The sequence below is a fragment of the Delphinapterus leucas genome, chromosome 11 (genome assembly GCF_059928025.1).
Source record: "Delphinapterus leucas isolate spDelLeu-1000000601 "Yukka" chromosome 11, BTC_Dleu_Yukka2, whole genome shotgun sequence".
Classification (NCBI taxonomy): Eukaryota; Metazoa; Chordata; class Mammalia; order Artiodactyla; family Monodontidae; genus Delphinapterus; species Delphinapterus leucas.
This window is the reverse complement of record NC_143139.1, coordinates 46223054-46295142: the sequence shown is the minus strand read 5'-3', so window position 1 is coordinate 46295142 and position 72089 is coordinate 46223054.

The window sequence follows — 72089 nt, the reverse complement described above, 5'->3', positions numbered from 1 at the left end:
TCCATAGGTCTTCATCATTCATTTGAACCTAATTTACTGAATGGTATTATCAGTTACCTTTTACATGTTTATGTCCTATCTGTATAGCTGGACCATTAATTCTTTGAGGGAGCATACTATGTCTGAGCCTTTTTAAATCACCTTTTAAAACTATACCAAAAAAAAATACTATACCAGTGCTTCAGTTAATACTAAATAAATATTTACTTAATTAAATTGATTTCTTAGCACACATAGTATGTCTAAGGGTCTTGACAGGCAGCTTAAAAACTCTCTGGAACCTGCCCTTCACTTTACATTCATTTTTCCTCTCTCTTCTTCCTGTTATAGCCCCACTATACCCAGGGGCTGCTCAACAAATGTTAATGTCCATGATCTTTTCAATCAGCAATTTGTAAAGTGGGTGATTATTGTCTATAAGCAACAAGGGAGACACTATTTTCTATTCACGCTAATAAAAGTCTTGACTTATGAAGACAGTATCTACAAACAGTGAATGACTAAACTCCTTTGCTCTTCCTAAGCAAATAGGGTCCAGATTCAGGAGGAAGAGTGACACCTATGGTTCAGGAGATGATCATTGATGCTTCCCATTGTTACCTCCTGTATTGATCCTTGCCTGTGTCAACAATAGGAGCTATAAATAATACCAAGTCTAATGCACAGTGGTATTGCCAGCCCTTTGTGGCACTGGACATCTGATACCAGAAGCATTTGTTTTGTCATGTTTATTGATGGTTCACACATTTGGCAGTAGACATATTTTAATCCGTGCCCATTTAAACAGCAAGTCATTAAAGATGGGAGAAGAGCTTTGTGAAAAATACAAAGAAGGCACTTTTTTAAATTACTAAAGAAAACCATGAATGATTCCACTAAAGGGTGCCTGGTGAAATATGACTTCGTTGGATAAAATTATAGCTCTGTAATTTTAAAGACAAAAATGAAAGCCTGTAAGTTTTATGTTACATGTGACCTATATAAAAAATAACTTCTCCTAAAAGTTCATTGTCAACAGCCAAGAGGACACTGACTTTTATGTGGTCAATTTGGCTTTTTTTTGTTTTATTGTTTTTTTGTTTTTGAAGCTGGAGGAAGGCCTACTGGGGATAGTCTGACATCCAGCCTCAACTTCAACATCTGTAGTGGCAGGAATTTCACTATTCCTTGAGGCAGATACAACAATATGACATGGCAATACCTGCCTTAGCCTTGTCATAGTGCTGTTGAACAGATCCAATGGTAAAATGTATATGAAATGGTAAATGTATTTTGAAATGTTTGTAGTACTCCTACAAGGCCTGATGAATATAATGAAAGCCACGCCTATCCAGAATTTTAAAGGTATTAGTTAATCTGCATAACATAACTTTTAAAATGTTATTATCCTTTTTTAAAATTTTATTTATTTATTTTTATTTTTGGCTACTTTGGGTCTTCGTTGCAGCGCGCAGGCTTTCTCTAGTTGCGGTGAGCGGGAGCTACTCTTCGTTGCAGAGCACGGGCTCTAGGCACGTGGGCTTCACTAGTTGTGGCTCGTGGGCCCTAGAGCGCAGGCTCGGTAGTTGTGGTGCATGGGCTTAGTTGCTCCGCGGCATGTGGAATCTTCCCGGATCAGAGCTCGAACCCATGTCCCAAGCATTGGCAGACGGATTCTCAACCACTGCGCCACCAGGGAAGCCCCATCGTTATTATTTTTGTTTTAAATAGTTGACCGTGTTTATAGAGATGTAAATAATAAGAAAAAAGACTTTATCTATGTAGTTACCATTTATGGTGCTATTTATTCCTTTGTGTAGGTCTGGGTTTCCATCTGGTATCATTCTCCTACTGCTTGAAGGATTTCCTGTAACATTTCTGGTTGTGGAGGTCTGTTGGTGATGATCTCTTTCAGTCTAAGGTTCACTTTTTTCCACTACTTATCCAATAACCTTCTAGTACTCTAACCCGTGCCCTGTTAGTTATGACGTTTCTGCCCTGACTGTGGGAGACAAACACTATTCCTGAAACAGTGTTGAGAGTACTGTTTCCTCTAATTCTTCCAGCTGGTTTTCTTTCCAGCCTTAGGTGATTTCCTCACGTACACGTACTGATAAGTCCTCAACTAAACATTCAAAAAGGAATGTCTGCAAATTCCCAGGATTCTCTCTCTGGGCAGTTTTCTTCTCGCTGGTACTCTGTCCTATGAACTGTAGTCATCCTGGACCCTGAGAAGTCCCAGGTGTACCTCCTCATCAGGTTCTGCTGGGTTTCCCTGCACTGTGCTGCTTCCTGGAAACCTTCAGGCCGTAAGCAGAGGCAATGGCAGGGCTTACCTTGCTAGTTTTCATCTCTCGGGGATAATTTCCTTTTGTTGCCTGAAGTTCAATATCATAAAAACTATTTCATACACTTCTCAGGCTTTCAGTTGGCAGTTAACAAAGTGAATCTGGCCCCTGTTACTCTATTTTGTCGGGAAATAAAAAGAAACTAATTTTAAATTGTACTTAATTTTAATTAATTTAAAGTTAGATGATCACACGTGGCTATATTGAATAGCATAGAAGGTACTGATTACAGAGGCATTCAGCCTGTGAAATTTCATTGAGCTCTGCATTTAGCATATACATGCCTTTAGGTAACACTTCAACAACAACAAAAAAAGGTTTGAAGAGCTAAGATATTTTCCTAAAATTTGCTCATCAGAAGCATCCTTTATTTCTGGATTACTGATCAAGAATGCTGACAGAAGTTTTGAGTTTTGTTTTGTTTTGTTTTAATCATAGTAGTTTAGCAAGGAGGAGGTAACCAAATAATACCCTCACTTATTTTTCCCCCAGGAAATATAAAAGAATGAGAGGTAAATAAAGCATATCTACTTAAACTACATATACTACATTCATATGGCAAGATTAAGGACTGTGTCATCTTTAAATCTCAGTGAAGTTAAACTAAGTGATAAAAGATATCTATAGGGTATAATAACTTTATTTAATATCTTATACCTGATTTATTCCTCTTTTGTACTTGACTCAGTTTAATTCCAGCCTTTTAAAACGTTTTTAAAAATATACATAGGGCTTCCCTGGTGGCGCAGTGGTTGAGAGTCTGCCTGCCGATGCAGGGGACGTGGGTTCGTGCCCCGGTCCGGGAAGATCCCACATGCCGCAGAGCGGCTGGGCCCGTGAGCCATGGCCGCTGGGCCTGCGAGTCCGGAGCCTGTGCTCCGCAACGGGAGAGGCCACGGCAGTGAGAGGCCCGCGTACCGCAAAAACAAAACAAAAAAAATACATAACCGTAGCTGGCTCAGTTTGACTCATTCTTCGCATATGACAGACATCTGAAGAGGCAATGGGAAATATGTACTGATAGCCTGAGGTGAATAAAATGGGTCCTTTTTTAAATTTTTCATGTAACTTTATATTTACCTACAACCTGTGCTTTATTATTTTTAGTAGGAATTGAATACTTATTTTAAAGGAAGTAACAAATCATAATAAAATACTAAATTCTAAAAGCTGAAAAACACCACAAACATAACAAAATCCAGAAAAAAATTTGACAGAAAATGTTTACTACTGAACTGCCTATCACACCTCTATAAATTCAAAATTTTTAGCTATCTCTTTATATGATAAAATCTTTTTCTATAATCTGTCTATAGTGCAATGAGAAAGATAATTCAGCCTGCTAGAAATTTGTGGGGCATTTTTATTATTGGTGACTTAGAAATGTTTTTTTTTACTTCCAACTCATTATAATGTCACGTAAAATATTTAGAGTTTTGTCAAATTTATGATAAGCTCTATCTAGTTTCCTTCATCTGTGAGCTATAAGAATCACAACATTTCAGGTTTCTTGTGCAATATCTAATTTTATTTTTTTTCCAGCTTTATTGAGATATAATTGACATACAACATTATGTAAGTTTAAGGTATACAACGTAATGACTTGATGTACATATCTATTGTAAAATGATTACCATAATGGTTAGCTAACACATTCATCACTTCACACAGTTACCATTTGTGTGTGTGTGTGTGTGTGTGTGGTAAGAATTTTTAAGATCTATCATTTAGCAACTTTCAAGTATACAGTACATCATTCAGTATTGTTAACTATAGTTATCATGCTGTACATTACATTCCCTGAACGTATTCATCTTATAACTGGTAGTTGGTACCCTTTAACCACCTTTACCCATTTCCTCCATTCCTGACCCCACCCCCCCAACCTCAACTACCAACCTCCAATACACTCTCTGCTTCTAGGAGTTCAATTTTTTTTTTAGATTCCACATATAAGTGAGATCAAACAGTATCTCTCTTTCTGTGTCCAACATTTCATTTAGCATAATGCGCTCAATGCCCATCCACCTTTTCACGAATGGCTGGATGTCTTTCTTTTTATGACTGATTTCCTTCTTTTTATATATTGTATATATACACCACATTTTCCTTATCCATTCATCTGGTGATGGCCATTTAGGTTGTTTCCATGTCTTGGCTATTGTAAATAATGCTGCACTGAACAAGGGGATGCAGATATTGCTTTGAGATAGCGATTGGAATTTCTTTGCATATATACCCAGAAGTGGGATTGCTGGATCACATGGTAATTCTATTTTTAATTTTTTGAGGACCGTCTATACTGTTTTCCATAGTGGCTGCACCAGTTTACATTCCCACAGGTAGTGCACAAGGGTTCTCTTTTCTGCGCCCTCACCAACACTTACTATCTTTTTTTTTTTTTTTTTTTTTCGGTTCGTGGGCCTCTCACTGTTGTGGCCTCTCCCGTCGCGGAGCACAAGCTCCAGACGCGCAGGCTCAGCGGCCATGGCTCATGGGCCCAGCCGCTCCGCTGCATGTGGGATCTTCCCGGACCGGGGCACGAACCCGTGTCCCCTGCATCGGCAGGCGGACTCTCAACCACTGCGCCATCAGGGAAGCCCCAACACTTAACTATCTTTTGCCTTTTATTTTTTTCTTTTTGATGATAGCCATTCTAACAGGCATGAGGTGGTATCTCATTGTGGTTTTACTTTACATTTCCCTGATGATTAGTGAGGTTGAGCATCTTTTCATGTACCTATTGATCATGTGTATGGTCAATGTCTTCTTTGGAAAAATGTCTATTCAGGTCCTTTGCCCACTTTTTAATCAGAATATTTGGTTTTGGTTTTTTTTTTTCTATTGACTTGTATGAGTTTCTATGAGTTTTAGAGAAGTTGAGTTCCATGGAGGTGAAAAAGCTTTATATACTTTGATTTTCTGGATAAATAGGTGTTATTTCACCATTGTTATTATTTTTAATTAGAAAAACAAGAGGATTGAATGGAAAATCTATTAATTGATAATTAAATTTTCCCTTCCAATGCTGACTCATCCAGACATATTATAATATGTTCATGATAAAATTATTGCTTATTATAATAAATTCTTATTAACTTAATTCTTATCAATGACTCATTTCTTTTTGCTGATCTTGTATGTCTTATGAATATTGCAGAGTGGCTCTCTGCCAAGACAGAACCCGCTTTGTAGGGTGACTATCACTTATGAGTTGTGTGGCCTTGGCTACCTTACTTACCCTAAAAAAACCTGTTTCTTTTTCTGCAAAATAATATGATAATAACAATAGTAGGATTATTATCAAGTTTAAATGAATTTATGTGTTTAATTTTAAGTAGAGATTAAGAATGTAATATTGCAGGGGCTTCCCTGATAGCGCAGTGGTTAAGAATCTGCCTGACAGTGCAGGAGACACAGGTTCGAGCCCTGGTCTGGGAAGATCCCACATGCTGCGGAGCAACTAAGCCTGTGCGTCACAACTACTGAGCCTGCGCTCTAGAGACTGTGAGCCACAACTACTGAGCCCACACGCCACAACTACTGAAGCCCACACATCTAGAGCCCGTGCTCCGCAACAAGAGAAGCCACCACAATGAGAAGCCCGTGCACCCCAACAAAGGGTAGCCCCCGCTCGCCACAACCAGAGTAAAGCCCGCGCACAGCACCGAAGACCCAAAGCAGCCAAAAATAAAATAAATAAATAAATTTATAAAAATAAAAAAGAATGTAATATTACAACTTTTTCTGCCCAAATCAGACTGAGGAATAGATAAAATTAGTACTTACAGGGAATGATGCAAAAAAAAAAAAAGATAAGAAAGGAATATTTTTATATAAGAATATACCATATTTCTTTAACTTGCATTTGCTTTGTGCTTCAAAATCCCCTCAGTGTCAGTGTCTATTTTTCCCCTTGAAGCAAAGAGAAACTTTATAAAAGATTAAATAGACAGAATACAGCAACATAAATAAAGGGATCCAAATTGTTCTCTATTGCTTGGGAATTTCACCGTTATTTTATGATTTTTGCACCTAGTACCGCGAACAGTTTGCCCCTAACAAAATTATAAGCGCCTTCAGGACTATCACAATTACATACTAGAAGAGAATTTGCCAGAAAGAATTTTATTATGAAACAGGGTTGCACTGAAAAAATACTTGTTTCAGCTACAAATGGGAAAATAGCTTCAATTAGTTCTCTGAGGAACTTTGAGTTATGTAGATCAGCTGATGAATCAAAGGAATTTAAGTTACTGGATTTACTAAATTCAATTTAAGGTACTACTTTGGGATAGCACATAAAACACTTCACTCACTAAGTATTCATTAGTAAGACAAAATGAAATAATCACTTTATGCTTCTAGAAACTATCATGATTTTATACCATTACCTGGAGGAAAAAATGAAATATTTAAAACATATATATGCACGTAAAATGAATTGAAATCTGCAACTGTGTTAAAAATTTATAGAAACTAGAAAACCTGATACATTTGATGTTTGCATTAAATGCCATCTTTTCTTTTTTTAAATCTCAAGTAAAGAAAGTAACTTAGAGACATCTTAAAGAATCCAGATAGACATAATTCCTTACTTCTAACAAGAGTTTCCCTGAGTGGAACTAATGTTCTAGAAGCTTCCAACAGACAAAGGATCCAAATAGGAGCTGGGGCAGACACAATGCTGCAGTTCTGAGGAGGCTTGATTCACAGAAATGGTCTCCCTTCCTTAAAAAGTAGAGATGTAGCCAGGGCAGCACCATCCTCAAAACAGTATGGGAGAGAAAATGTAAACAGAGGCTTAGTTTTTCTTACCTCTCCTTCTGCCAGCCTTGGTGCAGGAAGCAGGGTGGTGTTACAGTCAGGAGACTTTCAGCTGCATGTAAAAGCTGCACATAACAGCAACTCAAAATGATTTAAACAAGGAACATTTATTATCTCACAAAACAAGAAGTCCTGAGGGAGAACAGCTCCTAAATTAATTAATTTAATGATTCAAATACATCATCCAGGAACCAGGCCCTTTCCACATTTCCAGACACAACACCTAGCAGGAGAAAAAAGAATGTCCCTTTAAAAGGGTGGAAACCTTTCCCCAAAGTCCCAAAGCTGTCTTTCCTTCACATCTCACTGGCAATTTTTGGTCATATGCCCTTTCCTAAACCAATTACTAGAAAGGGGAATGGGAATATTCTCTTTGCCTTAAACCGAGGTAAATAATCTTCCTCTGGAAGGGGCTAGATGGTAAATATTTTAGGCTCTGTGGGCCATACAATATCTGTTGCACTATTCACCTTTACTGCTATAGTGCAAAAGTAGGCATATATGATATATAAACAAGTGGGCATAGCTGTGTTCCAACAATACTTTATGTATAAAAACAGGTGGCAGTACAGATTTGGCCCGTAGACCATAGTTTGCCGACCCCTGCCTTAGAGCAATTGGCACTTCTGACAGTGTCTGAAACAGAGAAGTCCATTTGTGTACAAATAGTTCTCTTTTGTTCTTTTGCTCCAGAGTCATGACCAAGAATTTAGAGATCTTCTGTGAGTTCTGAGCTTCTTTCTTAACCTTTTATTTTTCTCCTGCCTTTTTCCACTAGAAACAGGCACTGTAGAATCCTAATACTCGTTGGCCCATTTTTCTTTCCCAAGACTTTTGTAAGAATGTATATTTGAGAGTTCTTTTAAGGAAAAGCTTTTGCTCAAAATAATCTATAAATCCACCAGTTAGATCCATTTGGGTGAACAATCAAACACCGTTTTTCGAATTGAGTAATATCATTTACTCACAGCTTAATATATTTCAATTTAATTTTGTTGTTCTTTTCTTCAAATTCTGATAAGACATATGTTGTGTCATACAAATAAAGGCAAGTAGTGAAAAATAGAGAGTAGACTTCTGGTTCAAGATTATGAACTCAGCATGTGTTTATGTCCTCACTTCCTCTCCCCATCTTGATGCTATATTAAAATGAAAATAATGGCATAAAATGTTCCAAATCCTCAATAATGAAGAGAATGGAGAGACTCTTTGGCAGATAAAGAAATGAATAAATTTCTGGAAAGTAGATTTGAAAAGCATTTACTGAGGAAACACAGAAGAAAAAGCTAGAATTAGCTCAACATGTGAAGAAAAGGGGATGTAGGAAAGGAGGGTGCCTATGTGGTCAGCACAACCTTGGAGAGGTTTTGTAGTTAGGTATGATGGGGTGGTGGGTACAATGAAGACTAGAAGCAATAAGAGGCATTGAGAACAGGAGACAAAATAAAGATGTAGGCAGAAACTTGACTCTTCTTGATTCCCTTTAATCATCTCTATGTTCATCATGACTAAACACTTATCCCAGGAAAATATTGGAGGATTCAATCTCTAAAAGATAAGCCTTCCCCTAGACTGTTCACCATGAAGTAGAGCTTTTTCACCAGAGCTCTTGCCCTTGTGTACAAAGTTCTATAACCTCATTCATTCATTCACTCAATTCAACAAATATTTGTTGAGGGTTTAATAGGCAGTGGGAAAAAACAAACTCTGTTATCATGCCATTTACAATACTAAAATGATTACCAGACTATAAGAAAAATTGTAACATGAAAGAGTAAAACCAAAAATTTTTAATAATCTAAAGTAAAATGCACTCTGACCAGGGTATCCCAAGACTTGGAAACAAGGTGTTGGCCAGGTTGAGTTCTTGTCTGGAAGCTCTTGAGAAAAATCTGCTTCCAATCTTATTCTTGTTGGCAGAACTCAGTTCCTTGTAGGACTGAGATCATGGCAGTACAGTTCCCAGAATCTAGAGGCCACCTGCATTCTTTACCAAGTGACCCCCTCCATCTTCAGGCTAGCAATGGTGCATTGAATCATTTTTGTGCTTCCAATCCCTGGCTTTCTTTTCTGTGTCCAGCAAAAAAAGAAAAAAAACAAAAGCCCCAAACTCTCTGTCTTTAAAGGGCTCATGTAATTAATTCAAGCCCCCAGTAATCTCCTTATCTTACGTTCAACTCTGTCATAAACATAAGCTACTCAATGGAAGTAAAGCCTGTATCATTCACAGACCCTGGGATTGTGTAGGGCATGTAGATCAGGGTGGTGGAAAATCTTGAGAGAATCTTAGAATTCTTCCTAGCACAGACCTACACTAGACCTATTATACAAAATTTTAAAACCCCAAAGTGATTAAAAGATTCTAGAGTAGAAAAAGTATATCACATACCATGGAATAAGAAACAGACCATTATCACACTTACCAGCAATAACAGCTTTTTAAAAAAAAATTTTATTGGAGTGTAGTTGCTTTACAGTGTTGTGTCAGTTTCTGCTGTACAGCAGAGTAGATCAGCTATACGTACACATATAACCCCTCTGTTTTGGATTTCCTCCTCTTTTAGGTTACTGCAGAGCACTGAGTAGAGTTCGCTGTGCTTTACAGTAGGTTCCCATTAGTCATCTATTTTATACATAGTATCAATAGTGTATATATATCAATAACCATCTCCCATTTCATCCCACCCTCCTTCCCCCTTGGTATCCATACATTTGTTCTACACATCTGTATCTCTTTTTCTGCTTTGCAAATAAGAGCATCTATACCATTTTTTTAGATTCCACATATATGCATTAATATACAATATTTGTTTTTCTCTTTCTGACTTATTTCACTCTGTATGACAGTCTCTAGGTCCATTCATGTCTCTACAAATGACCCAATTTCATTCCTTTTTAAGGCTGAGTAATGTTCCATTGTATATATGTACCACATCTTCTTTATCCATTCCTCTGTTGATGGATATTTAGGTTGCTTCCATGTCCTGGCTATTGTGTTGCAATGAACACTGGGGTGCATTTGTCTTTTTGAATTATAGTTTTCTCTAGGTATATGTCCAGTAGTGGGATTGCTGGATCATATGGTAATTCTACTTTTAGTTTTTTAAGGCACCTCCATACTGTTCTCCATAGTGTTTGTATCAATTTACATTCCCACCAACAGTGTAAGAGGGTTCCCTTTTCTCCACACCATCTCTAGCATTTGTTGTTTGTAGATTTTCTGATGATGCCCATTCTGACTGGTGTGAAGTGATACCTCATTGTAGTTTTGATTTACATTTCTCTAATAATTAGTGATGTTGAGCAGCTTTCCCTATGCCTCCTGGCCACCTGTATGTCTTCTCTGGAGAAAGGTCTATTTAGGTCTTCTGCCCATTTTTTGATTGGATTGTTCAGTTTTTTGATATTGAGCTGCATGGGCTGTTTGTATATTTTGAGATTAATCCTTTGTCAGTGGCTTTGTTTGCAAATATTTTCTCCCATTCTGAGGGTTGTCTTTTCATCTTGTTTATGGTTTCCTTTGCTGTATAGAAGCTTTTAAGTTTAATTAACAATGAAAGCTCAGAAAGAGAAATTAAGGAAACAATCTCACTCTCCATTGTAACAAAAAGAATAAAATACCTAGGAATAAATCTACCAAAGGAGACAAAAGACCTGTATACAGAAAGCTATAAGACACTGATGAAAGAAATCAAAGATGACACAAACAGATGGAGAGATATACCATGTTCCTGGACTGGAAGGATCAATATTGTGAAAATGACTATACTACCCAAAGCAATCTACAGATTCAATGCAACCCCTATCAAATTACCAATGGCATTTTTCACAGAACCAGAACAAAAAATTTTTACAATTTGTATGAAACACAAAAGACCCCAAATAGCCAAAGCAATCTTGAGAAAGAAAAACAGAGCTGGAGGAATCAGGCTCCCTGACTTCAGACTATACTACAAAGCTACAGTAATCAAGACAGTATGGTACTGGCACAAAGACAGAAATATAGATCAATGGAACAGGATAGAAAGCCCAGAGATAAACCCACGCACCTACGATCACCTAATCTATGACAAAAGAGTTAAGAATATACAATGGAGAAAAGACAGATGCTTCAATAAGTGGTGCTGGGAAAACTGGACAGCTACATGTAAAAGAATGAAATTAGAACACTCCCTAACACCATACACCAAAATAAACTCAAAATGGATGAAAGACCTATGTAAGGCCAGACACTATAAAACTCTTAGAGGAAAACAGAAGCAGAGCACTCTTTGACATAAACCGCAGGAAATCCTTTTTTGACCCACTTCCTAGAGTAATGAAAATAAAAACAAAAATAAATAACAGCTTTTAAAGGTAATAAAACAATTCTTTCAAACTTCTAAGGGAGTATTTTTTCAAGACCAAATTATATTTCTAGCCAAATTATCCCTTAACTATATAGGCAGAATAAAGATATTTTCAAATATGCAATGAGTCATAAATTTTTATTTCCCATGTACCCTTTCTTAAGAGTTAAAGGAGACAGAAAATCAAGAAAGGGGATAACACCAGTTTCAAGTATATCCCACACCAGAGAGCAGTAAAGGGAACGCCAAAGATGAAAGCTGTTTGGCAGGTCTAGATAATCTCAGTCTAGACAGGAGCAAGAAAAAAGGAAAAAGGTTTCAATAGAAGCTTCAATTTCTTCCACCCTAAAATGACCATAATATCATACTAATTACCTGCTAGTTCATAAGGTCATTAATAAGTCAACACGTACAAAGGGCTTAGAATAGCATCTTTTAGTTATAAACTCTTCACAAGTGTTTTTGGAGTACTTTTAGAAAACTAGTTTAGGAAAATCTTTTCTTTTAACCCATGCATCATCACAAAAATGACAAATTGGAATTTAAAAAATTCTTTTATCGTGCATAATTTGAGAAGCACCGCTTTAGAGCACCTGCTAGGTACAGAGAGATCTGGCCTTGAGAAGACTTGGGTTCTAGCTCCCAACCTGCCAGCGAAGGACCTGGGGGAAGCCCTTGAACTTCTCTAAGACTTAATGTCTTCATCTTTCACATAAGGGCGATCATTCATACCTCAGAGAGCTGCTGTGGAGGTGAAATGAAATAAATGGTTGGAAATTGATTGGTTCCCTATATAGAGGAAACAATTCCAGATGGACCAGATAGCCATCATTGTTCTATGCGCGATCAAAGAAAGAATCTCTGCCATTTCTCTGGGAAATAGTACTTTGTAAAAATGTATTTTGTCTTCATTCATTTTAGGGTTCTTTGGCAAAGTGTCTCGCTCCGATGTTGTTTGTATGGAACTGTGCAGTAACAGGTTTCTTTTTAGAGTGATTAGCGAGCTCCTAACATGTCTCAGATTTTCTCTCCCTTTGCATTGTCTTGCTGCTTGTTGGCAGTGCCTTGCATCATTAATTTAGTGGATAATGAATGAAATATTGTTAGCAAACCCTGTAATGTTGAATTATAATGTCATTAATCTTTCACATTCCTTCTGTAGATTCAGCTGATCTTATGCAAAGTGAATGGACCTGGATTACCCTCAGAGACTTATCAAACTACCTGAGGGAATGCAATTCCTTTAAGATCCCTTTTCTGTTTTATTTTTATATAATCATGCATTTCAGTAGCTGACTGAGATGGGATACATGCATGAGAGGTATTCAGAATTTATATCCAGTTAGGAAGGGCCACTTTATACTCTGTAGATGCAGTTTTTTCAGCTGTCAACTGTAAGTTTGCATGCATTTGTTCTTAACTCTTTTTAGACTTTGGATTCAGGATGGAAATTACCCTTTTCAAGAAGTTTTACCTAGATAGGTGTAAATCTACAATATCTTGGCAATAAAATAGCCCCAGAGGAATAACTTTGCAAACCCGTTTCAATCTTTATACCAATTAAATTGGTATGATCAACCTCACCACCGTCACACAAAACAGGCTTCTAGGCCATGTCCTCACCTTTTGCTTAGAGAAAGCCATCAGATTTATTTGGCCCTACTCAGATTTAAGATCATATATCTTTTTTCAGAGCTTGATGGCTTCTAATAATAACAACAGAAAGTACTGAAACAAACCTATTTTCATGGTTGCCTTTCAATCAAGATAGAACACACTTTCTGTTTTGTCTTCACCAGAAATAAATTGTACTTTAAATCCCTGTTCTTCTTAGGTATGTCAAATATGTTGGGTATGATGTCATCTCTAAAGTGGAAATTTCTTGAGATGGCATTGTTAGGAAGGCTTAGAAAAGTATTTTGCGAGCCCATAACATCATTCTAGAACAGGTTTTATTGCCTTAGAAGATACTAGCATTCTCCGGAGATTAAGAAATTGCTATAATTGCTATGTGAAAGAGCTGGCAGAGATCGTTTTTGCTGATAAAAGTTAAGGTGCTTTAGAAAAGAAAGTCAGAGTAGCTTTAACTCTATAACCTCCTTTTCTTTCCTCCTAATTGCCCAAATCCTATTCCTCCGCACCCTTACCCCTCATTCCTTCCACTTACAGCTTCAGTTTGCCTCAGCTGTCTGTGACATAACTTTAATAATATCCAAGCAATTGAGTCACTTGGAGAGACATCTGCTAAATTCACAAGGAAACAAGCATCTTAAACAGCTGAATTTATTGCTTTGGAAGGCCACAGGGTTTTGTGTGTTAACTTCTGGGGACAAAAAAAAAAAAGAAACAAAAAACCATGAACTGTGGCTATAATTTATGCCATGCCATATATTCCCTACTCTGCATTTAATGCTTAATTAATTTCTTTCATCAGTTAGATTTGTTGGCAGCATTTTACCTTTTTAAATAACTGCTCCTTTTTCCTACCCTTCTCCTAGTTTCCTTTAGCACTCTCTAAAGGGTACTATTCTTTTTTCTTTTTTTGCGGTACGCGGGCCTCTCACTGCTGTGGCCTCTCCTCTTGTGGAGCACAGGCTCCGGACGCGCAGGCTCAGCGGCCATGGCTCACGGGCCCAGTCGCTCCGTGGCATGTGGGATCTTCCCGGACCGGGGCACGAACCCGTGTCCCCTGCATCGGCAGGCGGACTCTCAACCACTGTGCCACCAGGGAAGCCCTATTGCAGATTTTGAGGCTGTAATATTTCTTCTGTAAGAATGCACCTTAATTTATTAATTTATTTAACTGATCTTCAGTTGCCAGGTATCATTTTTTTCATAATATGTATATGGTGACAGTGATATGTTGATATGTTTCCTGGGGGAAAAAAGCCCTTATTTGTAATGTTTGCGAAATTCCATGGTGTAAGTACTTTCACCATGACTGATTTTGTTTCCAACTGTGTAACAATTGGCTTGAAAATTTCCTAAAAATTTAAAAATAGGTTGCACACCTCTGCATAGCCAGGATGCATACCCTTGTAGCCAAACCTTTCTCATATCTTTTAGTTTTGATTTCACAAAGAAAAAATACATAAAATTATTTAATGATCAGTATTAGAGTGATGTATGTAAACATTTCATTGTTAAAGATTCATTATCACTTGTGATGATTATTGATTCTTACATATTTTTTCAGTCACTTTTTCTTAGCCACATATTGGTAGTTTTTGTCTCTCTGTCTCTGTTTCTCATTTGTGTTTAAATCTAGGATGATCATTGAAATATACAATATTTTGAGATTACTTGAATTTGCAAATTTAAAACTTATTCTCAGGACCAGATGCAGTAGTATCATAGACAGATGTGAATTGTGATATCAGTTCTACCAACTAACAGATTGTTAAATTCAGGCTATGTACTAACCTCTCTGAGGCTGTTTCTTCATCGGCAATACAGAAACCAAGATGTTCATTTCACGGGATTATTGTGAGAGCGTTCTATAAGATTTAAAGACTCTTAGTGGTGGGACACAACATGACGACACTGGGACAGGGGAAACTCTAAGTTACTTACAACTCCATAAGATAGCACAGGAGTTGTTCCAAGACAAGGTGACAGCAAGCTGGGCTGGGTGAAGGGGTGGGGTGGCAGTGAGGGTGCCGGGCACCTTTGGCATGAGGAGCCAGGTGAGAGGGGTCGCTTTCACAGTCTTTCAGTGGATTGCCCAATTTGAATGATTTTCAGGCCAGGGTATAGGGTCTGTCCCTTGTTGTCTGGTATCTGCCCCCAGGGGCAGTTAGGGCTGATGTATAGTGGCCTGGGGTGTGAGAATTTGAGGGAAATATGTGGGATGCATTCAAGAAAGGAAATGGACCAGCTTCTAGCCAGGGCCTCAAAACTGGGTCCTGACAGTATGGAAATATATCTAGATTAGTAAATAAATGAGATAATGTATGTGAAGATCAAAGCCCAGTTTTCTGGGTCCTTCACCCTCATTTAAAGACTCTCATAAGAGAGGAAAATGAACATTATCCATAGAAGCTGTAACAGAGTACTTTTTAACCTTTGTATATAATAGTTTCATCTGTAAATTGAATATTGGGATAACAGTGGTTCTTAACATTCTCAGTGAGTCAAAGGCTCATTGAGAATCCTTTGAAAGCTATCGATAGCCTCCCCTGAAATGTGTAAGACTTATATACAGAAAATTTTGCTGCAGTTTATTGCTTTAGAAACTGCACTTTATGGAAGCATTTATTTTGGTATTAGATATCTCACTCAGCCTCCATTTTCTTTTCTGTTGAATCACTTTGGTCAAAAGAGATTATAGGCCTTCAGTAAAAGCATGTTAGTTATTGCAGGGCATTGAAACAGAAAGCTACCCGATTAGCCTGGCTAAAATTATCCACCAAACCAACCAGGTCAGTAATGAGCCTCTCCTTGTCAAATTGCTTAGAACAGGCTTTCTTTAATCCTCAATAAAAGTGAAACTTCTTCCTCAGGTTCAATCAAGTTTTTTGAGACTTGTCTTCTGGAAAATCATAGATTTTTGTACATAGTGAAAAATAAATGTATGCTCTGTTTCCATTTCTTATACACTTCTTGAAGAAATTTTATTTTTCATGAAGGTGATGACCTCATAGCAATAGACATGGCTTATTTCAAGATAATTGGCAAAAATCTTTGATGTCATTACATTCTGATGTATTTGTAATAATTAATTTAGCAAGTATTTATTAGGTACCAATTATGTATCAAGACTTCTCTTAGGCTATAAGGATATAACAAGAAATAGGAAAGATAATTACTGCAATGAGCCCTAATGATGTGTAGCACTTCTATATTTAGCCAACAAAAAGAGGCAGATGTACTGCCAAACCTTTCAAATGCTCTACCTAACCATGATGCCCCAACATTTTCTTGCAGTCAAAGACACTGTAATTTTCTTTTTTACAATCCAGAGACATCAGTTTCCTTGAAGTTTCCAGAACAGACACAAAATAAAAAATATTTTTGATGGCATCATAATTTACATATTCAACAAATATATTGAGTACTTACTGTATGCCATTCACTGTGGATGCAGCAGTAAACAATCTAGACCTGGTCCCATGCCCTCTAGTGATCTGCGAGGGAAGAAAACTAGAAAGTATCTGCACTTGGAGACAGTAATTCCATCTAGCTTATGCTGAAGAAAAATGGCACATCTGCCAGTTTCTCTAAAACCTCCCTCAAAATATTAAGTGAAATATTCACATTTCTGAAGTGGATGATATAGACAGCCACACACCACAAACCAAGGCAGAACCCACTTCTGTTTCCAAAGCATAGATTCCTTGAAGGCTCTCCAATTTATGTCACATCTCTACTTGGCAGTACAATAAAAAACTCACAGAGAACTTTGGCTTTTGCATTGGGACTTCGAGTATCTACAGGATTGTCTATCATACTTTTCTAAAAATTCTTCTTTCCTCTAAACATGGTAGCTCACAGGAGCTACCATGATTCTGTAACATGACCCAATTCAGTGGCCACAGCCATTGAACTAAGAGATGGACACCTAACCCAGACTGGACAAATACATCTTTTATCTGAGGAATTTGGATCTATAATGAAAGAATTTAAGAAAAGAATACATTTAAGAAAGGGATTTCAGAACTACCTAATAAGAGCAAGAATACATTTTTTTCCTAATGTTTATCAGAGAAAAGTTATTCTAGACATCATAACATGGCAACACGACAAGCACGTGCCATTTTGCTGTCTACAATAGTGCCTCAAGCCACTGTACAGTTGCCTTAAGGAATACTTTAATAATTCAACCTTATTAATTTGACAACAGTTTGTCCAAAGGATAATTTTCAACGTAATAAAACAAAAATGAAAGAAGAAAATTCAGGATTTGAACAACCCTGAATCCTATCCTTGGACCGCCTTGGAGGCCTGTGTTCCAGGATCTTAGAGGATGTATTTTTCTTTCATTACTCAAACGTTCGGTGTTGATACCTATTCCTTCCCAGCCTGGAAATGACTTGGCTCTCTCCAAGGCAGACACAGTGGACTCTCACTGATCTGGAATATTAGTGGGAACTGAAATCTGCAGGAGAGAGGAAAGGCTCCCCCTTGTGAATTATAATCTCACTCTCCAAGTGCCAGATACACAAGAACCACAGGGTACAGTTTGTATCGGGACCTCCACCGCCCCCAGAGCTGTGGCTTGGTTTCTTCTCTAGTCCTACATATTAGTTTCACTGTATTCTAAAGTTTCCTTTTGAAATACGTGGTTGCTAATTCCAGCTTTGGGTGTGGGGAAAGAGCAACTCCATTTTTTTCATGTGTGATTCCCATCCCTCTAAGTGCATTAATGGCAGTGCCCATCATTTCTCAGTTCATTTAGGTTTATTCTAAAATATCATAAATGATCATAGAACATTAAAGCTAACAGGGCCCTTACTGATTATCAAACAGCCCTCATCATTTTACAGACCACATGACTGAGTTTCAGAGAGGTGAATGAATTTGTCCAAGGATATGCAGTTACTTAGCACTGAAGTGAGGTCTTGTACCCAGGACTCCTGACTCTTAAAATCATTCCTTTTCATGATGCCAGGTTGATCTTTCTCCCTGAAGAGAGTGCAGGGGAAAAGATTGCCACATTCCTTTTTAATCTCAGAAATCAGCTGTGTAATATTTTTCTAGATAGCAAGCTTTCACCCATTGCTTTTTTCCTGAAATTTTAAAGTAATTCTCATGAATTATTCCAAGCACATGGAAATCAGGCATCAAAGAAGGAAGGCAGGAAGAAGAGCCAGCTGCAAGCAGGAATCTCTCCTTTATATGGGGGATATTTAATTTCCAATTACTTGTCTGCAGGAAGACATCCAAAATGCCTCAGAAATAGTTACTATCCAATATGAAGTCTTCCCTGCTGCTTCTGCTAGCCAACATTTCATTTCTTCTTGTAACCACCCCTGCATTTATTTATTTTTAATCCAGGGAGATAATCCTTGTCTTGATACTCTGTTCTTGGTATTGCTGCATTGAGCAAAGATGTGTATCCTGTCCCTGGAACATTCCCCTCTCGCTTGTACTCTTTTTCTTTGGACTGAGTTGAGATATTGGGAATTCTAAGCACTGTAAAACTTGAGGGAAACACTGTTCTCATGTTTTAAAAGATGGAAACATGAAGCAGCTCCCCTAGGCTAGTTTGGAAAGCCCCAAATGAGCAGACTACTATACAGTTATCTGATGATTTCAGGACCACACAATTTCTCCATCTTCCAAAAATCAGACTTGGGTACTTCTTATTTTCTCCAAAGGGTTCTTATATCAATAAACAACACTGTCTTGATAAGTCCCTGGTACTAATCCACTACATATTTCAATGCTGTCAGAAGATGCAAAATGACACATGAAGTTAAATTGTAATGGAGCTAGAGATGATGGGTCTATCAAGTGTGACTATCTTTATCCATCAACCTTAAATTTTGGAGTCAGGAAGAGTAACTCCAGGACCTCTCTACAAATGTCCCTTTCTGGCATCATGGGAAAGTGAGGAGTAGGCTAAAGGGATCAGAAAGCCTGTCAGCGTGCCATTCTCACGAAGGTATTGCCACTTTCCATTTCAATAAACTATTATTTCACAGGGGAATAACAAGTGCAATTCTTACTAATAGGAATTTCTTACTTCTTACTAATAGGAATTTGTGTGTACTATCAAATTATTTTTACATTTCCACAATCCATCTCACCTCACCTCAAAACGAAGGAGATGAAAACCTTCTTTGTATCAGTTAATCTATGCATCCACCCCTGAAAATAACCCATAGTGGGAAGAAGCAGTCAGCTCTGGTAACAGCAAAAGGGCAGACAGAAAGAGATGTGACTAAGGCAACAGCCAAACTCTCAAACACAGATTATTTCTGACCTAAATGTTGCCAGAGAAGCAGATTCCTAGATGTATCTTGGGGCCTGCAGCTGCCAGGAATGTTTTCTGGGTGGTCACAGAGCTCATTAATCACTGCTCTGTGTTCACTAGCCTGGTGGCAGGTTGATGTGTAGAAGCCTTTAAGGAGTGTGTAAACCTGGCAAATCTCATCATTTTATTGGCTTGCCGAAATCCCTTCAAAACCCAAACTCCTTTGCATGGCATGTGAGGCATTTCCTGATGTAACCCTACACTTCTCTTCCATATCATCTCTGTCTATTCCCTCTGTCCTGTCCTAAACTTTCAGTTTTGCTTCCATGCCTTTGTAAATTCTTCTCCCTTGGTTGTAATCCCCTTCCTCCACTTGTCAACCTGGTGAACCATACAGCTTTCAAAACCCAGATCAAGGGACTTCCCTGGTGGTACAGTGGTTAAGAATCTGCCTGTCAATGCAGGGGGCACGGGTTTGAGCCCTGGTCCGGGAAGATCCCGCATGCCTCGGAGCAACTAAGCCTGTGAGCCACAACTACTGAGCCTGTGCCTAGAGCCCGTGCTCCACAGCAAGAGAAGCCACCACAGTGAGAAGCCCGCACCCAGCAACAAATACCCAACATAACCAGAAACAAACAAATAAATTAATTAAAAAAAAAACAAAACCCAGTTCAAGCTCCACTTATGGTTGATTACTTCCTAGGTTCCATCCTCATCACACAGTTTTGTAACTTTTTGTTTACCATTTTGTAACCATTGTTTATTATTGTGACTTCTGTTTACTATTGTAACTATTTACCATTGTAACTACTGCTTATGTTGAAACAATTGTTTACTACTTTGTAACTATTCTGTAGGGGTAGGAATCAACCCAAGCATGGTCTTATCTCAGCTCAGAGCACAATACCTGGCACATGACTAGTGCTTAATGAATATTTGATGAGTAAATGAGTGAACGGGTCCAGCCAATGGATGTCTAGATTGTGGCCAAACAATGCTATAGTTAATCGTACTTTTATTGTAGAATCTAACTATAAACCAAAATCGGTGCTGTCAGTCCTAGGTGTCTAAAATTTGGGTTTGGAAATAAGGTCAAGAGACAATGAAATTTAGACAGATCCAAAAGCCAGGCTACATATGGAATTGGAACAAAAGTTCCGAGTCAGTGACTGCCTTTTCCATAAAGAAAGCGAAAAAGAGACAGGGTCACAAATCTGAAGTTAGGACTGAAAACCATAGAGTGGCCCAAGGAGAACAGGAAGAAGACAGCTGTGGACTTCAAATGGTCAAAATCATGTTACCGTCCCAGATGTCTGACTACACAGAACCAGGGTTACAGGAAACTTAGTTTGGGTTCAGCAACAGAAAATTCAGTCACCGAGGGCAAAATAGGAATCCACTCTGTAACTGTCTCAGGAACAAGGAAGAAAGTCTAAGAAGAACTAAGAAATAGATCAACAAGAGTGCCTCAGGCCAAGTCATTTACGTGTGTGTTTCTACTTATATTTTTTCTGCCAAGGACAAGCCCTGGTCATAGAATTTAAAGGACTATCCATACCTGTGGAGCAGTGAAACCAGTGTGTAATAGATAAAATGTGGAGTTAGACTGCCAGGACTAAAAGCCTCAATCCATTGCTTTCCAGCTGTGAGGCATTAGTCAATTACTTAAGCTCTGTGAGCTGTAAAATGGGGCTGAAAATAGCACTGACTTCATAGAAGTGTTGGGAAGATTGAACGAGTTAATCCACTGGAAGAACTTATCCCAGAGACTATAAGATTCAGAGCAAGTAGCCAGGCAGTCAATTATACTTTTAGAGAAATTCAGGGTAAAACCCACATATTTAATTTCTCACGTTGAACTAAAAGTTGTTCTCTTTCTATTTATTTGCTTCTATTAAATAATTATCACAATATCCTTTAGAAGAAAATATATACCAACTAAAAGAGATATCCCTTTGAGCAGAAATAAGAACATATAAATATATAACCTAGCCAAAATTTTACAAAAGAAGTAGAATTTTAATTGCTAATCGATGTGTTAGTTCAAATAACGGTTTGGTTACAGCTTTTTAAGCAGCTGCTTAAATAATATAGCAATATGAAATACAATATAATTTAATTTTATGCATAGGCCATAAAGGATTGGCCCCATTGTTGTGCAGGCTCTGGACTTCCAGTTTTCTGTCCCGCCATCCCAAGAGTGAGCTATCATGGTCCTTTGACTTCAAGATCATGGGCCTAAGAACTCCAGTCATCACATGTGCATTCTAAGGATCAAAAAGGAGGAAGAGGGTTTCCCTGGTGGCGCAGTGGTTGAGAGTCCGCCTGCCGATGCAGGGGACACGGGTTCGTGCCCCGGTTGGGGAAGATCCCACATGCCATGGAGCGACTGGGCCCGTGAGCCATGGCCGCTGAGCCTGCGCGTCCGGAGCCTGTGCTCCACAAGAGGAGAGGCCACAGCAGTGAGAGGCCCGCGTACCGCAAAAAAAAAAAGGAGGAAGAAAAGAATGCACTTTTATTTAAGAATACGTCCCAAAAATCTCCAAATCACTTCCCTACACTTGTTATAGGCCAGAACTTAGTCATTTTACCACAACTAGTAGCAGAAAAGACTGAGAGATAAAATCGGTGTTCAGGTGATGATATACTCAACCTCAAATCAGGGATTTTATTACTGTAGAAGAAGAGGAGATATGGCGGGCTACTAACCGCCTTTGCTAGAGCTGGTTTGCATGTGCTCCCCGTGGACTGGGGTTAGTCTCATAACTGCTGTGATAAAAGCATTTGTAGGAAGGGAATGTGTTTGCCTGTTAGTAACTCATTAAGTTAAAATCAGACTTTCATGTGTTTCTCCTTATCCTTGAACTTTGTGTTAAGGAAATAGTTATTTCTGACCAAAATGAATTTCTCTCTTTGTGGAACTATTTCTCAGACTAAAAGTCCAATTTCTATAGCAGAAGCAATATTTGTGAGATGTTGTAGATTCAAGTCCAAGAAACTCAGGAGAACTTAAAACTGCCTTTTTTCTTGATCAGTGGCCCTCTGTCCACGCTGTTCCCATTGCTGTAAGTACCTTTTCTCTATCTAGCAAACTCTTGCTCTTCAAAATCCATCTTAAACTTTTCATCTTAGTGAAGCTCCTCCAGTTCTCCTAGGCACCTTTGACTCTGCCTCCCTCTTGGCTCCCACAGTACATTGGTTCTGTCTCTGGTGTCACACCTGGCACATTGGATTGTGACTACTGGCCTTCCTGCTCTCTCAAGTTGACGGTGAATTTACGGAAGCACACAGGCTTTCAGAAATATTTGTTTAATGAACGAACAAGTTGACTCCTCTTCCAAATAGATATTGATACACAGGGCCGCTATGTCAGAGAAAGTTCCTGTCATTAATAGAAATACAACATGAATCATAATAACCATGTTGATAATAGCGGCGCTGGTGGCTGTGCAGCTACTACTGTTTTTCTTGAGTATAATAAAAGTGTCTGAGTGTCAGGAACTTGATATATATAACGTGTCAGATCTCTTTAAAACCTTTAAAATTAAGTGTTATTATCCGTACTTTACAGCTGAGACAGTTGAGGCCCAGATAGATTGCATAGCCCGCAGGTGGTGGAGCTGTTGACCCCAAACTCTGCTGTGAATGGAATTTCTTAATTAGCACTTCACTCTCTTGGATTAAGCGGAGATCACTACCCTCTTCAGATGTTTTTGTTTTAAATGCAAACTCTCTGAGAGGCACTGTCCCTCAAGTCCCTCACACTTAGGGCTTACGTTAAGACAGAAGCAGCAGGAGATGCACAAAAGCCCTGAAGGAGGAGACAAGGTTAGAAATGAGGGGAGACTGACCCAGATTCACCACCACAGTCTAGCCGAGCATTGGCTTTCTCCAAACGATTAGGCCATATCGGTGAAACACTGTATTTCCTCCTATCCCAGCTTACTTGAAGATTTCCCAACAAGTGCTTTACTTGTGTATCTCTTCAGTGTCATTCCATGCACACACACGCAAGCACATACACATGCAACCTCTTCAACTTCACAGAGAAAATAAAACCAGCAGACTGAAAAAGCCTTCACTTTTCTGCCATCAGATCCATAAACCTTCCTGCATCCCTATCTCTCATCTCATCTGCTTTCATTCCCTCTTATGAGGGTGCAGGAGATAACCCTCCATCTGTGATAGAGATCCCACATCCCCACGCTTTCCCCAGAACCTCACACCAGTCTTTTTTTGTTCTTGTTTCTTTCACTTCTTTCTATGGCACCCTTCTCATTATTATTTAAATATATGCACATGTTTACAAAGTGAAGAAACATTCACTTTCATATTAGAAAGAAACACCATTTTGGGCCTCTACTTGCCTTTTGATTGTTCCGGTATTTTCTCCTCTCCTGTACAAAGCCTTGAAAAAGTTGCCTGTACTCACTGATTCACTTCTCTGCCATTTATGCCTCAACTCTCTTCAGGGCTCCTCTCCCTCTCCTTCATCCACATGGCCTCCTGCAATGGTCACCAGTGAGTTCTCTATTAGCTAAGCCAATGGGCATTTTTCTGTCTTCCTGTTATTGGACCCCTCAGCACATTTGAGATTGTAGACTACTCTGTCTTTCTTGAAACACTCCACTCTGGGCTTCAGTATGATCTAACTTTCCCAGTTTTCTTTTAGCTCTGGGATTAATTCATCTCAGCGTCGTTGGCTAGATCACTATCCTTTATCGACTTTTAATCTTAAGTTATTCAAGGCTTTGAACTTGGTCTCTTCTTCTTCTTACTTTATATTCTCTCTCTCATAATTTATTCCATGCCCATATTGTTAATCATCATCTATATGATGAGTACTTTCAAGTAATTATCTTCATTCCAAACTTTCCCTCTGAGCTACAGACACATCTAGCAAATTGCTGACTCAGCGCCTCCAATTGGAAGTCTCAAATTCACCACCAGCTTAACCATATCTGTAACCAAGCTCATGGTCTCCTTCCTCAAACTCAGCCTTCCAGCAGTGTTCTATTGCTTAATAACGGACATTTCTATCTATCTAGTTGCTCCCAGCAGAAACCTGAGAGAGAGTTCTGTGTGGCCTGATTTTATTTCAATCTCAGGTGACTTTGGTGTATTGTTGTAGGCAGTCTCTAAGATGACCATCAGTGATCCTGCACCCTGGTATTCATTCTTATGAATACGCTCCCCTTGAGCGTGGTTGGACTTGATGATTCACTTCTAATAGAAGGAATATGGCAGAAGTAATGGGATGGTACTTCCAAGATTAAATTACAAAAGGACTGGCTTATATCTTGCCTCTCTCTCTCTCCCTCTCTTTCCACTTGTACTGGATAAAACTAGCTCCCATATCATGAGCGCTCTCAGTAACACTATGAAAAGGCTCGCACATCGAGGAACTAAAGGTTGCAAATGCCATTTGAGGAGTGAAAAACATCTCATTATTGTTTTATTTTGCATTTCCCTCATGACGTGATGTGGAGCATCTTTTCATATGCTTATTTTCCACCTGTGTATCTTCTTTGGTGAGGTGTCCGTTAAGGTCTTTGGTCCATTTTTTTCCACCAGGTTTTTTGTTTTCTTATTGTTGAGTTTTAAGAGTTCTTTTTATATTTTGGACATCAGTCCTTTATCAGATATATCTTTTGCAAATATATTCTCCCAGTCTGTTTCTTGTCTTTTCATTCTCTTGACAGATCTTTCACAGAAACATTGCCCTTTCTCAGAGCCCTGCCAATAACCATAATGGTAAGGTTGGAAGTCGATTTTTCAGCCCTAATTAAGCATTGAGATGTCTTCAGCCTTAGCTGGTGGCTTGACTACAACCACATGAGGGGCTCTGAACCAGCTAAACCATTTGCTGTTTTAGATTGCTAAGTTTGGAGAGCTACCATATGATCCAGTGATCCCACTCCTGGGCACATATTTGGAGAAAACCATAATTCAAAAAGATGCATGCACCCCAATGTTTACAGCAGCACTACTTACAATAGCCAGGACATGGAAGCAACCTAAATGTCCATCGACAGAGGAATGGATAAAGAAGATGTGGGACATATATACAATGGACTATTACTCAGCCATAAAAAAGAAGAAAATAATGCCATCTGCAGCAACGTGGTAGACCTAGAGATTGCCATACTGAGTGAAGTAAATCAGAGAAAGACAAATATCATATGATATCACTTATATGTGTAATCAAACAAATGGTACAAATGAACTTATTTACAAAACAGAAATAGAGTCACAGATGTTAAAATTAAACTTGTGGTTACCAGGGAGGAAAGCAGTGGGAGGGATAAATTGGGAGATTGGGATTGACATATACACACTACTATATCTATTTTATAAATAGATAACTAATAAGAACCTATTGTATAGAACAGGGGACTCTACTCAATACTCTGTAATGACCTATATGGGAAAAGAATCTAAAATAAGAGTGGATATATGTGTATGTATAACTGATTCACTTCGCTGTACAACAGAAATTAACACAACATTGTAAATCAACTATACTCCAATAAAATTTTTTTTTAATTGCTAAGTTTGGGGTAATTTTTAATACAGCAGAAGATAACCAATATGCATTTGAAGACATACCCTTGTGTACTTAGAGAAACCAGATGGCTCTTTATAACTTTATCATTTTGTAGAGATTGCAAAACAGACATATAGAATATTGCATAGATACTCATCCAACTAACAGCACAATTAATTTTCATGTTTTCCCATAAAAATAACAGCAAAAGTTTGTTGTTAGTGTGAGTTGTCTTTTTTAAAAACTTTATATTTTTAGAGCAGTTTTAAGTTCACCATATAACTGAAAAAAAGGTATAGAGATTTTCCACATACCCACTAGCCCCACACATGCAGTTTCCCCCATTACCAATATCCCTCGCCAAAGTGGTATATTTATTACAATTGATGAACCTACATTGACACATCACAATCACCCAAAGTCCATAGTTTATATTAGTGCTCACTCTTGATGTTGTATATTCTATGGGTTTGAACAAAAGTATATTGACATACAGTCATCATTATGGTATCATAGAATAGTTTTACTGCCCTAAAAATCTTCTGTGGTTTGTCTATTCATCGCTCCTCTCCTCACTTCCTAGACTGTCTCTTACTTCTGAAAAACTTCAACTGCTACACAAATATAAAAAGAGGATGCTAAATATCTATGATTTATGACCTCTAGGCATCAACAAGTAAACTGACAAAGCTTAGGCAACCCATTATTGATCTATTCTCACCTTCACACATTCTGCTGAAATATTGAGTGGCAAAATTTCTATTAGCTGTCCAAAGACTTGTGAGAATCACCTTACAAGTTCAACACACATGAATATGTCCCATTTCCTGTGTACAGTTTTTTATTTTTAATTCAAAGCTAAAATTATTAAGTATTTTCAATTCTACCTTTTAACTGACTGTAAACCAATCCTTGTTTGACTCTCAATCTCCCTCTTCCCCTTTCTCCCTCCTTAATTCACTTCTTATCTGCTCTTTCTTTTTTTCTACTTTTCTGCCCAAGGATAATGGTCATTTATTTCTCATTAATTTTATACCCAATCACAAAGGATGCAGGAACCAAAGGCAAGTACATATAATAAAAAGTAGTAACATGGGCAATGACTAAAGTCAAACGTTATAGCCTAAGTAAAAATAAAGATGCAAGTTTTAGTTCATTTCTTCTCTGAGAAGAATAACATACTATAATGGTTTTAGCCCTTTATAATAACCAGACAACTTTCTAAGAAGAACAAATGCAGGCACCCCAGAGCATTGACATAGAAAAACATATCTTTCAAAACAGACAACAGTTAGTAATAAACACATGGTTAAACTTGATATAAGAATAAAAAATTTCTTCACAATAAGTATTAGAAACCCAAACAATATAGTACCAAAATTTTAACATGAATAAGAATAATTTAATTAAGAATGGAGCATGATATATAATTGTATCTAATAAGAAAAATGTTTTTTAAATATTCAATAGTAAATTATAGTAAATAGTAATTTACTATATAGTAAATTTACTATATAGTAAATTATTGAGAAATAACATTTAAATTTTGCATTAAATTACTTAGCATCTTTTTTTAGAACTAAAATGGCTATAAGAATGTCATATTTATTTATTTAAATTTAATGCTGAAAATAAAAGACTAATTTTTTAAAAGAATCTTCTGTTAACTTATCTAATTGTTTTCATTGGCATTGTGTGAGTGGAAAAGGTATAGAAATAACTGCTATGAATATATTAATCAAGCATTGCTGGAGAAAGTATTATTTTAGGAAAAATCATTAAAGCAAAACAAAAAAAACCTTTTCTAATACAACTAGGTCATTCCATGTAAAATTTTAGCAGTTACTACTCTTCACCATTCATTTTTTCGTGAGCTCGTGGACCCCTATAAATGTGGCACATGATGGGAAACTGATTGATCACAGTAGATGTTGTTTTTAAATGGCACCAAAGATTCTTCTGCTTTGGAATTAATCCACCAGTTACCACGCTACTGATAGATCTCAGTTTGCATACATCCTTCAAATTAATGAGAAAGCCACATTTTATTCAGTGCCATTTCTACACACACACACAAACACACACAGTCCTACCCCAAAACATCACTAACATCTACAAATATTTTTGCCTTAAATCTTCCATAATTTCCAGTTAGCTACATTGTTTTGCTTTGTCAATTTTGTCTTCATCTATAAAGGTTTTTTTATACCTCTTCTATGTGGAAAACCATACAGTAATAATGCCAATAATTACACTAAATATTTTTTTTATAAAAAGCAAAAGATCAAGCACCAGAAAGATGCCTCCTATGCTAATCATATAAAATAAAATTTCATTAGCTATATCTCAACTATATCATGGTGACATAAAGTTTGATGAAAACCAGTAATAATTCTCTTTTATTAAGATATAATTTAACACAATAAAATTCACCCTTTTAAAGTATACAACTCAGTGGATTTTAGTATACTTACAAATTTTTGCAGCCATCACCATTTGGTAATTCCAGAACATTTTCATCACCCACGAAAAAACCCTATAGCTATTAGCCATCATTCCCATTCCTTCCTTCCTCCAGCCTCTGGTACCTACTATTTGTCTCTATTTGCCTATTCTGGACATTTCAGATAAATGGAATCATACAGTATATAACCTTTGTGACCAGCTTCTTTCACTTAGTGTAATGTTTTGAGGCTCATACATGTTGTAGCATATTTCAGAACATCATTCCTTTTTATGGCTGAATAATATTCTGTTGCATGAATGTACGTTTTTTTCATCCATTTATCATTTGACAAACATTTGGGCCATTTCCACATTTTGGCTATTATGAAGAATGTTGCTGTGAACATTCATGTACAAGTTTTTGTGGGAACATATGTTTTCAGTTCTTTTGGGTATATACCTAGGAGTGGAACTTCTGGGTTGTATGTTAATTCTATGTTTATCATATTGAGGAACCACCAAACCGTTTTCCACAGTGGCTGTAGCATTTTACATTCCCACCAGCAATATATGAGTGTTCCAATTTCTCCACATCCTCCCCTAATACCTGTTATTTTCTGTTTGTTGTTGTTTTTAAATAGCTATCCTAGCCAGTAATGAGTGGTCCCACTGTGGTTTTGATTTGCATTTCCCTAAGGACCAGTGATGTGGAGCAACTTTTCATGTACTTTTTGGGCATTTGATAATCTTCTGTGCAGAATGTTTTTTCAAATTCTTTGCCCACTTTTAAATTTTTATTATTTTACCCTGTAACCCTGTTAAACTCACTTATAAACTGTAATAGTTTTGGTTTTGGGGGCAGAGGAATTCTTAGGATTTTCTATATGTAAGATCATGGCATCTGCAAATAGAGATACTTTTACTTCTTTCTTTCAAATATAGAAGATGTGCATTTCCTGTTCTTGCCTAATTTTCCTGACTAGGACGTCTAGTAAAATGTTGAATAGAATGGACTTCCTTGCCTTGTTCCTAATCTTAGGGGAAAACATTCAGTCTTTCACCATTAAGTATGATGTTAGCTTTGGGGTTTTTATACAAGTCCTTTAACAGTCTGAGGAAATTCCTTTCTATCTTAGTGTATTGAATGTTTTGTCAAATGCTTTTAAAGCATATGTTGAGGTGATCATGTGGGTTTTGACATTCATATTAATTGGTGTATTACATTGATTGACTTTGGAGCCAAACTTGCTTTTCTGGGAAAAATCCCACTTGGTCATTTTGTATAATGCTTTTCATGCATTGTGGATTACCTTTCTAGTATTTTGTTGAGGATTTTTGCATTTATATTTATAAAAGATATTAGTCTATAATTTGCTCTTCTGTTGGAGTAGCCAATTAAAATGACAAGCCAAAGTAACAGTCAAGCCTTTAATCACTTACTGAGATAGTAAGAAGCTAAACTGGAGAAAATGCTGATTCTCCTCTGTTCCATTTTTCCTATGGAATGACACTGGTCAAGGGCCAGGTTAATTAGCACAGATGTGGGAATCATCTCACTGTAGAGGGAGCCCTAAACAAAAGTCTCCTAAAGTTTTATCTACCCAGACAAGGGCAAAGGCAGAGTGTGGGAAAGTACTGACTCACAGTGAAGAAAACTGTCATCAGGGTTCCGCGAATCCTTTCCCTGATAAGGTGGACTCTGCTGAGGTAACTGAGGAAGGCCTCTAATGAAGGCTCCAGGTGAAGAGGTCTTTGAATGAAGGCATCTGGACTAGTAATGCTGAAAGCATACTTTGTATGATTTCAGTCCTTTTACATTTACTGAGATTTGTTTTATAGGCTAACATATGGTCTATCTTGGAGAATGTTCCTTGTGTACTTGAGAAGACTGTATATTCTGCTGTTGTTCTGTGGAGTGTTTTTAAAATGTCTGTTAGGTCCAATTGATTTATAATGTTGTTCAAGTCTTCTACTTCCTTGGTAATCATTTGTCTAGTTGTTCTATTCATTATTGAACGTAGGGTTTTGAAGTCTCCACTTACTGTTGAATTGTATATTTCTCCTCTCCGTTTTGTCAGTTTAGTTCTCGATTTTGAGACTCTGATTATGGTTTATATATATAATTAATATATTAATATACTACCAATATATTAATTAATATAACAATTAATATATTAATATTAGTCATATCTTCTTGACGGATTGACCCTTTTATTATTGAACATCCTATATGATCCCATTCTCTTCTTTCTCTTTTGTCCTTTTATTGTCATATAAATTACATATTTATATACTGTATACCCATCAGTACAAATTTAACATTATTGCTTTATACAGCTGTCTTTTAAGTCAGAGAGGGAAAAGTGTTAGAAACAACAAAAACAATTTATACTGTCTTTTATATTTACCTATGTAAATATTTTTACTGCTCCTCTTTATATCTTCAGATGGATTTGAGTCACTATCTAGAGCCATTTCATTTTAGCCTGAAGAACACTCTATAGTATTTCTTATAGGGCAGGTCTTTTAATGATAAATTCTCTCAGTGTTTGATTACATGGGAATGTCTTAATTTATTTTTCTTTTTTGAAGAATAGTATGCTAGCTATAGAATTCTTTGTTGGCAGAGTTTTCTCCTTTATACATTTTAAAATGTAATTCCCTTTAAGCCTCCACATTTTCTGATGAGAATTAGCTATTCATCTTTTTGAGGATCTTTTGTATGTGATAGTCCTTTCTCTCTTGTTGCTCTCATGGTTCTCTCTCTGGCTTTGGCTTTTGACAGTTTGATTATGATGTGTCTAGATGTGGATATCTTTGAGTTTCTCCTACTTGGATTTCATTGAGCTTGTTGGATGTGTAGGCTAATGGTTAGCATCAAATTTGGAAAGTTCAGCCATTAATTTTTTTTTTTTACATCTTTATTGGAGTATAATTGCTTTACAATGGTGTGTTAGTTTCTGCTTTATAACAAAGTGAATCAGTTATACATATACATATGTTCCCATATCTCTTAGCCATTAATTTTTTGAATATTATTTCTGCCCCTTTCTTTCTGGGATTCTCATTTTATGTATGTTGATACATTTGATGGTATCTCACAGAACTCTGAGGTTCTATTCATTTTTCTTTATTCCTTTGTCTTTCTGTTTTTCAGATTAGATAATCTCAACTAACCTATTTTCAAGTTTACTGATTCTTCTGCCAGTTGAATCTTCTACTGAGCTTCTCTACAGAATTTTTCTGTTAGGTTATTGTCCTTTACAGCTCCGAATTTCTCTTTTGTTCTTTTTCATCATTCCCATCTCTATATGGATATTCTCTATTTGATGAGATATTTTTCTTTTATATAATTCTTTGAATATATTTAAACTAGCAGATTTTAGACTAGACAAAGGGTCTTTGTCTAGTAAGTCCAATATCTGGGTTTTTCCAAGTGCAATTTCTTTGGGTACTTTTCTCCTCCCTGTGTATAGGCCATACTTTCTTATTACCTTGCATGTCCTATAATCATTTTTGAAAACTGGACATTTTAGTGATATAATGTGGCAACACTGGAAATCAAATTCCTCCTCCTCCCCAGTGTTCATTGTTGTTGCTATTTTGTTTTAATATGGCTTAAAAAAAATTGTTTCCAGAACTAATTCTGTAAAATCTGTGTTCTTTGTGGTGTGTGGTCACTGAAATCTTTGCTCAATTAGATAAGTGGTCAGATAATGACTGGACAGAAATATTTTTAAATGCCTGAAACCAGTAAGTCTCCCAGCCTTTGCTTTAGGGCTCCATGTATGTTTTGGGATATGCCTTAAATGCTCAGGCAGGCAGTTTACAACTTTGTCTTAGTCTTCACTTCCTGATTGCACAGAGCCTCAAAGTCAGCCAGAGGTGAGATGGTAGGGCCCTCTCAGGTTTTTCCTGGACATGTACAGAGCCCAACTCATGTAAGTTGCTTTTTAGCTTCTCAGGAATATGTCAGAACTTTTTTTTTTTTTTTTTTTGCGGTACGCGGGCCTCTCACTGTTGTGGCCTCTCCCATTGCGGAGCACAGGCTCCGGACGTGCAGGCTCAGCGGCCATGGCTCACAGGCCCAGCCGCTCCGCGGCATGTGGGATCTTCCCCAACCGGGGCACGAACCCGTGTCCCCTGCATCGGCAGGCGGACTCTCAACCACTGCGCCACCAGGGAAGCCCTGTCAGAACTTTTTAAAACCTCCCCTGGACATTTCATCCTCCAGGTATTTATTTACGTGTTTGTTCCACTTGTGGTTTACCCCAACCTTTATCACTGCTTCAAGCAGCTGTCATGCTAAACAGCTGCCATTGATTGTTTTTGACAAACACCACAGAGAAAAGGGTGTTTACACTGAGAGAGCTCTCATTCAGGTCAAATAAAGACAAGCTTCACCGAAGGGTTTTTCTAGGGAAATGCCAGAGAGGCCAGATAATAACAGTTATCTGGGAAGGAGGCCTTGGAGGAACTCAAACCCCTTCTTTGGCCTCCAGAGTCTGTTAGGCTGCTGGCTTTCACCACGATTGCAGGGCTGTTGGTTTTTAAGACTCACAGAACAGGGGAGGTTGAGTGGGACTGGGACAAGGTAAATGCCACAAAGCTTGCTGTTCTTACTGAGATTTACTCACTTTTCCTAAATAAATGAACCCCAGATTGTTGCAAGCCTTTGGTTAATTTCCAAAGTTTTTTTTAAGATTTTTTTTTTGATGCGGACTATTTAAAGTCTTTATTGAATTTGTTACAATATTGCTTCTGTTTTATGTTTTGGTTTTTTGGCCACGAGGCAAGTGGGATCTTAGCTCCCGACCAGGGATCGAACCTGCCCCCACTGCATTGGAAGGTGAAGTCTCAACCACTGGACCACCAGGGAAGTCCCCAGAGTTTTAAAAAAGTTGATTTGGATATCTTTTTGCCAGTGAACTTATTGCTTTTATGAAAGAGAGGGTTTTTGGTGGTTTTTACTTAGCTATTCCCATTCAGTATCAGTTCTTAAGATGACATTATTCTTTTTCTTTTCCAGAGGATTTTTACTGAAGCAAGTTATAGTCAGTGGATATATTAACATACCAAATATTTTTATAGCAAACTTGTATATGTATCTGCTTCTTTGTTCCTAAGAAATATTTTTGAAATTGGAAACTTTTTTTTTAATATTTATTTGGTTGCACCAGGTCTTAGTTGCGGCAGGCGGGCTCCTTAGTTGCAGCATGCATGTGGGATCTAGTTCCCTGACCAGGGATCAAACCCGGGCCCCCTGCATTGGGAGCGCGGAGCTTTATGCACTGCACCACGAGGGAAGTCCTGAAATTGGAAACTTTTTAAAAAACAAAACTTTTGATATGTTAATGGAATTCAAATGAGTTTAGTAATTTTTAGATACAACATCTTGGTACACAGAGGTCTCCAAATGATAGATTGGCTTGAAAACCATTAGGTCAAAAAGAAAATGATGATCTGAGCCACAGTAACCATTATTATTCCTATGATTATTACTATTGATTATAGCAACTATATATTGAGTTTTGCTATGTGAAATGCCCATTTGGGGAGAATTACAAAGCAAATAAGACTATATTTATGATTTAATACAACAAACTTCATTACATTATTAATCATTATGGTCATCGGTTACCAGTGTTTAAACAGGAGAGATTTATTACTACAGATAAGTCAATATATCTGGTGCCTTTTTTTGCTTAAAGTCATAAAAAATATATATGACAAGTCTTAATGGTTAAGATTTTCTGCATTATAGCTTTCATTTTCTAATATAGTATACATAATTTTTACAACAATGGCAAAAGAAAGGTAACCTTTCCATTGATGTTTATTTACCGTTTTTATTTATCTCTGCACTTTCTTGCGTTTCTTCATGAATACAAATAACACAAATTCTTTTGGCTAATATGTTCATAATTTTATATTGTGGGATTAGAAAACAGTTTTCAAACCAAACATAAGCAAGAAAGTATTTGCTGATTCCCTTAATATGCAGACTATCAGATGCCAATTAGTTTGTTGATTCTTTCCACTGCAGTTGCATGTGTGTGGGCAGGAATGAAGTCCAAGTTTTCATTCCTTTTTCTGTTTCTTGTCATGTTGGCTTTAGACTACTGCTATTGGATCCAGCTGAACCTCTTCTCACAGTGGGTGGGCCCGGAAATATTTTCTCCTCATATCCTTTTTAATTCTATTCCCCCATTTGTGGTAAGCATCTTTATTTTCACCCAAGTAAAAATCTGTTTGCTTTCTGACTTTTATTGCAAGATGATTATTTGGCCCACAAAATTTTTTTTAAATAAATACTTTAGAGAAAAATTTTACATTTCAGTGAGAGATCTAGTGGATAGACTTACTTTAATTCTTTCAAAAACATTTTAGGCAGTATTAGGTTTGAATACTACTTGTGTGTTCTCTTCCAAATCATAAATGGGCAATCCTCAAAGGTTGTAAGGTGAAATCTTACATCTGAGGGCTGGTCCAACCTATTTAGATTCTTTGGGTCCTTAAGACTGAATAGAACAAAACATTAAAAATGTTTTTTCGTTGTTGTTGATTCTGGAATTTATCCTTGTTGTAAGTAAGAAAGTTTTGAGGGAAACAGAACAGTCCTATAGTCATCATGATTAAGCTGTTTAGAGAGGAACAAAATTACAAATGTTTCCGATCTTAATGTAGCCAATAAAAATTCCTCATGTTTACCTGTAAGATCTAGAAAATAGAGGCAAAATGAACTAGTAAACTTGATGTTTACTTCCTTTTACTTCTCTTTTTCTTATGGCATAAATGCTGAACAGAGGAGGAATATTTAAGAAAAAAAGACCTAAACTGAATGTCAGAAAGCTGAAGTTACAGACTTGTATTTCTATTTTAATAGATTCTATGATCTAAATGATGACTAGTTCCTTGAAATAAGGATAATAAAAATTATCCCTCCAATTTCAGAGATATATTGGAAAATCTGAAGATCAAAGTGCTACACACACATGAAATATTATTGGAGATATTTGTATTTTAAAGGAGAGAAATGAACAAAATTTTAAATTCTGTTAAAGGCTGAGAATAAGAAACAAGGAAACAAACTTGTTTGGTACATCTCTCTAAATATATCGGGAGTGAATCTGTAGTGTGGGCACCAATTTCTTCATATTCCAACCTGAGATTTTCGTAGATTTATTTGACAATAGTCATTTCCACTATCATTATTTCCACTACCATCCCAACTGTGTGAACAAAGAATACATAAGAAAGGCCCACAGTTACAAGGTGCCATTTGTGACAGACAGTGATAAGCATTTAACAGAATAGTTTCCTTTCCTCTTGGGACCACATTTCTCAGCTGCCCTGCAATTAGGAGATTCATGTGGCAAAATTCTGGACAAGAGCATGTGTGCAGAAGTGATGTAATATATTACCAGGACTGGACTTTAAAATGCTCCCACGCATGACTCTTGTACTCTTTCCCTATGTTCCAGGTAAATAGAGAGGAGTGCATGGACCTAGAAAAAGGGAAAGCTCAAAAGGACAGGAGCCTGGGTTCTCTCCTTTTCATTGTGCTAAGTTACTGAGATTTGGGGATTGTTACATCAGTTAACCTATCTTTACCAATGCACTATCATAGGATTTTATAGTCAGTTTAATTTAAAATTCTGGTTATACATTATGAAAAAAACTGTCTATGTCATCAATTTGGAGTAAATATTTGCAATGATTGTTTGACAGGCTATGAATAAATCAACTGGTTAGTTGATCAAATCTTCAAAAATCAACTTGCTCCTTGAGTGTTGTATTTGTAAATATAGCTCGAGTAGCTGCTCTCTGGGAGTTTGATGTAAAACACAGAGTTTCCATATTGATCCAGGAATGAGCTGTGAAGAGTGGCTAAATGTCTGGGCTTCCATTTGTTTGAGAGACTCCTTAGCCCCTGGGGGAACAATAACTAGACAGCGCTGGCAGCTGGCATTATCTACAAGACTTTCAAGGATGCGGAGCAAATGCAGAACAAGATGAAGACCTGCTGACATGTTTGGCCAAGGAAAATGAGTTGAAGGGAATTTCTACCAACTTAAGCAAATATTGACCTGGACAATAAGGTTAAAACAAAAAGAAAGCAAAATGATAAATTTGGGCTTAAATGTTGGAAATATTGTTGAAATTCTCTTAAAGTTAAGCGCTAGACATTGGGGCTGCAGTTTGTAATGAAGCATACCATATCCAATGCCCAAAATAAGCCTAAATACGATGATGACTGGCAAGCAATTTGAAAGAGCCAGGATATTAAGCCTTCTAATATGAATGCAAAGCTCACTCATGAGAAAAACGAAGTTCCATTGTCAATCAGTCAAGTGCTTTTTTCATAAGGGAAAAGAGCATTAACAATGTAATTGCAATAGCAAATTTAGAAAATTTGAGTTGCTGAATATTATAGGGGGAAATCTCTATACAAATGGATATACTGAGAAATAAATTGAACTCTAGGCCACCATTCAATATTCCAGTAGATACAAAGACAAATATTCTTGAAGCGTCTCTGTGTCTTGGGCGTGAAAACAGAGAGAAGCTCAAATATCACAGCCTAAGTAGCAATATTGATGCATCAGGAGCATCAAAACTTAGACCTTTAAAATGAGGCCATCACAGGGATAACCTGTAGTCTGGTGAGACTCCAGCCTAGATTACATAAAGAATTATGGCACACAAAACAAAGCCCAGAAGTGTAGTGTGTAAAGAACAGCAAGTAGGTGTGGTTTCTCAGGTGGAAGGAAGACTGAGAAATCGCTCTATGAGGTGACAACTTTTTAAGCCCCATCATGCCTCATTGCATGCTATTTTCCACAAAGTCAGTGATGGCTCTGAAGAACCTGAGACTGAGACAGTCAATTAAGTCATTAGAAAGGGTCGGTTTGGGTAAGTTAAGGTCCTATAATTTAGTGATTTCATTCTGTCACCAGAAAGAGGTAGCTTTAGCCTAAAAATGATGGATCATTTTCTATGTGATATTCCCATTACTCAGAGGCCTAGATTTCCTGGAAATGGTAAGGGATGCTGTGTGTGTTAAAGCCATTTTGAAACTGATTTTCACTGAGATAACTGGCAGGTATTATTCATATATACAGACATAAACAGAGTTATTATGTCTATGCGGATCTACCCAGTTTGTTGACCTAAAATCACTAAGATTCACTAGTTAAGAAAAGTAGGGAACAATAAACAAAATCTTACAACTAATAGCTTTCAAAATGTGTACATTTTGAAGTAACTAAAGTACCAAGCCTTTATCTTACAGAGTAAGGTAAAAAATGGAGGCAATTGGCTAGATAATTCAGAAGATACACCTAAGGTGGATTACTTAAGCAGCTCAGTACAATGGCTTCGGAAGAAATCCAAGTAGCCACATAATGACATTAATTTTGTTATTTGTTTTGTCAATGACAAAGGGATCCTTATGTGAATATTTTCCTAGAAAATATTCTAATGCTCTTTTATTAATACTTGAAAATAGTTCTTGGAAAAAAAATTACCTTTGATTGTTAACATTTCTCTTTTAAAAAGAGAGAGCTTTTATCAGGTTTGAAACACCTGATATGAGAAAATGGTGTTTTTATTTCCAAAGTCTTTGCATTGTTCCCAGATTTTATTCAAATGATTTTCAGGAAATAACAGTACATAAAAGGGAATCATGGTGGGAAGAAAAATTAGATGAAGCTTGCTCAAGGGGTGTGGCACTAATAAATACCAGGTGTTTGCAATTTACTGTCTGCAAGCTCACAGTGATTAGTTGACAACAACCTACTGCCCCCCTCCTCAGAGACCACCGTTCTTATTTGTGTTTTATACGTAATTGCCCTGTATGCTGGCCTCCTGCATACAGGAATAAGGAAGGGGTTTCCCTTGGTTTCCTCTTCCCGATTTAGTTTCCACAGCCAGTGTTAAATGTCCACAGTCAAGCGTACAGAATAACGGCCCATCAGGAATACACTGTGCTGAAGGGCAGCTTCTTACAGGGGAGGATGTTTATCTTGATAGCAATTGACAGTTGGGGCTTCCACCTTATTTATATGTGTATAATAAAGTCTGAAGTTACCTATGTTCTCATTCTTGTTGTGTTTCTTTTCAATATATTTAATTAAAAACAACAGAAGGAATGAGAATGTTATGTTACTTTTCTATACAGTTGAACATGAATATATTCTTTCTTAACCTGTAACTTAGAAACTAAACTGCCTAAGTTCAAGTCCTGGCTCCACAGCTTACTAGTTTCCTGGGCAAATAACCTAACCTCCCCATGCCTTAATTTTATTCTTTATAAAATGAAGACAGTAGTCCTACTATCTTTTAAGATTATTGTGAGGATTATATGAGATGGTGCTTGGAAAGCACTTGGTACATGGGGTGACACATAATGAGATTTCAATACATGTTAATCACAATAAACTACTAATTCTCCACCATGTGGTTTTGGTATTAACCTATGCAGAGCTTGATGAAGTTCTGAGCCAGATGCAACTAAAGGAATTCATTCCACAACTTATTTTCTAAGAACCTGCCTGCATAACCTATGTTCTTTTGAGTTCACACTAGTCTTTGACAACCAGTTATTTCCTCATTGTAGGATGTTTCATACCAACTGTTCAAAATTTCTGTTACTGCTCAAAGTTTACCCGTGAGAATCCTCACCATGTATATTTCCAAGGGACATTGGCTTTTCTTCAATATGTTAAATAAAATACTGAAGTCAAATCTTATTGCATAAAAAAGAGCTTCTTCCTCTGCCAGCGTTTCTTCCCCAGCCTTAACTCTCACTCTCACCTGATTCAGATTTTGCTTAAATTAATCTTCTCAGGGAAGCCTTTCCAAACCTGCCCGTTAAAAATCATAATATCTTCCCTTTTCCCACAATTCCCCAATCCCTATCTTTCCTTTCCTGATAAATTTTTCTCTATGGCATATGTCACGTTCTGACAGTCTCTGTTTTGCTTATTTTTATTTATTTATCTTTACTATCTTCTACAAGAACATAAAATGCAAGTGGACAGAGATAGTTTGTCTGTTTCACTCACTACCCTATTGCAAGAGCCTAGAATAGCACGTAGCAGGCGCTCAAATATTTGATGTACGAATGAATGAGTGAATGAATGAATGAACAATCAGAGTTGTCTCTTTCCTTCTCTCCCTGTATTCTAAGCGTTACTTTATAGTTAGATTTTCTTGCTTCTTGTGGCTCTGTTCTGCTGCAATATTAGGAACATTGTTCTATAATCCAACGTTTTCAGAACGATAAGTCATTTCCAAAATTGTTTTGGACAAAAGAAGCCTCCCACCTAATTTTGAGGTCATGGGCACTTTTATCCCACCAGTGTAACACCATTAGGAAGGCCCTGTGGTTTTATCCACGTAGAACTGTAACCATTCCATCACCCTATCATGTCACTCACCTGCAGTCTGAATAAAGCCTCGGTAGAAACCGCAGCTGTGGTTAAACATAGGCATGACCTAAGCTTTATGCTGTGTCTTGGAAAAATAACATTCTGTGCGTGTGCTACAAAGGACCCACCAAGAAATGGCAGGTTCCCAAGGTGTATATCAATTTTTGTTTAACTGTCAAGCTATTGTATTTCATTAAAAGAAATCTTTCTTTCTAAATGAATTTTCCAAGCTTCTTCCACAGTAGGCAAATAACATTGCCCAACTAAATAAATCGGCTTTGGAGTTCGCAAAACCTCTCTAGCTGGTCTCCTTGTGTTACCTAGGAGGTGCACTCCAAATAGAATAAACAGACCTCAACAGTACCTACCTGTTAGGGATCATATTCCTGCCTAAGGGAGCAGATGGTAATGAATTTGAACAGTGTTGTCTGAATCTGCATTACATGGAACACTCCGGACCATCATAAAAAACTCCAGGCTCCCTGTCGTGTCTCCGAGCTACAGATTTTCTCTCCTTCTCCTCCTCCTTCTGCCCTCTTCTTCCTCTTCTTCTGAAAATCTCCAAGAAGATACGGACTTTTTTTTTTTTTTTTTTTTGCTGTACGCGGGCCTCTCACTGTTGTGGCCTCCCTCGCCGCGGAGCACAGGCTCTGGACGCGCAGGCTCAGCGGCCATGGCTCACGGGCCCCGCCACTCCGCGGTACGTGGGATCTTCGCGGACCGGGGCACGAATCCGTGTCCCCTGCATCGGCAGGCGGACTCTCAACCACTGCGCCACCAGGGAAACCCTTGCTTTTTCTTTTCCTACAGAATCTTTAAATTTAGAGCTAAAATAGCCTTCAGAGACTATCTAGTCAGTAATATGAATGCAGATACATCAACGTTCATTTATTTATTCAGTACGTATTTATTGACTATATGTTTTGCACATAGGTGCTGAGTAACGGGTTAGTTTCTAAAGTCAATAGTCAAAGATTGCAAGCTTTCTGGTTAGATGCCACCCTACAAACTACTCTCACTCAAAATGGACTTCTATCTGCAAACAAGAGATTAAGCTTATTTTAAAGGTAAATAAAGATATCTTGCTGAAATGAAATATGATAACTTATTTGTGAACACGTTTCATCCCATTAGAGCACATAGAAAATTCCAGAGGATAGTTAAAGGTTTGGAAGATGTAAAACTGGGGGTGGGAGTAGATTAATAACTTTATGAAGATGACTTCCAGATTTGATGTGAACTCTGTCAGCCTTCCAGACATGACCTAATCAAGCACTTCTACAGTAAATAACGAATTGTTTAAGGTTTCCCAAGACAATCCTACATGGCTAGTCCCATGGTTTTGAGAAAGCTGGAAATACTCTAGGGTTCTGGGGCAGGTATTAAATATAAACACAGAGATTTGGCATTGATGTTTGAGTGAATGAATTATAGAAAGCAGTGGATAAGGCAAGAATTGGTACCTAGGAAGGCTCTGCTATTACTAGGAATCAAGTCAAACTAATGATAAGAAAGGGTTTTCTTGCCATAAAAATCAATACCAACTCATAACCATAGGGAATGCAGTCATATAATATTCTGGTTATTTTCAAAACATATCAAAATCCAAAATTAGTGGGGCTTAACATATTGGGGACAGTTTAGACAATGCTCTTGAAAACCATCCTGAATATTTGCTGTTCTTTAAATACACCATGCTGTCTTGCATGTCAGTGTTTTTCACATCCCTTTCCTTTTATCTGTAATCTGCACTCCACCTTCAATTTACTGTCCTGAGTTCTACTTGTTTGTTAGGACTTAGTATAGAGGCCACCCTTCTTAAATACTTTCCTAGCAATCAGTTCTTAACCTTTAACATCACAGCAGGTCTCATAACCATCTAAAATTCCTTGTATATGTGTTCTACCTCTTCTCTAGACTAAGAACTCTCTAAATACAGCAACTGTGTTTACTTACCACCAAAATCCCTAATACCTCACCAATTTACTGGCACATCATCGGAGCCTAATACATAATTTTGTAATGTTGATTGCTATTTAATGACGATAAAAGCAGCTAAACATGAACATGAATTTAATGTTCATATTCTTCCTTCAAATTCGGCAGCCTAATCTTTGTTTTATTATTTAACAGATTGTAATAATAATGCCCCTAGTGTTGCGTGATTAATTATAATATTTATTTTTGGTTTAAAGTAGTTTTATTTTCTATATTAAGAAAGGACCTTCTCATTCCCTGCTTATGAGTGTTTTCATAAAAAACAAAAATGGGACACTGTAGTCATAAATTATTCATACTTCTCTAATGCAAAAGTGTTTAAAAAGTCAATCTTTCGCTGTGTCTTTATTTTGCTCATATATATTCTTGATTCATGTTCTATTAACTTTATTTCTTATTAAGTCTGGTTTCAGACCACTAGACAGACTGTTTTGCTGTGCTACACTCTGCTTTGCTGACCATGAAAGGACATGTTTAAGTGTGTGTTCTGTTAGGGAATAAAATAGAAAACTAGGATTGTTCTCCAGATATGTGATGTGCCATGGCTCTCTCTTCTCATGGTTGTCTTTATATTTCAGAAATGCTTGTTTGCCATTTGAATGACCATATTTGGAAAAGGGACACACTATTACACTCTTACTCATAGTTTCATATTTTTTGAACCAAAAATGCTTCACTTTTTTGTTGGACTTATAAATTATTTACATGCAACAAACCTCCTTGAGTGTTAAATAATCCCTAACTCTCCTCCCAATTATAGGAGCCTTATGACTGATACTTTATTCATTAAATTAAATATTATTTAAAATTAAGTATTATTTAAATATTTTATAAGAATAAATTAATAATCAGAAAAATAAAATATTAAAGTTAAAAAAACAAAAGATTAAGCTGCCTAGGTGAATAGGGTAAAAGAAGCTGTCAATTACCCCACTGGTTTGTTAACCTGGGATGATAGTTAAGACTAAAGGGAGTGAAGCCCTACACAAAAGTAATCACAGGACACAAGCTGTAGTTCTACAAAATGATCTTACTGGTGCCTTTTGACATAACCTGCTTCCAGTTTTCTGCTGTTCATAAACAACTTTTGAGTGGTTCTAACTTTATTTTAGTTAATAATAATGATTAACTTCTCTCTATAGTGTATCCATGATAACATTAGCTATTACTACACTTTGGTTGTGAGGTCTTGCAGTGGCCATTACAAGCAATGCTGTGTGTGGATTGTGTAGGGGGTGGGGCATGGTTGAGTTCTGTTTGGTCCAACTAATCTGAACATCAGTCAGTGACAGAAATTCATAAGAATGCAGATTGTGGTAACTTCTCTTGCTTGATAATGTTGTCCATATTTTATCTGTTATGTTAAATATAATTATGTCTATGTTTTTTCAAATTACAGTTATAAAAATGACCAATTCACAGGAGGTTGTTGATAAAATGTGCCAAGATATTACCTCTACCCCCAAAAAGGAGCTGAAAATGCATTTATTTTGTATAGTTTTTACAAACCAAATCTGTGGGAATGAAGCAGGAACAGTTGTTTGCTTATCGCAGTCTAAGGCGCTGCATTCTTGAGTTGGTTTGGGAAGGCTTTTACAAAGCCTGTACCAAGGCCTGTGCTATGGCGAAACCCTCACATGTGCAAGCAACCCCCTATTTTGCCTCCCAGGATGTGAGATGTGTATCTTTGTGATCAATTATTCTCTTGAACTAATCTAAATATGTTCTAACAATAAAGAGTAGAAACTAGCAAATTATAGGACAAAATCGATTTCTTATGGTCTCATTGGAATACTGGTCCAATCCCTTCATTTTACAAATAAAGAACTTGAGGAATGATTGAGTGGCCTTTACAGGGTTACAGGGCCAACTAATGTCAGAGCCGGACTCAAACACAGGTCTCCTGATTATCAAGAAAGGGCTCTTTCCATAACACCCCATCATAGCCTCTAGAAGGGACACTAACCTCTAAAAGACTCTTGCCTATAGGATTCAAAGTCCTACAGCTCATTCTTTCAAAAGTACTAAAATAAAGAGTGTGGAAAAGTTGGGGATTTTTAAATTTCTTTATCACGGTATCTTTTTAATGATTGTAGCTGTCACTTTTAGAAATAAGGTAAGCTTGACTACGGCTCTGCTTTGTGTATTTAAGCTTGTCTTTGCCAGCAATGTCACCTCCATAACAACGTAAAGCCATCTCCTGGCTTTTTTCTTGAAGACATGTCTTCAGGCAGGGAAAATGATTTGTGGTCTCTGGAGTCAATGCAGAAGAATAGATTTCCATTACAATAGCCCTTTGACAAGTACAATGTGTTAATTTCACAAAGCACAGTGCTGACACAAATGACCTGGTCTCAAGAGTCCTTTTAAATGGTAGTCTTGGTACTGTACCACTCAGAGCACAAGGCTAGGAACAGAAAGGCAACTCTGTGCAAAGAAAACTGAATGTACTCTTATGGCTAAAATCACCCACAACATGTTTTCTTATTTCTCTGAAAAGAAGAGAAAGCTAAGTGATACATTTCCAATGCTAGTGATTACTACCTTTGAAATATTGCAGAAAATGTAAAATTTGACTGCTCTTACATTATTATAATAACACCTTACTACACTGATAAGATAACCACTTAAAACTAGGGCCTATGACTCTCAAATTATACTGATGCTCTAATTAATCATATAGAAATTCTCTAGATGCCTCACATCAATGCTACAATAAGTAGAAAATATTAATATTATATGTATGTTAATATGTCATATGAAAATCATCATGACAGCCCTGCACAACTTTCACAAATTTAAATACTGATAGCGAAGTTTCAAAGCCACTTGACCCAAGTTTTCCATTGTGGCAAGTCAAGGTGGCCTAGAGAAACTGGAGAAATCTTGATAAGTAGTAACAATAATTAAAGAGTTGAGAAATGAGAGAATATATTAAAGAAAATTGTATTATTTAGGACAGGGAAGACAAGTCTGGAGGGTAATTTAATAACTACATTCATATAGCATTTGTAGAGGTATAACAGAGCACATGTAAAGCACAAAATTATTTCCAGGCTTTGGAGCATATTCAAACTTTCTTCTCATTTAGCTCAGCTTAAAGCCTTGCACCAGAGAGTGAAAGCAGGCACGGTGTATTCTGCTTTGGTGGTATGACACAAACTTTATGCAGCTCTTTCAAATTAAGTCTCTCCGCTGTTTCTAATCTACATTTTAGTGACTCTTTTACTTTATAGAAGATTCTACCAATGTGTTTAATATGGGCAATGTTCTTTAAGCCAGTGTGTAATGAAATGTCTGTGGAAACAGCTTGCCTTTCAAGCTGCTTTCTTGCATTATGAGTGTGTCTTCGACTTGTTTCCAATTTACTATTGAATGTCAGAAGATAAAGGACCTTGGTATCCTAGTAACAGGTGGGTTTTCCTTTTCATCCATCATTCCTTAGAGGTTTACTCTGGAATGCAGCCCATAGCATTAAGTAAAATTGACTCTGGCTTGTATGAAGGGCAGCATGGAGGGGAATAAAGAGAGCACCTTTAAGAGTGTGTGTGAATGTGTACATGGGTGTTACCAGGGAAAGGGCACTTAGCGTCAATATCTTTATCTTTATTAAAAACGTTGAGGCAGGGACTTCCCCGGTAGTGAAGTGGTTAAGAATCCACCTGCCAATGCAGGGGACACGGGTTCGAGCCCTGGTCTGGGAAGATCCACATGCTGTGGAGCAACTAAGCCCGTGCACCACAACAACTGAGCCTGCATTCTAGAGCTTGCAAGCCACAACTACTGAGCTCATGCGCCACAACTACTGAAGCCCGCGCACCTGGAGGCCGTGCTCCGCAACAAGAGAAGCCACCACAGTGAGAAGCCCGCACACCGCAACAAAGACCCAAAGCAGCCAAAAATAAATTAAAAAAAAAAACAAAACCGTTGAGGGAGGTAAAGTTTCAGCGTGGCTATACAAAGCTGTCATTCTTATGTTTATTTCTAATTGTTACCTAGATGCCTCCTAAAATAGCGAACCAGAGGTTTGACACATTTCTTTATTGTTTCTTGCCAGGTTCACCAAAGAAGTAGTTTAAAATTTTCAATTGTCTTTAGTTTATTCACAATTGTCACTATTTTGCCTGCAGATTCAACCACGTCTAAAGGTTTATAAAATCGTTTTCTATACTTTAACTTCTTGAACTTAGGAAACTCTTATGAAACTTCTATAAGGGAGAAACCACACATATTTCTAACAAGATGTAGTTGGCAATTTCTTTGCTCTATGAAAATTGTTTTGCAATGTATTTTTCCATTTGTTTTTCTTCACGTAATTTACCTTGTCCAATGTTGCTATTTCAGAATATGTGGTCTCTGATTCTTTTTCATATTAAGAGGGCATATCAAAAGATTTCCAGTGTCTGACAACAATTTATTTTGCAATTGCTGGAGCAAAAGGAATCCATATACATTGTTTACATGACAGCATAATCATACCAATCTAAAAGCCTGGAGTAGTTCCAAGGTACTTCTATGAACTTGATGCCACGAAGGTTTGCATTGTATTTTTCCATAATATATACTTTAGCTTTGCAGGAAGTTTGTTTCATGTCTGGAAATGAGACATCTATATGTCATTTAAATGGATGACCTGTGCAATTTGTTTGGAGTGACATTTTCCATAACCTGAAAGAAAGGAGAAAGCTAGAGTTGATAGTTTAACATTCCACCAACTTGGAACAGAAACATTTTTGTCTTATCTTTCAAAAAGAACAAGGGATGGAAGCTACTTCTTTAAAGTTGAATATGTAAAAAATTGGATACTAAATAAACAAAATTCTATTTGCCCAACATCTTACCCCTAATTTCAAAAAAATGCAGGTAGAGAAAATGCCAGTATTCATGGAGATGATTTATTATAGGACTAAGAAATTGAACTTTTTGGAAACTTGAACAGCCAGCTGAAGCTGATCAGTTCCCCATGTGCCTCTGTGAGTCCTCAGAATGCTTTACCAAATAAATAAATAGACCACCTCTGTTTTCAACCAAAGAAACAGGTGTAAAAACTACAAAATGGAAAACAAATATTTGGTAATTTTAGATTTTTCAAATGAATTTTTCCTTTTGATGCAATTTAATCATTTCTTCAAATGAGCGATTTAGCCTATTGGAAGAAAGATATTCAGTTTCATAACAAAACTGAGATCCAAAATCTGTCATGAGACTTAAAAAGGAGCTCCTGCAAGCTTGCTTTGCCTTTAATGGTTCTGTTGGTTCCTTAGTTGCTGCCAAATGGACACCAGCCATGAAAGCCTCCAGAACTCTCATTGCAGAACATAGAGCATCTCAGGCATGCATTTATTGTGTTGTCTAACTGTATCTGGCTTACTTGATCATGTTTTTCAATCTATTCCTGCCTTTCTTCTGAGGAGTGGAAGTAAAATATTCTAATGTCTAAATTTTAAAGATGGAAAAATAGTACACGAAAAACCTGAGAAAATAATGTTAAGTTAGCCTTTGTGTATTGCTCTGTTATGTGTGAATTTGTAACAATCAAAAGTTTTCATCAAAATTTTGTTATAGTCTTGATCTGTCTGTGCCTACCTTTTAGTCGAAATGGAAGTTATTTCGAGTCTTGATTAGAAATAGATTTCACAGTTTTGGCAAGAATGTAAAAAACCTTGTGCTAGGGGCTTCCCTGGTGGCGCAGTGGTTGAGAGTCCGCCTGCCGATGCAGGGGAGGCGGGTTTGTGCCCCGTTCCGGGGGAGTCCCGCGTGCCGCGGAGCGGCTGGGCCCGTGAGCCCTGGCCGCTGAGCCTGCGCGTCCGGAGCCTAAAAAAAAACAAAAAACCTTGTGCTTCATATCAGAGGCCTGAAATATCTGGTGGTTCTACTTTTAGTGATGCTGAGATTGATCAGTGGTTTCAAGTGGTGACAATCTGGTCCCTCCGTTGTAATGCTCCACATCAATCTTTAATCTAATGCCTATACCCATGAACAATAGTTGCCAAATTAATTACTTCTTTAGGGGGTTGAAAATGGTCATTTTCTAATTCTTTTATGCTTTAAAAAAATTTTTAGTTGGAATTCTTTGATAAAGAAGAGCTTTCTCTCATCAACTAGGACTACGTTTAGTTTCCTTGAAATACAGTTTATACTCAAGGCAGGGTAAATACTCAGTTCTTTCCTTTTTTTTTTTTTTTGCGGTACGCGGGCCTCTCACTGTTGTGGCCTCTCCCGTTGCGGAGCACAGGCTCCGGACGCAGGCTCAGCGGCCATGGCTCACGGGCGCAAGTCACTCTGCGGCATGTGGGATCTTCACGGACCAGGGCACGAACCCGTGTCCCCTGCGTCGGCAGGTGGACTCTCAACCACTGCGCCACCAGGGAAGCCCAGTTCTTTTCTTTTAATTATCAATTTTCCAAGTAAGAAGTTGGTACTCTAGTTACTTTCAATGGTCTCCACTGAATTATACTTTTGATATCTCTTCATCTGCATAATTATGAACACAGATGGCTTGGTATATTTGATATGTTTCAGTCAATTTCTTGTTAGTTTTTGCTCACATTGTCCCATCTTTGGTCAATTGAAAGCACCTTCACATTTGCTCCTGTGACCAACTGACACACCCCACTTGTCCTTGTTTCCTCCTTTTTAGGCAAGAGATGTCCCAGACTCATATTATATGTTTTCTGTCCCAGACCTAGAATTAAACATTTCCTCAAGGAGCCCTGGTTCCTTGAGGTAGGATGTGAAATTCAGACTTCAGAGTCTGGGTGCTGGGTGTGTTCATTTTCACTGGGTTTTTTTCTAGGCCTTTTCAGTTGACAGAGCTGGAAAATACATATTTTCAAACAGAAAAAAAGTTAGTCCGTATGGATATTTACAGTTAAAATTTAGCATTCTAAGATTTTTAACTTCCTCAAAGTTAATTTTAATTAACTTGATTTTATACTTGTATCTCTTTTATCTTACCCTGGAAATCTTGGTTTCTAAAATGCTAATGTATTTTTATTTGCATTGTCCCATAATATATAAAATAGCTTTACAATAATAAATTAATATTGCTATGAATAATTAGACTGCTACATCAAGTTTAATATATTTTTAATTTTCCTTATCTTCAGCATGCGGTTATATCACACATTTGATGCACAGATTCATTCATTCTAGTTTTTTTCAACTTTTATGAGTTTTCAATTTTTTTAATTTTTATTAGTTAAAAAAATTTTTTTAACCCTTGGCCTCCTCCACACACCCCAGTGAGCTTGAGGAAATGCATCACAGCACAACCACATGGTTACTGCCTAATTTCATATTTGCATCCGTAAAATATATTCCATTTTGAAATACTTTAATAGTAAATCATTTCTACTTACAAATAAATTTTAATTGTCATAAGAAAAGTAATGATGGAGTGTCAAGTGAGAAAATACAGGTATAGTATTTTTATAGATATTGACTTTTTATAAATATACTTAAAGAAAAATACTTCAAGGAAATATTCTAAAATGTTGGTAGTGATTGTCTCCAGGTGATGTGATTCAAGGTGAAATTTTGACTCATTTGTATCAAGGTAAAATTTTGTATCATTTACTTACAAAATCAAAGTAAGTTATTTTAAAAGATAATTTCACCTTGATTTTTTCCATTCAAGAATATATCCTTACACTTATTGAAATAATTACTGCTAAAAGTAGTCTTAAAAGTAATTTTCTAAGAATGGCTTTTCAAAAAAGGGCCTCTAACGATTGTCTTATTTCCTTCTCTGTTTGTACAAGTTTTAAACTACAGTCAACCTAATGATGATTTACAACACAGCAAATAAGGCTTAAGCTTCAGGGCATCCCTGAAAGGATGCCGGTAAGGTGCTCACATGGTCATATGTTTTGTCAGCTTTCAAACATATTTTAAGCACATTGAGTGAAGGCTGCTGTCTCTTTCCACTCTGACTTGCGTTGTCACCTTTGTCAGGTGGCACTGGAGTGGCCACCAGCGTTTCTGGGATCAGGCTTAGGGAAATCCCATTGGACATGCCTTTAGCTTGGATTTTGTAGAAGACATTTATGCACTTCGCTGTCATTTTTAACTTATTCCCAGCTCTCTCAGTGAGTGAACAGCTTCCGAGAGGGCTTCTAGTCCCTGCTGTGCTGACTGACAGTGCTTTGTGGATCAGGGTGAAGGGCCAGATGTGGCATCTTGATATGAACATGAACTACTTCACTCAGCCCTGGAAGTATGGGGCGGTGATGGAAACATAAGGTCTGAAATGTAAGGAACCAGATGTTAGTCTGGGGGAAATGTTGCAATCTTGAGATATTTAACACTGTAAACTGAAGATTTCTTTTCCATTAATTATCAGTCAAAAAGATATTCTCTTGTCTCAAGGATATACTGGACAGTACAGCATATAATATTATAAAAGCACCATTGTTTTCCCTTTTTAAATAGGAATGATGTATTGAATAAGGTCAGAAAACACTGCTAACTGAAATTCGATGAGATGTTTTGGAATGTGGTAATAAAATAAGTGAGAAATTACATATTACTATAACATATATAAAGAGTTTGGTATTTAAAAATACCAAAATAAAAAAATCATAAAATTGATAGAATGTGAAACAAAAGTGATAAATATGAATAATGAAATCAGTAGAAAGTATCCTTACATCAAGAAGCAATTTATAACAAATTTTACTGTCAAAAGGAATCTTCTATTAAGAGGAAGATATAAATTTCAAATTAAAGTGTGGACTCTACTTCTTTGTTAATAAGATTAATGAAGCGTTATGAATTACTGAACACATTAGAATACTGTTTAATTTCATGTTGATTAGACACCAAATACTGTTGAAAAAAATACTTACAATATACCGCTACAGAGAGTGTATAAAGAACAAACTGTTTAAGTGTCAAATATTCTGAAGGTATTTAAGATGTCACTACACTAAAAAAAATCCCCCAAATCATGTTTTATATATTGATATTTATTGATCATTGATATTTTCTCAATTTAACAATCAACCTAAAAGTTTGAATGACATTTCTAATAATATTATTATAGAATTATGTTATAATAGAATTATAACATTGTAGAATTATAGGTTATAACGACACAAGTAACTTTCCCAATTACCCACTGTAAAATAAATTCAAATGCCTTTATATTCTATCTATAGAAAACAGTACTACAAGTTTGTTGGTATATGAAGATGTGATTGGAGAATATGCCACCAAAACATGTAGGAAAGAAGTATTATAGAGATATGTCAGGCAGTTGAATAATATTAGCTTTTTTCCAGATTTTATTGTGTTTGTGATATTTGCCAGGTTTTAAAAAAAATTTGTCTTGTTATGATTTCTCATTCTCAGTAAATATTCAATTTAACTCTAGTTGTGCATTTAGTAACGAAGGGTCCCCGTTATTGTGTAAGCTTCAGGCGCCACAAAACTCAGGTCCCACTGCGTTCTTAACATTAGGCTAGGTGGCCTTAATTAGAGATACAAGGGCTTGGTTGGAATACTGAGGGAAAGGAGAGTGGAGAAAATATACAGAAACCTTGAAAGAAGAATAGGAACTTGGCAGGGATAGATAGATGGAAGACAGATGTGTCCTCCAAAAACATTTTAAAAGCTGAACGTGTATCTTTTAGAATCATGAGCATTCTGTTCACTGAATTACTTTCTCATTTATTTATGGTCTACCGATTTATACAGTGGTTGAGTCTAGTGACAGTAAAAGCACACAAAATAAAATACTGAAATATAAAAGTCAAAATGCAGGAAATAAAAAGTAGACTAAGAAAGCGAGAGCAGAAACCCAAAAAGAAAGACAATACTGTGCAGGCCATAAGGAGAAATATACCCATTATCCGAACTGTAAATTCGACTCTAAATTTCCTGGCACCAAATGAAGGGGAAAACATTTTTATGCGCATAGTTTTTCTGTCAAAATCACAATCACATCATTCCCCCCGGGGGAACAAAAACTTTTCTCAGCCTTCGGCTCTATATAAAGTATTTTAAGGGACACTTTCATACAAGGAGTGATGTCGTGGACAAAGTTCTCAAAATATTCTTAAAGCAAACACAGTAATAGTTTTAAACTGCCTGTTTGCATGACAGCTGTACAATATATTTGTTACCTCATGAAAGCTGCATTGGGCTTTTGTTGCTTTGGCTGTGCAGAATTGATTCCACTTTGGTGGGGGGGAGGGGGAGGGGGAGGGGAGGGGGAGGTTCCTAGCATCCCTATTCTTTTAAGGAGATAGTTATCTCCTGTTAAGGACAGTCAGCTAATCTCATATCTTATCCTCCCTAGGTCGGTGTAGTCGTGTTAGGATAAAATATAAACAAATGTAAAAAAGAAACTTTGAAAAAAAAGAGGTGGGAGTTTTTCTCTCTCTTAGTAGCCATTTCAGCTTTGCTACAGAGCATCATTCCAGGATCCCAGCCCTTCCATATTGCTGTTCTGCCATCCCCTAGGCTACTGTCATCACCTGGTCTGCCAACGCTGGCCACAGCTAACATGCTCCACGTGTCCATGTTTCTGCATGTGGGAATAGACAAAGCAAGTCCTGGGGGACATGGCTCCATCTTTAAGAGAACCTGGAAGTTGCGAAATAGTTTCTGTTCACATTGTATTGATCAGAACTAACTCACTTGGTCACACCTGGCTGCAAAGGAAACGTGGCCTCTAGCTGGTCAGCCTGTGCCTAGCTGAATCTCAGGAGTTCTGCTGTGGAAAGAAAGAAGGAGAAAATGTTACTACTCTCTGCCACAGCAAGGCATTAGCAAGCTAACCTAAGACAAACCAGTTAGATGCTCCCTCTGTGAAATACGCAAATTGCAAAAGCAAACAAAAATGGTCAGAGTTAATTCAGTTCGGTGTCTGATAGCTTTAATCAGTTTATCAGTTGCTGTTACCAAGATTCTCTGGAGCTGGTCTCAAGTCTGATTCCTGTCTTGTCTTTGATCTGGGTGGGTCTCCCATACAGTCCAGTAAATCCCCTTTTCCTGCAATAAGACTGTCTCAAAGGATCAAAATATCTGTCAGTGAGGGCAATTCTATTACGGATGAACATTAAATAGGGTGCAAGGATGTCATTTTACTTTCATCATTTAAAACAGGTTTAGGTTATTTTATTCTAAAAGTATACCTCTATATTTTATTTGACTAGAGAGAGAGCGCTAGATAACTGATTCTGCAATAGGCAAAGATCCTAATACTTTCACTCCATTACACACACAGACACACACACAAATAAATGTCAAAAATGTTTTTAAATTATGTTTTTAAATAAATGGATGAACCCTCGAGCAAGTTAGTGAATCACTCCAAATACACGCAAAAAAAGGAGCACAAGTTGAAAGAGGGAGGTAGTGATGAAGTTGCTGGTATCCCCAGAGGGCATGTGAGAATCCAGTTGGCTTACAGCTTCTACATACACACTTGGGGAGAAAGGGAAGAGCCTTGGACCTAACTAGGGTGGAGAGCCGGATTACAGCCCCCTTAAAAACTCAGAATTCATGAAAAAAAATCACATCTTCAGGAAAATAGTAAAAAAAAATTTTAAATGTGCTTTCCTTTTTTTTTCTCCCCAGGTGTATTGAGGTATAATTGACAAATAAAAAGTGTATACATTTATGGTGTACAGCATGATGTTTTGGTATAAATATATATACACACTGTGAAATGACTACCACAGTCGAACTAATTAATGTATCTGTCACCTCACATGGTTATGTGTGCGTGTGTGCGTGTGTGTGTGTGTGTGTGTGTGTGTGTGTGTTGAGGACATTTAAGATCTATTCTGTAAGCAATTTTTGAATATAAAATACAGTATTATTATCTATAGTCATCATGCAAAAGTCAATTATGTTTCTATAAACTAACAATGAACTCTCCAAAGAAAATTAAGAAAATAATTCTATTTACAGTAGCATTTTTTAAATATTTAGGAATAATTTAACCAAGGAGGTGAAAGATCTATACACTGAAAACTATAAAACATTGATGAGAAAAATGTAAGAATACACAAATAAATGGAAAGATATCTCATGTTTATGGATTAGAAAAATTAATATTGTTAAAATGTCCACATTACTCAAAGCAACCTACAGATTCAATGCCATCTCCGTCAAAGATCCAATGGCATTTTCTACAGAAATAGAAAAAGTAATTGTAAAATTCATATGGAACCATAAAAGACCCCTAATAGCTAAAATGCACTTTTCCTAAATCATATTTTTTCTTCTTACGATTTTTCACTCTTCAACATTCTCTTATATCTTTTTTTTTTTTTTTTTGCGGTACGTGGGCCTCTCACTGTTGTGGCCTCTCCCATTGCGGAGCACAGGCTCCGGACGCGCAGGCTCAGCGGCCATGGCTCACGGGCCCAGCCGCTCCGCGACATATGGGATCCTCCCGGACCGGGGCACGAACCTGTGTTCCCCGCATCGGCAGGCGGACTCCCAACCACTGTGCCACCAGGGAAGCCCCAACATTCTCTTATATCTTGATAACTACATGAATTAAATACATTACCTATACATTTCTCTTTTTTTCTTAATAATTATTTCATAGAAACATTTTGTTTTGTTTCTTCAGATTGGGTTCCTTTTCCCAAACATCACTGACATATGTCTATCAAATTCCATTGTTCATTTCTATAAAAGGGAGCCTAGACAGTGTCTGGAAGCTGTGATAGATTATCTCATTCCTTTATTCATACAACAAACATTCACAGAGCAACAACTCCACACATAGCACTCTTCTGGGTGCTGAGGATACAACTTTAAATAAAATACACAAAGTAAAAGTCCCAGCTCCTATAGAGCATACATTCTAATAAAGGAGTAAATAAACAAATATATAATTTTACATGCAGTTAAGTTCTGTGAAGAAATATAAAGTCTGATAAAGGGTGGATAATCCATAGAGAATATAGGGAAAGCTTCTCTGAAAAGGTGACATTTGAATAGCAACCTGAAGTGAGGGGAGTTATCTACCTGAAGGTGTAGGGAAAAATTATCCCAAAAGAAGAAAGTGGCAAATACATAGACCTTAGGATGGGAAAAGGATGTGTGTTCAGGGACCACATGAAGGACAGGAGGGTTGGAACAGAATGAAAAGAAGAGTGTGTGTGTGTTGGGGGGGGGTACATGAAATAGGAGCAGTAGACAGGAGCCGATCATGCAGGACAATTTGGCTATGAAAATGGCTTTCCAATGTATTCTAAGTGCAATGGGAAATCATTGTTAGGTTTTTACATGATCTAATTTACATTTGCCAAAATTATGCTGGCTACTTTGTGAAAATTAGATGCGACTAGTATGAGTAAAAATAGAAGGATAATTGTCGGGTGTAACCCAAGCAAGAGTTGATGTGACTTGGATTATGATGATGGAGAGAAGGGGTCAAATTCAGGATATATTTTGAAAATAAAGCCAAAGGACTTTTATATGGATTAGTTGTGAGATATCAGGGAAACAAAGGATTTACGCGTGTGGCTTAGTGTACGAACTTGAACATCTGTGTGAATGGAGGTAGCTTTTAGTTAGGTCAGAAAGTCTGAGGAGGGCTGAGTGCGTTGCGGGACTGAGGAGAGGTTGATCGGTGGTTCAATTTTCCACATATGTTAAGTGGGATGTATGGATTAGACATCCAGCAGAGGTGTTGAGCAGACAGTTTAGACATGAGTCTGGAGCTCAAGGGAGTGACAGGACTGGAAGTAGAGGTGTGGGATTCAGCAACATATAGATGGTATTTAAAGCTCTGAGATTATGTGAAATTACCTTGGAATGGAGAGGCGGTAGAGAGGACTGAGTCCTGGAGAAAAGCAGCAATTAGAGCTCAGGAAGGGGAGGAAAAACAACAAAGGAGGCTGGGATGATAAAGAAGGAAGAAAAGCAGGAGTCTGTGGGGCCCTAAAGACAAGGAACAGTGTATTAAGAGTGAGGGAAATGTCAACGAATATCAAATGCTGCTAAGAGGTCAAAATAAGAGAAAAACAGAATTGACCTTTCGGCAACGTTGAGGACTGTGTCAAAGATTGTGCTATGCAGATTTTTAGGTAAAAGGAATGAAGGAAAGTTTAAATTTGCTATAATACCACCTTGCCTGGAGTAAGAAGGGAGGTGGAATGGAATCCGAGCTTCTATGGAAGATGTCTTTATTTTGCTTCTTAAAATAATCGTTTTTGTGTCAGCCATGAGCTGAGGCAGGGTACTCATTCTTCCCCAGACGACATTGCCCTCATGGTCAGCCTGTGTTGGCGGGACTCTGCCCTTTGTATAATTGGGGCAGGCTCAGACATGTTTAAGCTAGAGGTAGGCGCTGCCTTGGGTTTTTTTGTTGTTGTTGTTGTTTGTTTGTTTGTTTGTTTGCGGTACGCGGGCCTCTCAGTGTTGTGGCCTCTCCAGCTGCGGAGCACAGGCTCCGGACGCGCAGGCTCAGCGGCCATGGCTCACGGGCCCAGCCGCTCCGCGGTGTGTGGGATCATCCCGGACAGGGGCACGAACCCGCGTCCCCTGCATCGGCAGGCGGACTCTCAACCACTGCGCCACCAGGGAAGCCCGTGCCTTGGGTTTTGACTCTGGCCACGGGCATGCTTGGGGTAGGCGTGCGCTGGACTGGTCCTGGCAGCCCAGCCAGAGCACCAGTCAGTTTTCAATCTGCTGCCTCTGCACTGGGACTGAGAGCAAGCAAGTCTGTGTGTGGTCTCTTCAACAGCAGTCTGTTTCTTACAGCCTCACTGGTTTTCAGATCAGCCAAGGGGGCCCATCTTCCTGGTGCCAGACCCAGGGCTGGGGTGCCTAATATGGGACTCGAATCCCTTATTCTTAAGAAGGACCCTCAGGCCTGTGATATACCCCTTCTCTTCTGGGTTACCCACTAGAGATGTGGTTTCTGAGTAGATCACTTCTCCTCCCCTCCCACCTGACTCTGTGTGGTTCTTTCTTTATCGCCCTGGTTTTAGAAGAGCCATTCTGCTAGTCTTCAGGTGGTTCTCAGTGAGAGCTGCTCTACATGTAGTTGTAGTTTTGATGTGTTCATGGGGGGAGGTGAGCTCAGGATCTCCCTACTCCACCATCTTGATCTCCCTCCTTCAATTCTTGATATAGGTAAGAGATGTGACTTCATAGCAAAGAGATGCAATTATCAAAATTTCCACCCAGAGTATCCTTAAATGTTGAAACTTACTACCTGTTTGTGACACTCTGGAACTCCATCCTCATTGATAACAGGCATGGCTAACAAGAATGAAATTTTTTTTGAATGTTGCTACTAAGATCCATATTTATCTAAAAACACTGTGACACCATAGTAGAGTATTTGCATAGATATAAATGATATGAGGTGCGAATTGCTTTCGATTCTTTAGGGTTGTATTTTTCCAAAATAGATCACAGTGTAGTACACAGCACATCACCCAGTGGACAACAACTTGAGCATGACTTTCATTTGGGGTCTATTTGTTTGATTTTTCGTGGTCGTTTAAAAGTTTTTTTAAATGAGAACACACATGAAAAACTAAATTCATATGAATTTTTAAGGTAAAATGGAGATCTCAAAAACTTTTTCTTTCTGGCCTTGACTGCTTTGAGCTGTTATTTAGAACTGGACAAGATCTGTTTTATAAGCTGAGGTGACACAAATCCCACAATAACAAGTGGTCCACAGATGTATGATAATTTGAGCATGATGCGTTTCTGAATACTCTCTTCAGATTGTTGCATTTTCTTCTCTGGAAAGCTCTGTTTGCTACTTAGAAACAGCAAATGTGAAAGAGTGCTGATGAACTTCATTGCATCTGTGATTTCTATATGCATGAGTCATGATTCCAGCATCCCATCTCTTCTAGGAAACATTAGCTCCACAGAGTACAGATGCCTGCAAGCTCCATATTGCCTTTATTTATCATGTGAGCTCCTTGAGGGACATGACTAATATTTCGACGTCCCTCATGATGACTAAAATGCATGTAGTGATGCCAAATCATATTTGGGGAGTAAATGCATGACAATGCCAAACTCAACACAAAGATGAGATTGCGAGAAGTCATGTATTAGTTATTGCTCACAGCTGTTTTCTCATTGGTGCTACGAAATGTTTCATTGAAAAAATAAATGATGGGGCTTCCCTGGTGGCACAGTGGTTGGGAGTCCGCCTGCTGATGCAGGGGACACGGGTTCGTGCCCCGGCCCGGGAGGATCCCGCGTGCCGCGGAGCGGCTGGGCCCGTGAGCCATGGCCGCTGAGCCTGCGCGTCCGGAGCCTGTGCTCCGCAACGGGAGAGGCCACAACAGTGAGAGGCCCATGTACCACAAAAAATAAATAAATAAATAAATAAATAAAAGATGTATCCTAGGGAAGTGAAGTTTCATCTTGTCCTCCAGGTCCCCACAAACAAATCCCATACTTTGGAGCTTAGGTCTACATCAGTCAATCTGTTACACTTTCTTGAATGTATAGGAAGCATAGGGTTGAGTAGCTCAGAACCAAGACTTGGGATTGAAACAGATCAAGCTCTGTCGTTTCCAACTCTGTGATCTTCAGCAGTCCCTCAGTCTCTCTAAGACTCAGTTTCCCCAAATGCAAAACAAGTAATGAGGTTAATACCATATACCTCACTAGGTACTTGTAAAAAATTAAGTGAGTTAGTATACGGAAAGTGCTAAACACCGTACGCAGCAAAGACTAAGTTCATAATCGATGATAATTAATACCCAGCAGCACAGCAACATACCATGGTGAATACAAGGAACCACACTTGGGCTCTGCCTTCAACACTTTGCCGTCTAGTTTGAATAAGTAAGATGTACACATAAGTCAATAAACTCCAAAAACACAATGAGGTGTGCTCTTGCACAGCATAGGGAATTGTTATTATCTAACTTCAGGGCAAAGAAAGATCGAAGAAAATAGAAGCCAGAGAAGGAATCACAGAGAAGGCAGGATGTGAATCGGGCCATAAACAATGAGCAGAATTTCAGTACACGGAGGGAGAAACGTGGGTCGAGGGAAAGGCACTATGGGAAAAAGAACTGTGTGAGCATGCACGGAAGCAGTGAGCACCGCACCTCTGGGAGGGAGGCAGTGAGGCCATGGTCGGCGTGGAGTAAGGGCTCCTTTTGGGAGCAGATGGAGACTGTTCAGCTGCAAGTTGATTCTAAATAGAGAAGACAAAGAACAAGAAGAAACTTCAATTTCTTTTACTGCGAAATTAACTGCTATTACTGCATATCGGGGTAGAACAATGGAAGAAAAAATTATGTTTAAGAAAAATGAGTATATTTCATGTATTAATACTATTAATACCAGATTATGGTGCCATGACCAATGGAAGAGGTTGAGTTGGGATGCCATCTCACCTGAGGACTCAGCCAACCCTAAAGAGAGCTTTGAAACTGGGATGACCCTTTACAGGTGTCCTCAGTTGGGTAATGGGACTGGGCCTTTATACCCCACACAGATCCATCCTTGAGCTGGGTCATTACAGGAATGTAGTGCGACTGGATACAGAAGCTCTCTAAATGGAGGTGATCCCTGTAAGGAACGGACAGGGAGGACCATCTTCCAGCAGCAGTCCCAGCACCTGGGGGAATAAAGCCTCCATTCCCAAAGGAGTATCCGGACAACACAGCACGGCGCCCACCACAGCCACTGATACCTTGAAAGGAGTCAGGTACAGAAGAGTGAGATGTGACTGATGGTCTAGTCTAATTATTTCACTCCCATTCTTCCTGCCCTCAGTTTAGGACTCTTCCCTGTACAAGGTTGCAATGGGGAAAAAAATAAAACAAGAGTTGGGCAACTAAAATTGAGTAAAACAAATGATATCTCTACCAAAGCTTCTTGAAAATGCCAAATGTGTTTACAATTCACAGATAGCACAATCTCTTAAAATCCTCTTTCCCCATTTCTTTCCTCCTTAGTATCTCATATAAACATTAGCGACCCCCGATTCCCTCCCCTGACCCCTATATGAACATCAGCCACCCCCGATTCCCTCCCCTGACTCCCATCACCAGTTCAAACCCAGCCCTGCTGCAGTGGTCTCCCTCTTTATAAATCTATTCCAGGCTCATCCATTGGAACGCTCTTGCTGTCAGTGAAGATCATCCCTGCAAGTTTGTGCTCCTCTCTGATCTCCATCACACCATTACTTCGTTTTTTTACAGCCAAGAGCCCAAGTGAATGTGTCAGACACCTCTCGGCCTGCAGTTTACTCCCCATTTTGGTGGCAGCCAGTTTTGCACGGGTATAACCCAACAGCAACCCACTTCTGCTGTATCTTGTGCCACTTGGCATCAGCCCCTGACCTTCTCTAACACTGTGACCTGGGACATCTGTGGACACCTGTCTCCCATTCATTCATGAACAATAGGTGGAACAAGAGAATTAATACCCCAAGGGGCAGCCCCGGACCAAAGACAGATGGAAGCTAGTAAATAAATGCTCTCTTTGTCCAGTGGGCAATTTTGAGGCACACCCCGCACGGCTCATTGGGAAGACCTTGTGGGATTGACTTCCAGTTGCCAGCGATGGTGAACCATTTGAGGACACACTCATGGATAGGCTTTGCCTCTGTTCCTGGTCTCCCTGTTCTGTTCCCTGGGATGACTTCCCCAAATAAACTATCTGTACATAAATTCTTGTCTCAGGCTCTGCTTTCTGGATGAAACTCAGAGGAAGAGACAAAGGCAGTGAATGAATAAATGGATGAATGAATGAGTGGGTATAGAAGAGAACTCTATGGTGGGATAGTTTCCCTAGATAATCAAGGAAACTTTAAGAATTCACGGATTACTAGAGAGATGCAGAAAGAGCTTCGTTGTTCTATTGTCCTACCAAACACTTTAAACACTTTACATATGATGCAAACGCAGATCTTTACCTAGACTTCCTGGTGTGTGTGTGTGTGTGTGTGTGTGTGTGTGTGTGTGTGTGTTAGCTGGAATGCATTGGGCCTCAGAATAGTTTCTAGATATATGACTGCTTCTGTCAAATTCTGCTGAGGGTATGTGTGTGTTCAAGGTGCATGTGTATTTGTTTGTGTAGGCAAGAAGTAAAGGGTTAGGTGTGCCTTAAAGAGCTTTTGCAAACTCTGATGAGTTAGAATCACAAATTAAATCACTGTCCATTCCTTTAGAGAGAGAAATGGTAAAGCAGAACACCCGGGACAATATAAATTAACTCTTGGATTTTTGATAAACTACCACCTGCTTCTGAGCATTTACATAGGAAACAAACTTTCATTTGATTAAAAAAAAATTATCAAAAATTTTGCAGCCTCCTTTCAAAGTGCTCCTTTAAATCACTCATTTAGAGAGACTTAATTTTCTTATGCTTTTGAAACTGGTGATGAGTGAACATGAACATACCGTTTTCAGCTAGAATTCGGCATCTTATTGCAATGAGACCTGATGCTAATTTCCAGGTGTACCCAACCCTCCCTTCTTCTCATTCCATACAAACTATTTCATCTCCCACATTTACCAACACTACTATCTGGGTATGCATTTTAGTTCACTGAATCAAAAAGATTAAAATTATTTCTAAACCATACTATAAAATCAGCTATTAGGACAATACTCTATTGAAATGTCTATTCAGTCTGAGAGATAAAAATGGAACTAGGAATTCCTATGAACGCTGATTGGGAGGGGACATGCTATACCTGCCTTCTGGTTAATCCCCAAATATTTGACAATTGCTATGTGCGAATCATTGGGCTAGATGAATCACAATTACAAAGACCTACAGTAATCCTTCCCCCATGGTGAATTCCTCTTATACAAAATTTAATGCCCTGAGATTTGAGTTGCCCTGACGTTTTTCTCTGGGGCTGCACAGGGCTTATGCCGTTGCTCTGCATTAGCTGGAAAATAGAGAAAGTTATCTCCCTCTGTCCCTCCTTCTTTTTGTCTCTTTTTATTTTCTTTTTCCTCTCTCTCCCTCATCATTTTGCTCTTGAAGAATAAAGCCTTGAGGGGCAGACATGAGAGTTTCAGCAAGATTTGTGTTGCGTGAGAACTCCCCTAATTGAGAAACTCTTAGCTCCATATATTCTGAAAGATTAGGGCTAAAGGGAGCCTTGAGTCAGCAAAGAGCTGGAGCAGCCACATCTATCAGAACAGGGATGGGAGGTGGGGAGGAGGCTCTGGGTGGGGCAGTTGCAGGGACAAGTAGAGAGGAAATTTGTTTACGGGAGGACGCATCAAAGGTGACACAGACCAGGAGGAAGCAGAAACCAGAACTATTCGCACATCCCTGTGCTTAGTGCACCTGTTCCCAGAATGTCTCCCCGCATCCAAGAGCTACTGCCTCCGATGCAAATGCAATCCCAGCTTACATCAAAGGGAACATGAAATAGCTGTACAATTCCTTGTATTTTAACAAGAATAGAAGTCAATGGAAGAAATGGAATAACTCACCTTTGACATGCCTTATGGAAAGTTTGGAATGAGATCATAACGGATTTTTCAACTTTTATTCTGATAGATACGTTAAAAAAAAACTTTACACAATGTTTGGTTGAAGGAGTCAATGGCATTAACTGACATTATCAGACACTAGGTTTTATCTCTTGGACAAAAGGCCAATCAATCTCAAAGAATCTCAAAGATTTGGAAGGTGCATCTTCTTACGATGCTGAAAAGTATCAAGACATTTGCAAATTCGAAATAAAGCAGACCATAAAAGCCAGAATGCTTTTGGTTTAACCTTCAAAATTTAAGGACATCACAGTAAAAACTGATCTCTCTTGAAGAGAAAAATTAAACTTGAATTTATGCAACAAATATTCACTGAGGACCTCCCATATGCCTGGCACATAGTTGCTGGACGATTCACTATAATCTTAGAAAGATGTTCAGGGAGGCTTTAACAAGGATCATTTATATCTTGATTTTTGTTTTTCTTTAACCAAAAGAGTATAGGAAATAATTTCAGGAAAACCTGAAATATTGTATAGAAACATACAAATGGGTGGGCTAGGAAATTAGCCTGCTAGAGCACACATATGAGAGATCAGCTGCTCCCCTCTGTGACATTTGGGTCTTCCTTTCTCTTCTCTTCATCTTTAGGGGAACTTTGGTAATAAGGCAAGAGCAGCATCTCAGGGTCAAAGGCAATTGGGAGTTTCATAATATTCGTCCTTACTCATTTAAGATGCTTAAAATGCATAACTAATTGTTTAATGTGCAGCCTTTAAGTGAAGTAAAAGAAAATTTAGCAGAGTTAAAATGTTTTCCTGTAAACTTACTCTTATTAGGTCTTAATTTCTCCTCCTTAGGGTTTTGGGGACCCTTTTCTCTAGCCATTCGGTGGGATTATTACAAAATGCCTTAGAGCTGTACTATCCACTATGGAAGACCCTAGCACATGTGGCTACTTAAACTTAAATTAATTAAAATTTAAAAATTACATGTCAAGCATTCACAGGCCAACCATGGCCAGTGGCTACCATATTGGACAGCATAGACACAGAACATCTCCATCATCTAAGAAATTTCTCTTCGACAACTCAGCCTTAAAATTACCTTCGAGGAGGTTGTCCAGAGTTACTTGGCGTAGCTCAGGTTAAGAGCCAACAGTCCAAGCTCTATTGCTGTATTGTACAGCAGCACAAGTGTCAGGTGACTGGTGGTAGTAATTAGTACTTTAGGAATCAGAAGAGAGAGAGCTCACTGTGAGTGAAGTGGTCAGGGAAAGCTTCATGGAAAAGGTGGGATTTGAGTTGAGCCCCAAGGGGCTGTTAGGATTTGGACAAGCAGCAAGTGGCAAAGGTATTTTATTTTATTTTTTATTATTATTATTATTTTTTGCAGTACACGGGCCTCTCACTGTTGTGGTCTCTCCCGTTGCGGAGCACAGGCTCCAGACGCACAGGCTCAGCGGCCATGGCTCACGGGCCCAGCCTCTCCGCGGCATGTGGGATCCTCCCGGACCGGGGCACGAACCCACATCCCCTGCATCGGCAGGCAGACCCTCAACCACTGCGCCACCAGGGAAGCCCACAAAGGTATTTTAAATGAGGCAAAACCCGAGGCAGTATATAAATGCCAAATAATTTAAGGTATATTTAGGGCAGTGAACTGAAAGTTCATATTTAGAAAAGTAATTTGAAATAATATTGCAGATGATCTTGGAGGCTAAGGTGAGTGAAACGATGCAGCACAGTTTTAGAAGGATGTTGAAAATTCTTGAAATTTTTCTGAGGTCTATTTTCTACAGAGGATATATGAGCAAGACCACTATAGACCAAATAGTGCTTTAACTGTGAATTAGAAAAGGGCTCCCTTGAACTTAAGTATTTTTAAAGTTGGTATATTTTAACATATCTATAACAGGTAAAACAAATGTAAAATGACTTTTGTAAATTATACAAATTTGAAGTAGTAAACATAAAATTATAGAAAATTGAAACTTTAATCACAATAATTAGGAACTCAGTTACAATAAAATATAATTTATTATAACATAATTATACATCTTACTTTCATAGGAAACAAAACACTTTATGACTGCTTCAATGCTCACTTGTTTTATTTCTGCACAAAAATGGCTACTAGATTTTTTTTTGTAATAGATCTTTATTGGAGTATAATTGCTTCCCAATACTGTGTCTTAGAGTTATTTTTCCTTGATTAGTGTCATCATAATTCTTCAAATTAAACGTCATAAGAGTATTAAAAAGGCCATAAAATTTTTTATGATCACAAATTTATATTGTTGGGTACGAATTTTTTAAAAAATTGATCTTGAAATTTAGTCTTGAATCCCGAAATGATAATGGGGGTTGAGGTCAAAGTAACTTTCCCCTTTTCTATGTTGGATAAATTGGTGTCAGTGGAAAGATGCTCACAATTTGTTTGACGTCAACGATATTGACTTTGTAACTACTATCACTTCTCACTGTAAGAAAATTCTGAATCACTTTGATGGTTTCAGGGACATTACGTATATTAAATTTTGGTTTATGCGTCATTTCACTTAAAACATTGAGCCAAATTAGTTCTTAGCAAATAAATTTCAAAAAAGATAGTTTTGAAATACTTTTGGCTTTGCTAATGTCACCAGCAGTTTCTATAAGAGCACACACTGCATCTAATCGCGTTTTAATGGCCTAATAACAATAACTTAAATTTCTCATTGTAGATTCCACAGTGGTTTCACATTTGTATTCATTAAATGTGTTTTCAAAACATTTCAATGTTTCATTGAAGCCAAAAAGTAGTAATTATATAGTCCTTGGATAATGTTTAAAAAGGAAAAAAAAAAACCCTAAGTGATAGTAAAAGAATTTTGTTTGCTTCATTGTTTGTTACAGAACAAAAAATTTAGAATGGCTTAGATTTTTTTTCAAGTATCTTTTGCAGCAAATCATTATAATTTCTATGTTTCCAAATTGAGACGCTTTAGAATCCCAGACTTCTAAAATGTTTTTGGCTTAAATTTATTCTTTTTTATGTAGTCTATCCAATTTATCTATTTGTTTGTTTGTTCTTTTACCAATATATGTAATATTTGCCAGGATCTGGTTTTATAGTTCACTCCCTAAATAATCTGCAATATTACCTGTTAATGTTTGTATTCTGCATAAAAGTTCTGCCATAATGCTTTCAAATTTGGCCTTGGTTTCTGCTAAATGAAAATTCCCATTATCATGCACATAAAGTTTCTTGGATGATTTTCTGGATGGTGAGCATCACCTTGCCAAAAACTGAATCATGTATTGTGCATTCAAAAACAGCACACCGCCTGCCGACGCAGGGGACACGGGTTCGTGCCCCGGTCCGGGAGGGTCCCACATGCCGCGGAGTGGCTGGGCCCGTGAGCCATGGCCGCTGAGCCTGCGCGTCCGGAGCCTGTGCTCCGCAATGGGAGAGGCCACAACAGTGAGGGGCCCGCGTACCGCAAAAAAAAAAACAACAAAAACAAAAACAAAACAGCACACCTATATTTTCATCATTAGTGTATAATGTCTTCACCATATCCTTGTGATAATTATATCCATAAAAATGATTTCAATTTAAAAATACTATGACTGATGAGTATTTTACTTTGTTTATGAAAATTCTTTAAGTGCTGCCAATAATTGTACAATCAGTTTCAATCTTCAGTTGATTTTTCCATCAACTGAAGAGTTTGAAATACAAAAAAGAAAATTACATAATCATCAAAGATAATAAACTAAACAGGGTGCAATGGGTTTTTCACCATTTTGAAGAATTTGTGTCTAATAAATTTCTGAAAATGTCATGTTAGTACTACCTTTTGGAAAACTAAAATGTCTTACTTATTTAGGCAATGTACCTGGATCAGCAGACAGTATGCTTAGTGTAATAAGTTCTTTGTGATGTTTTATTCCTGTTTTTTCTTGAAATTCTATAATAATAGTTTCCACGGGGATATACCCTATATTTACCCATGTTTCATCTGTACCCTAACTGGCCACATTCTGCTCACATTAGGAACTCTGAAGAAATTTTCATTTTTTTCTACCTTTCCATCTATTTTCTCCAAAATTTTATTCAATGACTATAATAGTTTGTTTTCTTTTATAATAGCTTTCTGCTTTTTGATGAACACCATTTTTTAATAAAACCTTTTTGAATTTCTAATAATAGCTTAGCATTTTATCATTTAAAACAATTACAAATATATTTATGTAATAAGTTGCTATATTTTCTTAGGAGTTAATTTTTGTACAGGTGAATATTTTTGTAACAATCAATAATCAATAACATCACTGATTTTGTGGCTCATTATATGGTGATCTTTAATTTAAATGTATGAGGTACTTACCTTAGAGGTTATTAATGGCACATGGATATTGCTTATTGCACACTGATTCATATTACAATGAAAATACTTGTATATTTAAGTCAAGAACCCAGTAATATCATCTGGTACAGTAAATAAATGGCATATAAAATTAATGAAAATATACTGTCAAATTTAGCCATGTACTAATATTAATAGGGATTTTTAAAAATTAGATACTTACTGACCACTAAATTTATTAGCTGTAAAAGCAGCATCTTATTTAGTGCCAAAGCATATTTTAGATATGATCAGATCAACAAGGTCTTTCAGTTATCAAATTTCCTCTTTCAGGTTAGCGTGGTATAACATTATATGTATGTATATAATTATATGATATATAATATGTCTTAGAATAACACACTTTACTCCCATTAGTCATAAAATTATCATAATATATTCATTTTTTTAGAACAAGACTACTACCATCAGAAAATTGTCAATATATAAATAAGAAAGTCCATCTTTGTAGTCAATGGACAACACAGAGAGCTATTATACCTTTCAGGGACAAGAACTGATCTAAACCTATGTCCTGGTTGCTTGTTCTATAAGTGAATTCTATTTCCAGTTATTAATGTTTTATAACAGTCAGTAAACTTTAAAATAGTCTATGACATTCAGTAATGACAATAATGCTTGAAGAATATAATATAGCTAAGTCTTCTTATAACCAGCTTTCCCTGCTAGAAAAGCAAAATTAATTGTAATCACTTCTGTCAAAGGCCAGAGGCGATATCCTACCTCAAAAGTATCTCCAAACTCCTAGTTTATATGGAGACTGGTAAATTATCTCAGAGCAACATGTTGGTGTATGGAAGGTGGTTTAAAATCGACTCTTCGATTTATTCACTGATTTTACAATAAATCAACTGCTTTCTCTATGCAGTAAAATATTTTCTGTTAAACAACAGGTCGATTGGTTAAGCATCACAATTTTGTTGTTCTCTGTAAAATGTTATAGTGAGTAAAATTATATTTTTATGGTCACATTGAGTAAAGAACATGCATGCAATAGCTTTGATTTACTAACCTAATTCTTATCCATATGAACGGCCACTCTCAGCTTCTTTAGTCATCCTGTCTTTTCTAAATACCATTGTTGTAGCTCTCCATAATACCATTATTTTTCTTTAATCTTGAAAGAACACAGACAACTTCACAAACAAGTTGTTATTTATCTTTGAAGAGAATTTCAATATATAAGCCAAGTTAATTGTACAGCAACTTTAGGGTTTTTAGAGTATTATATTCTTTTCTATAGGTTGACCAGCAGGTCTCTTCAATCTCAGTTGCTGCACATAAAATCATATTCGAGCACTTGTCTGTATATTTTTAATTTCACATGTTAGATCATCTTTTTTTTTATCTCCCTGTAGAAAATGAAGTTGTTTGGAAGAACGTTGTGAATAGGTTAGTTATTAATGTAAGAAGCTGATAGAAGAATATTCACCCCATCATTTTATTCCTGTTGCAGGATATATTAATGCTTACCACACAGATATGAAAAACGGTGACGCCACTAGCCACATATTAGATAATGTCTTGGCAACTTTTGTTAAAATGAGGAAATTGACTCAAAGTGGACTGTTTCCTGGGTCAAGATATGTTTGATATTTTTCTAGAGTCCAAACGCCACCTATTGGTGGGAGGTTTCTGCAAAGTGTATTAAAACGCAAAAACAACAAACAAAATCACAGGATAAGTTAGAATTGTGTGAGATATATTCACCAAATATTGAGATCATACATTTGTCTGAACTACAGATATGGCAGGTGACTTATGGTTGATTTTGAGGAAATGAATATGACAGGAGAAGACTGATATATGATATTTTCTCCACTGGTATTGTTTCCATTTTCAAACTTCTGGAATTTGGTCCCTTAACATATTCATAGAAATCAACATGCTTCTTGGGACTACCTAAAAGTTTTAGACTTAGAACTGTCTTTTGTTTGTACTGTAGCCATGGACTAGACTAGAGGGGAGTTTCTGAGGGAGAAGTATTTTACAAAAGCAAGTTTAGAAAAAATGTGAAGATAATTTTTAGCTATAAAAATTGGTCAAAATAAAGAACATGTCATAGTTATAAAATAATCTAAAGGACAGTTGTGTAAGCTGTTTGAATGGAATCAAATAATTAAGGTAAAATTCAAACATTAAAACAGAGAAGAAGACAGTCATCAACTCAATATAATAAAGGAAATAATCCCAGTAATGTAACCAATATTCATACAAGAGGAATAAATAAGAGAGAGAGGGAGAGAGAAAACTAATCATAGGAATCCCTGTTTCTACTTTCCTCATTTAGCCGGTATCTTCTCTTGATTCAAGACCTAAAGTCCATCTATGTGATTCAGGTGCCCCTCTCCTGACCACCTACAGTAGTCTATAGGTATATTATCACAGGAGTCTTTCCACTGCACTGTAACTGTTTGTTCCTCATTGACGGGGGACTGGGGATCAACTCTGTATCTGTGGTGGCTTGCACAGTGCCTGGCCAAAATAGCTACTCATAATTGCCTACTGGAAGAATGAATAAACTCCAAGATCACAACTCCTACAAATCCCAAATGGACTAATGAAAAACATTTATTTCACTTGGCTTTCAGGGCACTGCAATCTCTTGGGTTTTTCTTCTACCTCATTGGTTGTTCTTTCTCCATCTCCTTTGCTCATTCCTCCTCATCATCCATGTCTCGTAAGGTTGGTATGTCCCAAGACGTGGTCCTTATCTCCTCTCTTCTGTTAATACTCAAATCTTGGAAGATATTATTCAGTCGCTATGGCTTTAAATACCACTAATGACTCACAAATGTGTAACTTCAGCCCAGACCTTTTCCCAGAACCCCAACTGCTTACCGCACATTTGTACTTAGATGTCTAATGGCCTCTTAAACCTAACATGTCCAAAATGAAACTCCTGATTTCCAGCCCACCAAAATCTGCTCAGGCAATGGCAACTGCATACTGCAGTTATAGACCAAAATCCTGGGGCTATTCTTTCCCTCACAGCCCATACCTAATATGTCAGCAAATACTATCATCTCTACTTTGAAAATATATCCAAGATTGGAAAACATCTTACTGCCTCCACTGCATCACCCTGACAAGCCTCCTTATCAGTGGTTTTCCTGCTCCTGCTTTTTCCAGCCCCTTTATTCCCAATGCAGCAGCCAGAGTGATCCTATTAAACAGAAGTTAGATCATATTGGTCTCCGCTTAGAACCCTCCAATGGTGTCCCGTTTCATGAGTAAAAGCAAGAGTCAGTTTAATGGCTTAAAGTCCCCATGACCTGGTCCCTCTCTGACCTCACACCCTACAGCCTCTTCTCCTACTGTTTCTTGCTCTGCTTTGGCCACACTGACTTCTTGAAATTCTTCTAAAAACCCATCCTGACCTCTCTACTTAAAATTACAAATTCTTGCCACAAAATTTCCCTGTTTCACTTTGCTCCTTAATGTATAACTATCTTACATGCTTTATAATTAACTTATATTTTTAATTTTGTTGTCTACTTCCTTTTACTCCCTTTTGCTTACTTCCTTTATGTAAGCCCCATGAGGTCAGGAATTTTTATCTGTTTGTTTAGAACACTTCTTGGCATAAAATAGGTGTTCAATAAACATTAATTCAATAAATAATTGTAAGTTTTATTGATTCATTCATTCATTTGCTTATTCAACAAATATGTATTGAGGACCCACTATGTTCCAGATATTGTTCTAGGCTGTTTATCCAGCCCCACTACAATCACCACCCACCCCACCCAGGTTTTTGGCTAATGATTATGACTTTGACTGGTGTTGAACATAATTTAGTGAATCACCTCTTTTCAATTCCCTCCCTTTGCTCCTCGTCATTATGCACGTGTTTCTTCTTCCACTCTGCCAATTGTTCTTCTACCTATATAGTTTATTCCTTCTCACCTTCATTTGTCTTACTCTCTTTTCGGAAGTACGAAAAACATGACTTAGTCAAGCAATTTAAGTATCAAAGAAAAGAGAACCATAGTTTTTCAACTGAACTTGAACAAACAAAAAAAAACAAATTTCCTTAGCCTCTAAAGCTTGTAGATGCCCAAGTCCTTTTCATGTCTTTAAAATTATTTGAAATATTTCCATCCATCATAAAGAAGATGCACTATATATATATTTATACACACACACAATGGAATACTACTCAGCCATAAAAAAGAATGAAATAATTCCATTTGTAGAAACAGGGATGGACCTAAAGATTATCGTACTAAATGAAGTAAATCAGAGAAAGACAAGTATCATATGATATCACTTACATGTGGAATCTAAAATATGATACAAATGATCTCATTTATGAAACAGAAACAGACTCACAGACATAGAAAGCAAACTCATGGTTAACAAAGGGGAAGGGGGGAGGGATAAGTTAGGAGTTTGGGATTAGCAAGCACAAACTACTGTATATAAAATAGATAAACAAGGACCTACTGTAGAGCACAGGGAACTCTATTCAATATCTTGTAATAAACCATAATAGAAAAGAATATGAAAAAGAATATATATATAAAACAAAATCACTTTGCTGTACATCAGAAACTAATACATTTTAAATCAACTATACTTTAATTTTTTAAAAAAAGAAAATATTTCCATCCATCTCCTTTTCCTTTTAACTTACCCTGCGAATACCTTCATCCAATCCACATATATATTCAAACACTTCTCATTATACAATTTTATTAACTTTTCCATTTTAATAGATTATATTGTAATAGGATGTTTTATTATTTTACATTGTGTATATATGTATATATGTGTGTGTGTGTATTCACATATCATTTGTGTGAAGTTAATTCTGATTATCACCTAAAGATAAACTTTTATAATACACTTTGTAACTTCCTTGTCACTTGAAGACCATCTACATTTTAAAGAATGATCTTAAGTAAAATTCATTTTCCAAAACATTTTTCAGCTAAGTGGCAGGTAAGATGTGTAAACTATATGAAAGCAGTAATTTTTGTATGTTTACTTTTCACTGATGAATCCCTTGCATCTAGAACGGTGCTGGGAACAGAGTAGGCACTCAATAAATATTTGCTGAATGCATGAATAAAAGATATGACATGGGAGTGAATAGTGAATAAACTTAGGAAAAGGTAAAGATTCTATTGGCAAATATGGGTGATCCAGTTAAAAACTCTATAGATCAGTTAGTATGAGACGGTGCTAATTTTTTGTCTTTGATATATAAACACAAGTTTATTGGGCTCATAGTTTTCTTTTGATTTCTTGGAATAGGGGAAAATATGAGCAGGGCTTTGAAATTCCGAGCCAGGTTAATTTTAAAGGGTGGGTACAAAGTTAAGGTTTTCCCTTTATCCCTTACTGTTACATTCAAAGAAACACCGACTATGAGGCGTGGTCTGGAATCTATGGAGCCAC